This window comes from Tubulanus polymorphus, chromosome 9 (assembly GCF_964204645.1).
Source record: "Tubulanus polymorphus chromosome 9, tnTubPoly1.2, whole genome shotgun sequence".
Classification (NCBI taxonomy): domain Eukaryota; kingdom Metazoa; phylum Nemertea; class Palaeonemertea; order Tubulaniformes; family Tubulanidae; genus Tubulanus; species Tubulanus polymorphus.
The window spans coordinates 6188690-6260778 of NC_134033.1; the positions used below are offsets into that span (position 1 = coordinate 6188690).

The 72089-nt window shown below is 35.4% G+C and overlaps 2 protein-coding genes across 4 annotated transcripts; both read right to left on the bottom strand.

Annotated features, from left to right (window-relative positions):
• Nucleotides 1-6247: 6247 nt before the first annotated feature.
• Nucleotides 6248-29164, bottom strand: LOC141911267 (sodium-dependent glucose transporter 1C-like). 3 transcript variants are annotated; one of them, XM_074802257.1, is made up of 5 exons: nucleotides 29140-29164; nucleotides 20330-20444; nucleotides 12100-12229; nucleotides 9247-9402; nucleotides 6248-9002 (listed from the first exon to the last, which is right to left on the bottom strand). In XM_074802257.1, the coding sequence occupies exons 2-5, from the start codon at nucleotides 20378-20380 to the stop codon at nucleotides 7699-7701; spliced, it is 1641 nt and encodes a 546-aa protein (XP_074658358.1). In that variant the 5' UTR covers nucleotides 20381-20444; nucleotides 29140-29164; the 3' UTR covers nucleotides 6248-7698. The 3 variants fall into 3 exon arrangements, with proteins under 3 accessions (XP_074658358.1, XP_074658357.1, XP_074658356.1); XM_074802256.1 differs by lacking the exon at nucleotides 29140-29164 and adding an exon at nucleotides 17824-17921 and having other exon boundaries at nucleotides 6249-9002; nucleotides 20330-20446; XM_074802255.1 differs by lacking the exons at nucleotides 20330-20444; nucleotides 29140-29164 and adding an exon at nucleotides 17824-18008 and having other exon boundaries at nucleotides 6249-9002.
• A 7424-nt stretch (nucleotides 29165-36588) lies between these two features.
• LOC141910889 (uncharacterized protein C5orf34 homolog) lies at nucleotides 36589-53681 on the bottom strand. Its single transcript, XM_074801751.1, has 13 exons — nucleotides 53631-53681; nucleotides 51593-51748; nucleotides 49493-49632; nucleotides 47669-47880; nucleotides 46872-47108; nucleotides 45303-45578; nucleotides 43759-43873; nucleotides 39694-39858; nucleotides 39248-39412; nucleotides 38383-38501; nucleotides 37713-37808; nucleotides 37535-37575; nucleotides 36589-36853 (listed from the first exon to the last, which is right to left on the bottom strand). The coding sequence occupies exons 1-13, from the start codon at nucleotides 53656-53658 to the stop codon at nucleotides 36678-36680; spliced, it is 1926 nt and encodes a 641-aa protein (XP_074657852.1). The 5' UTR covers nucleotides 53659-53681; the 3' UTR covers nucleotides 36589-36677.
• Nucleotides 53682-72089: the final 18408 nt, after the last annotated feature.

Genomic DNA, 72089 nt, shown 5'->3' on the forward strand with positions numbered 1-72089 from the left:
TTGCCATGAGATACAAACACAGTCTCGTATTTACCACTTTTGGAAGCATCATCCCTAAGTTTGGATACTTCAGGCGCTAAGTCCTCCTGTATAACAAATCCGGTTCCTTTAAGTTTTTTCCTGTTTTGTAGAACACGATCTCTAATTCCACGAAATTTAAAACGCACAATTATGCCCGGTGGCTTTGGCTTAACAGAATTATTCGGTTGGTGACGCTGTATCAATCTATGTGCAACTTCAATATCATCCTGTGATACTTTTTCGCCCTGTGGTAGTTGCAGCTTTTTAATCACTTTGTCAATTACAATTTTGGAACAATTTTCATTGTCTTTTACCGCTGGTAAAGAGGGACCATATATTCGTAAATTGTTTCTTCGCGAGTATTGGTTATTCTCTACTACTCCGATTTTGAGTTTTTTTATATCCAATTTAAGAGAATTATTTTCAGTTGTTAGTTCAGTTACTTTTATTTCGTAGTCTTTGATTGTTTTTTCCATCATGCCAATTCGGTCAGTTAGAGATTTAATTTCAGTCTGAACAATTGTCGTTATTTCTGCAGTCAAAGTTTTTTTGAACTGATCCATATATGTTTCCATGTAGGTTATCGTAAGTGTTTCAGCTGATTCACTTGAATTAGATGAAGCCGGCCTCGGACGTTTATTACAGCGATTGTTTGTACTAGTATTAGAGTCTTCCATGAGATTATCTGCATCGCTGAACACTTCATCTGCCGTTGGTTCTTTATTCTGGCCTTGTTCTATAGACGGATCTTTTGTGAAGGCTGTTATATAGTAGTCTGAGTCTGAGACGCCATGTCATCTGTCAATCAGCTGTCACTCAGTCACAACACAAATAGATATATGTTTAATCCTTTATAGACCAACGACGAAAATAAGTGAGTGAGTAGAGTAGTCCATGACACCTGTCACTGTTGATATTTTTCGCATTGATATTCACAAAATATTCACAAATTCACTCAAACGGCACATATCCGATCAGAAAAATTTCAAGACATCTCTAGATCCGACCGAGATAATTTAGCTTTTCGCAATGATACAAAAATCTCTAAATTATTTCCGACACATACCCCTGAAAAAGGCAGTTTTCAGGAGCTAAGTGCGCACACGACTGACCAGGTCGGCCATATTTTAAACTCGAAGTCATGATGAAGCAGACATCAGAAGAGCTCTTTCTTCAACCATGGAGGCAATGAAGTTGCAGACCAGCTTAGAGCAAAAGTGAATCGAAGTCGGTCACAAGTTGACAATTTTTTTTTTTAATTAGACCAGTCGAAGACTGTATCATCTACCCAATCGCCAAATCTCATAATTCCCCAAATTTCTTAAAACTTCGATTTCAAATTTGCGATTCCACATTAGCTAATCCCAGAAATTCTACATTTTTTCGCAGGCGTCAAATAATTTATTAACTCTACGCATGCTGGGGGTGACCGGAAGTAACGGTCGTCAAACCTTTGAAATGTGCGTGACGTTACATCACATAACGGGTAGTGTTGCTATGGCCATAGATGGAATATACATCGAGCTTTGTACTTCATGTTATGTCTGTTATCACGCGGAGGCCTTGGCAACACACTGAAGCTGTTCCTATATCCATACAAGCACCAGCTGTGTATACAGCACATAGGCCTATGACAGAGCGTTTAGACACGGCGCATACCTGACATAGATAGATTTTCACAGTAGCACTACATACACTGTATCATTCTAACTCTTATCAGTGTTTATTTTTGGCCGGCGTAGTCGCATCAGTGAAGTATGTCATTCAAATTACACTGACTTTTTGTAGATTTTCTGTCATTTTGACCCCTCTGGGAATTTAGGGTGACCCCTCTGGGAATTTAGGGTAACCCCTCTGGGAATTTAGGGGGTCACAAAGACCCCCTAATATTCGGAGACACCTCGAGGAATACTTTATTTCAGCTCATGAGAGGATATTCAGCAATAGAGGATACTAGAGAAGACATATTGACTGAAATTAAAAAATAATTTTTTAAAATTTGATTTTTTGACCTTTCGTTGACCTTGAGATATTGACCATCATAATGACCCAAGGACCCCAAAACTTTTCCCAGTGATCAACAACGGCCCTAGCTTGGATAAAATGGAGAATTATAATCAGTTTCTCTCTGATCTCTTTTTTTCCTTGGCTAATTACTGTAAAAAAAAACAGGCTTATTTAGTACAACCACACCCTGGGTGGGGCCTTCTGGGGTCCCTCATCTTACCCCAGACAGCAAAATTTTTGAAAAGTATAGATTTTTAGATAGAATAGGTTGTTCTGAAACAGAAAATATATAGTTTTACTATGTCCCTGTTAGTATAAAGCCCTCATAATTGCTTTATTATCATGTACTGAAAGTAGTTAAGAACAAATCAGAGAATTCTGAGATCTGAAAATTTAACAAAGTTGCATGCAAAGTTAATTTTCTTGTTTAATATTAGATGCTCGGAGACGCGTTCTAGGCGCGATCAGAGTACATCTGACCCGGAATCAGTCCAGTTATTCAACCTAACACAGCAATGAACATCGATGAAATGCCATGAACTAGAGGACTGCCGAAAAAAAGCGCCAGTAAACGATGACGACAAAGCTTCAGGCCAACACATTTTCAGGGATTTGTCACGTGTTTTTTCTTTCTCACGAAAAGGTTCGTCCCTGAACAAAAGCGAGGACTTCAGAAGGGTGCAGGTGCCCCCCCCCCTGGATCCGCCGCTGCTTGGCAGTGATTTCCGAGTTGTACGTTATAGTTGACTCCGCCGCTCAAGTCATATAATTCGACTTGACAATGATTTCCAAGCTGGATGATGCAGATGACTCCACTCTATTCAGATCTTTTGACTTGAGAGTAATTTACGAGTTGTATGGTACAATAAACTCCGTTAAAGTCAGATCTTTTGACTTGACAATGATTTCCAAGTTGGGTGGTAAAGTAGACGGCACTGAGAGTGATATCCGAGTTGGATGTTAGAGTAGATTTCGCTGCGTAGAATCGATTCTGCTTAGCGGTCATCATTAGCCAATCAAATGCGTGGTATCAAAAATACATAAGGATGGATGTATTTTGAATTCGAATACGAACGCTGCAACCATTTCCAATGTATATGGAGGAAATATACATCGTAGCCTACTGAGCAGATGATAGGATAGTTTGAGTGACTCGACATAAACCCCGCTTTACCGCTACGCTCTATTTACCGCCAAAATCAGGAATCCCCAAAGGTGGCGTTAAATCGAGGTATGACTGTATTTACAATTGTTTACAAATACAGGAAATAAAAGTATTTTAAAACTTAACAAACGTTATTTACAACATACTACCGATCTGTGTATACATGCGCATCTAATATTATTAGACCGAATTTGATAAATTTAGCCACTTTAAAAGTTGGACTTTTTAAAACATCAAGGTGCCGAAAGGTATTTGAATTCAAGTAGTTTTTACGGAATTCGGTATGTTAGTGAGTTACAGTAAAAAATGAAATGAAAAATAAGTTCCCACACCGGGAATCGAACCCGGGCCGCCTGGGCGAAGGCCAGGAAGGGGGTGGTATTGATAGAGCGAACCTGCCGTTGAAAGCCACCGGAGCTACACTGCTGAGTGGCAAACGGTTCGCCGGAAACCTCTTTCGACGGGTAAAAACATGCAGGTATGAAGTCTAATTTAAAAGATACATATGGATCACATATTGCAGCGGCGGATCCAGGATTCCATCGAGGGGTGCACAAATCCAAATTCTTAAAATTAGGCGCACGGAGACGCGTTCTGGCCATGGGCACGATCAGAGTACGATTTAAGTCGCAATTTGAATAGTGATTTTCATAGCTTTCACTTCATTACGCTTACTCAGAATAGCATGCAGGCATGAAGTCTAGTTTACATGGTACAAATGGATAACACATTTAATGTGTTATTCATTTGTGACATACATATATCAAAATACGCTCAGTTAGTAAAACTAAAACTGAGACACCACCGCGGAAAGTCAGGGGGCGGATCCAGGCTGAGCGAAAGGGAGGGAGTTCATCGCATATGACAAGGGCACTCGTGGAAGACGTCCCGGGGAACGCCGGAGGCGCTAATGCTTATCCAGGGGGTCTTGGGGTTCCCCCAGAAAATCAAGAAAAATATTTATATGGGCACATATTTATACAATTTAAGTGCATATTATTGCTTTACGAAGTACTGTGGACCCCGTGTTTGGTTCCCGGCGGGTGTCGCGGGTTTTTAAAGGACAAATATAAATCAATTCAATTAATTAAACAACCTCTTAGACAAGAGTGACATTTCACCCATCTATTTCATGGTCAAAATCTGTTTTGATTCTCGATGCAAAAAATGTGTTTAATTCTATAGGCGTTGATCGATTTTGGCGGTATGGCAGCTGCAGTTCTCTTGCCGGGTGCGTATATTGATTCAGCTTAACAAATATCGATATCTGTGTATTCGATATTTAGCTGTGCAAGTTTGATTTGCATTTGAAACGTATATAAAATATCATATGCGATAATATATAGGCCTATGTTAATTCATTTGCTCATTCGTCGATCGACAGGTTCCGACTCTGAGAACACGCAATATTTTCGTTTCATAAGTTGAATTCGTTGGAAGCTTTAACTATATAAGGTAAGCCGAGTGATGGAAAATATTCAAATCACTATTCGTCATAGCCTTCATTGTTGTCTACGTACTCTTACTGATGATGATAATTAGGATTATGATTGTTATTTTCATTGTCACTGTTATTATCATTCACATTATAGGTATTATATAAGTAATATTATTATTATCATTAAAGTTACTATTATATAAAAGTTACAGAGCATATCCCCTTACGGTACAGTTCCCGGTTTAGTAGAGATGTCCTTGAAATACGTAAGTAGACATAAACAGGGATAGACTTAGATAGTGAAGCCAGGGAATAAATTCAAACATATAGTCCAAACTATTCTAAAGGGAATAATGATTTTTTAATATTCGCTTTTCGTTGGGTGGAGTTTTGATACGAGTCTAAACGAGAATTAGAGCAGGCTCACAATCTGATAAGTGACAAGTAATAGGGAATATGGGGGTTCAAGCCAAAGGTCGAGAGGTCGAGCTCACCCTCCCTCTCAACCTTTGACTTGAACCCCCATATTCCCTATTACTTCTAATCATTTCATATAAATGAACATTATTTACATGAATTTCATATATATTAAAATGAATTATATATTAATCATAAAAGTGTGAGTAAAGTGTGAAATAAAATAGAAATTAACGAGTTGATTAAAATTAGATTTTTAAACATAAAAGGTGTGAGTAAAGTGTGAGTGAAATAATTCATATTTAAAACGGTGAATATTTATATTTATATGCGTCAGATTTATTTTAATAAAAGTTTTGTTATGAAAATGAAGAAAGAAGAAGAACCCAAATTTAAAATCGAAATCAATGAAACCAATAAATTATTTTCACAGTTAAACATTAAAAATTATATCTCAGCATCAAATTAAGTGTATGAGAGGCGTTATAAAATTGATAATATTACTGTAACTAACCAAATATTATCAAATGAAACATATTTAATTACTGAACTAATTGATACTTTTGATAATGGCGCTAAAAATCCTAAAATATTTAATAGAGTTTTAAATTATAAAGGTAATTTAGATGAAAACATGATAAATATACTTCAAACTCCTTTCAATGAAAGAAAAAGTGATATAATACTTTCAAAAGATTATAATGCGTTATATAGGGGTTCTGTTTTAGTCGATGTGCACTACGTCATCAATATTGGCGTTTCAAAATAACGACAACATTTGTGAATTATTGCTTTTAATCAAAAAACATTTTTTTTGTTTTTGATTAATTCTTATAATTTTTTTGAGCGGATGTGTTCATAACGGCATCACTATATCGGGGCTCGACTGGTTGACGGTCGAATCCAAAATGAATTCATTGATCCTTAATATGATATAATCCATCTTAAATTATTCATTGTGTACGATTGAGAGATATTTGCTTTTTTCAAGATGTCAAGAAACCTTCAAGCTAGTTCTCTTGTTTAGTTTTGAACTTGGTTCTTTCATCATTGCAGATGTTGAAACTGACTTTGATTTTCACCATGCTGCTGCTCTTGTCGGGTTTTTCCCACCAGGAAGAAAACTGCACTGATTGCGACGACTGGTGCAACGTAAACTGCGCTACTGAAAATGATGGAAGTTGCTACTCGAATTGCATCAACAACGAATGTCCCGATTGCGCCGGTGAACTGACGAGATAACCAATATCCACTATTACAGAAAATTCGTAAAATCGTTGGCTGTTTTTTTTGTCTGAATTTTTATTTCACTATTCTCGAGGTCTAGGGGCAATGAATAGGAAAGAAGAATCATTGACAACTAACCGATTTTTCATGCACGAAACATGTGCTACAAACAATTCTGCAGTAACAACAAAAAAGAAACTCAGGTCATCGCAGGCAATGTCAGAAAACACGGGTAAAAACAAACGGGATACAGTTCCAGCTCACCTCATGAAATACCAGCGAAAATCTGAAAATCAAGGTATTCTCATCAAACCCCTTGTTTAAGTCATCACTCGGTGCGCATATTCTCTGCGTGCCCGACCCTTCACTTCCGGTTCTCATATGCAATATGCCAACTGGCATATGATTAGTTCGTACAACTGCCACCAATAGATTGTGAAAGCACCGTATCTTCGTTATCATGAAAGTTATCTTGACTAACCTTTTACGTAGTAGCCTATATGGGCCCACGTCATATCCAGGATATGTAAACACTCTTAGGTGGCGCTCTATCAAAATACCCCCGTGAACTGATGAGCATATTATTAGCCTCCTAGTACGGAATTTAAACCAGCAAGGCAGAAAACCTTTATCGCTGCTTTGCAGCTATATTTATATCTTCTTTACTGCCTTTTCTAATGCACCGAGTTGTTTTGGAAACAGCTACCCGGCAAACTATCATTGTGTCAATTATCAATTTCAGGGTTAATATCAATCGGTTTTAACCAAAACACATTTACAATATTTGATTTTACTGCAGATGTGTAAGAAATGAACTCACGCACTGAATATACTTTGATACAGTGATAAGCGTTCTATATCCTTTCATATTCCTAGTCTATTAGACATATGAGCTTTAGCCACTTATAGCTTCACATGATGAAGCTACATGTACTATACAATCGTAGCGAAAGCTCGTATGGCTAATGAACTAGTTAACCTATAAAGTACTACATTTTATCCGGCTCGTGTTGATTCCTAGGCCCGTGCCGAGCTTTAATAGAGGCGTTTCATGAAGAAAGGCACTTTTTACTGTGAGAAGGGCCATTTTCCTATTGAAAAAGGACAGATATGAAATATGTAGTGCCCGGGTACCTGAATAAAAATCGAGCACGGGTTGTTATTCATTTTCCAACAAACATTGTTAGGCCTATCCAAATTTTGGAAAAAATCTTGACCTTAATCTTTAGACACTGACTTTGAAGGGCAATTTTTGGGGGTTCGTTCGCCACCCCCGAACCCTCACTCGGCACGGGCCTGATTCCACACCAGGTTAAAACTGCTCCTCTACGAATCCTCTTCAGTAAATCCTGAAACACCGAAGCTCAGGAAAATATTTTCAATACATCCTATCTCACCGGAGTTCCACATCATGAGTGAGAGATCAACTCGGCTCGGAGTTTATCGATACTAAACTCGTCGAAAGTAGCATCAGCGAACGATTACTCGTGTAATCCAAACGTCGCGATATCGTCGGCGAGATCGCCACCACCGCGCGATGAATATCCGAATCGCCACCGTCTTGCTTCTCGGCGGCATCGGTCTGCCCATCCGCGTTCGCCGCAACCATCGGCGTCGTCTGCTGGCGTTCTTTGTCCGCTAGACGGCGCTCGTTGAAATGCGCGCAGATCTCGCACAGGACATACAACACGACGCCCATCACCGCGCAGACGAGCGAAAAGAACAGAAACGAGCGCGGATTCCGTTCGAAGAACGACCCGGTCACGAGCGGCGCGACCATCTCGCCGAGCGTCGCCATTGAAACGAGCGCCGTCGTCACCTGGCTAGCGTTCTGTATATGATGATCAGCCCACGAGAAAATCGACGCGAACATCGTCGACTGGCCGAGACCGAGCACGGCGCACGCCACCAATACCACGTAGTAATTATTGGCACCGCCGACCGTCAACGTCAACATCGCCGCAAAAATAATCGTAAGATTAAAGCGTAATAGATGGTGCGGTTTTAAACGGCGCATAAGGCAGATCGCCAGCACCGATGCCAGCGCGTACGTGCCCCAGTACGTCGACATTACAAAATTACCGTCGCTTTTGCTGCGGTTGAAATTCTTGACGATGAACACCGGCAAAAATTCGCCGAAATTTGTTTCCATCGCTATGAGAAATAAAACGTATAACGACGTCAACACGATGACGACGTATTCGAATTTCTTACGTTTCCGTTTCGACGCTTTGTCTCCGGCGCAATCAGTCGCCGATTCGGATTCGTGCAGATTCGACCTCTCGCGCGCCAGCTCCTCCTGCTCCTTCGCTCTCGATTTCTCATTGTGGCGTCGACGATAGGACAGATAACTGGTGCACATGAAGGCGCCGACTAAAAGCATGAAGGCACCGATTATCACGAACGACACTTGCAGGCCGGATAGAGAACTGCCGTCGCTCGCACCTGCTGAGGAGGCATTTTCGATCGTCCTATATCGCTCTTCTAAGGAATCATTTATTCCGACGATGCTGTTGATATCGATCGATTCGCCGTCGGTCTTTTTCGTTTTGTTTCGGCTGACCCCCTTTGTGGAAATGTTTCCGCCGGCAGTGATCGCGGTGGAGCTCTGGAACGGAGTGGCGAGCATCGGCGCTACGAAAGAACCGCATATCCATGAGGAGTACATCGCTTGCAGAACCGGAGTGTGATCGTCTCCCCACAGCACTAAACACAGCATACAACTGGCTGAAATATTGAAAAAAGTTTTATCATTACTTTGTACAAAAATGTTCTTAAATCATTAGACTGGTCTTCGTCCGTATCGCAGGGTTCATTGGTGATCATAGATAGTCATGGAATTTACAATGCCTTGCAAATCATGGAATTGACATCAAGATCAATACTATAGGCAGGAGTTTTTTAACCTTTCCAATTCGAGAGCTATTACTTAAGATGCATTTTCAGGATTCTGCTGTAATATTTAACTTACTGGATTCGATCGTGCCCATACAAACACCTTGTATCGCGAATACGCAGAGAATAGCGCCGTAATTCGAACACCAGCCGACACTGCTAATGCTGGCCGTCAGGAATACATATGCACTAGCAAATCTCCATAATACATAATTTTCTTTCAACGTGAAACCTAAAAAAACAACATGCACCTTAACAATGAGTAGTCAACCCAAGCTTCACATGTGTTCTGGGCTTCAATCCGAGCAACGAGCACTCACCAGGTATCGAACCTGGTTCTCGTATACGAAGAAAGCAAGCGTGACCAGTAGACCAATGAAGCTTGTCCAGTTGCCATACATTTTAGGGAGCATTCAATAAAGAAGTTTACAGTTTCTAGGCGCCATTTTGTGGCGGTCCCTCGAGGTCCCCATTGTTGCGATAATTTGCGCTCATTTTTAAAACATAAGTTTAGATTGAATATCATATAGTTCTGCAGTCCCTTGCTCGATGAAATCAATTTATACACCATTTTAAAGGAAATGAAATGCAGATATTTGCTGGCGATTCTTGGAATTTTTGAACGCAACAATTGAGAACAGTGACGATGTGAAACCAAGGACCGCATATCTTAACCGCGCGTAAAATAAATCGCAATATTTATTAACTTTAAAACATCTAAGTATCTCTTAAAGCTATATTTCCTATTTTCACAGAGGTTAAAGAAGGTTATTTGCAGTTTAAGCCTGCGTTAAATTTTTTTGAATATCTTTACTGACGACTGATCTGTACCCGCTTGAGTTTGGTTGCAAATGTGGCCTAGTTGAGAACCTAATTTGCGTTTCAACCGAATGTACCACTCATGGTTGGACACTAGAAAAAAAATCTAAGTTTTTATATATTTCATAATATGTGGCGCAGCTGAAAGCTGGACGTTGACCCCCTAAAACAGAATATCAAATGGGGGACAGATATGAACCCCTTTAAATATTATATTGGAATTTTATAAGGTTTTCTGGTCGATGTTTTCCAGCAAGAAGGTTGAGATTCAGTAAATTCATCGTATGATCCCAGAATGAGGGATTACCAGAGAGGGATATGTGTTAAATATGTCCTAAGCGTTTAAATTGACTGACACATTTCACCATCGACTCTAAGACGTTTGATTTCACCGAACACGAAATCAGCGCTAGGCTGGACGGGCTGTATACGACAATTCCTCAACTGGGCCGTTCAAACTTCAATAGCGGGACAAACCGGACCCCGAAACCAGCTAAACGAATTGCCCCCGCCAAAATACGGTTCAAACAAGATATGGATTATCATCCCAAAATATCCCCATGGAAAATGTGAAGAAATCAAATTGCATTTAAAGATTTCTTGTCGCAAGTCTCAATGTTCAGTGAAATTGCAATGCGCAGTGGGAGACCCCATTTGCGCGTAATCTCAAATTCAAGCGGGTACAGATCAGTCGTCAGGAAAGATATTCAAAAGATTTTAACGCAGGCTTAAACTGCAAATAACCCTCTTTAACCTCTGTGAAAATAAGATATATAGCTTCAAGAGATACTTAGATATTTCAAAATTAATAAATATTGCGGTTTCTTTTACGCGCGGTTGAGATATGCGGTCCTTGGTTTCACATCGTCACTGTTCTCAATTGTTGCGTTCAAAAATTCCAAGAATTGCCAGCAAATATCTGCATTTCATTTCCTTTAAAAAGCTGTATAAATTGATTTCGTCGAGCAAGGGGCTGCAGAACTATATGATATTCAATCTAAATTTATGTTTTGAAAATGAGCGCAAATCATCGCAACAATGGGGACCTCGAGGGACCGCCACAAAATGGCGCCTAGAAACTGGAAACTTCTTTATTAGTACCGGTACGTACGTTTCGTGGGAGGGGGAATATTGTACTAATATCGTAGGGGGCTAAAGAAAGATGTACGTTCTTTTTTATAGGGGTCTCTTGAAAAATGTACGTACAGTGGACGAGAGGTATCCAAGATTTTGTCAAACACTGATTCAAAATATTTGATTACAGTATCCTAATATCATCCCACTCTAAATATCCTAGGATTTGCAATCGATTTTCGACTAAAGGTAGGTCAACAATTCGTTGGTTGATGGGGGGGGACTTTCAAAATATTCGCACGGGTGGGGGTCAATGAAATAAGTACAAAATCGTACAAGGAGAGGGCGGCTAAAAACGGCAAAATTGAACTATTTCGACGCTCTTTTATCAGAACACATTCAAAGACTGATAATTTAAACTTCACATGTGTTGAGCACAAACACAGATATATTTTAACACCAGACATCTAACAGACATGCTAGTATAGCAACTTGTTGTTGTTGAGGGACACAACGCACACTTTTATTTGGCAGTTTGTACTGAGCAGTTGTTGCGGTCGGTCGGAAGCCGACCAAGCATTTGAATAAAAGATATTTTATCAAGATGGAATTGATGACTTTGGATTTATTTTGACGAGCTAGTTCCCGAGTGCACTGAAAATTCTAGTTGTTACACTATCAGCAAAATGTAAAAAAATCGATCGTCCACACTTCACATGTGTTCGGACCTTCACTTGAGACACTTTAAATTGAAAATGAAATACACATGTACAAACACCAGGCATTAGATATTTAATCGGCACACTTCAAAAAGCTGATCGTCCACACTTCACAAGCATGCAGGAGATATCTTTAATTGCAAATTAATGACAAACATCAGGGACATTTTAGTTATTTCACCAGAACACTTTCAGAACATACTGAATCTTATATACATCATTTTAATTTCACATCTTTTTTGGAAGTTTGGCTCCATTCTTGTGCAAAAATCCTCAACAAAAAATAACGGCAGTTGACGATTGAAAATAATTCTTACCAATGAGTAGAACGCTGATGAAATACACGAGAGATCGAACGACGAATATCCAGGAGATCTGATGAACACTTGTATCAGTCAATTCCTGTAGATCTAGTAACATCGGACCGGGATACGCCAATCCCAAACCCTGAAAACCAAAGACAACTTCCTTATCAAATCAATTTTAATCTAAAGATTTTGAGTTAAGAGCGTTTAATTGAATTGTTGGACTTTATATCTAAGGCGTGCGGTTTTTTCTAGAAGAAATGAAATAATTTGATTTTATTAGGCTAGTTTCGATTGGTGTCATTCCGAAAAACATTTTTAGTGCATTCTATATCTTCTATATTCTGGAATAGCACAATCCTCAAACTTGATAGATTCGGCTGGTAGAGAATTTGTAAACGACCGGAATTGCTAATGTTAAAAGATGTTTCAACCTGATAGTATAATCTGCAAACCTGATAGAAGCGGCCGATAGAGAGTTAAGTTTCGATGTACGTGAAATGGCTAATACAGACCTTGTATTATCAAACCTGACTTAATAAAATTCGTGCCAAATCTCAAAACAACTATCAATCGCACGAGATCAATTTTGACAGAAAGTAAACGAATGTTATGTTCCTCAATATATGCTAATATATTCCATAGGTTCCAATCTTCCCAACACAATCGACTAAGCCTAATATATTCAAATTCAATTTGAAACACCTTCCAGCTCGTGTCATGATCAGTAATAAGGATCGAACATAGATAGATCATTCTCAAAATAGCAAACCCGGTCCAACGGTTTGCGTCAAGTTTGACCCATCCATGGCTGCCTCCATTTGCGTTAAGCTGCTGCTGAAAATTCAAAAATGTAAATCGGGTACCGGTATTTAACTGAAGACCGAGTGCTCGCCATTACTCCATGGTATTATAACAAAGCCTTTTCTACTTTGATAGCATTGTATCTTAAGTCGTATTATTTTATCCATGCTATAACTATCTGCCCATTTGTTTGTTTAGTAATTCGTTAATCCGTGCTCAGACCAATGTTCCCCTAATGTGTCACCTGCCAATCTGTCACATGTCTCTCTGTTTGTTCTGTCTAACCAATATTATATATAACTTGTAAGATTCAGAAGAATTATGAGATACTGGCATTCGCGCAAAGTCAGCCTTGGAGTGCATGAAATTCAGACACATACCAAGTGCAGAATAAAGTCGTCTTCAACTGAAATATCATAGTCTTCGTCATCTATATCGAGTTAGTTCCCGAAACGACTCGTAAGCGGAAAAATAGCGTTGCTAAAGTATTTCTGATGGTTAACTTTTGAGCATAATCACTTGCTTACGGCCATATTTCATTGATGCAATATACCGTGAAACAATATATGATATTGACGGGAGATCAATGAAACATAAATGCCTGACACTAGAAAACTTATTTCGACTTTTTTTTACTATCTTAGGTGATTGGTTGAGGGTTTCAAAATAAGAACATTTTCCGTGGATTAAGGCTGCGAGTAGGTTGCCCCTCGGTGTTAAAACAAATATACCCAAAACAATGTAATTTGCAAGAGTATGAGTGTTAGATTTGTAGGTTTTAACGATCACTGTCTTGACAAAGATGGTAACCTTAATGGGAAGGAGCAGGGGTCCGGACTACCAACCCCCAAAAGCCGTAGTCTGTCCCTATGACTAGAAATATATATAGGATTTTTTTAAATAACTAGGTGCCCTTGTTTCCATAGTTACTGAAAAGTTTGATTTCAACAAAGTAGGACCGGTTAAATTGTCAAATTTCTTGATATAAATATCTAAACATGATACTCACCACAATCATAGAACATGTCATGAGCTACAACTTTGCAATCGATTATGGTCACCTAATATGCACAAGGGTCAATACAAACAGACAAATTGTATATTATTCAATATTGAAATCAGCCTTGTGGGAAAGAACAAAGAATCGGGTGATCCAAATTTCAAGTGAGGAGATGTATCCTGTACGAGTGCTAATAAAATTCAAATATCAAGACTATAAGTTAAAACCTGTTGATATTCCTAAACTAGGGGTCCAGGGACACCAAACCCGCTTGGGAAGTGGTTTCAAATGCTCAACAATCTAACAATTTCAATATTCAACGCCCCCTGGTGACAAAAACCAATGACCTTGAAACCCACCACAATCATATAGAACATGTCAGCAGCTACGATTTTGTAATGGATTATGACAACAAAATATGCCCCGTTACCAATTTAATATGGAAATACTAAGTTATTCTACTATTCAAGGCCCCCTGGTGACCATATTCAAAACCCAATGACCTTGAAACTCACCGCTCACCGCTACAACTTTGCAATTGATTGTGGTAACACAATATGCATAGGTACGAATATAATATAGAAATACTAAGATATTGTATTATTCAACGCCCCCTGGTGGCCATATACAAAAAATATACAAAAACCAATGACCTTGAAACTCACCCAAATCATAGAACACGTTATGAGCTACAATTTACTAATCAATTGTGGTAACAAATACGCTTAGGTATCAATATAATGTGGAAAACCTTTTCGGGTGTCACTAAACCTAAGACCCCCTAAACCTAAGACCTAAGACCCGTTAGGTCTTATGTTTAGGGGGTCTTAGGTTTAGTGACACCTATATATAATATACTAAACCTAAGACCCATAAACCTAAGACCCCCAAATATCTCGTCCAAAGTACACAAATGACGAATTAGAGCCAGGTCTTATGTTTATGGGTCTTAGGTTTAGTGACACCTATATATAATATACTAAACCTAAGACCCTCAAATACGTCTCTGATAAATAAACCAAATTTTAATAGGCCATCGATTGATCATTTTAACTAATATCTATATATTAGAACCATTTTGAGTAGTCTGAAGTACACAAATAATGATTTAGATTCGGGTCTTAGGTTTATGGGTCTTAGGTTTAGTGACACCTATATATAATATACTAAACCTAAGACCCATAAACCTAAGACCCCCAAATATCTCGTCCAAAGTACACAAATAACGAATTAGAGCCAGGTCTTATGTTTAGGGGGTCTTAGGTTTAGTGACACCTATATATAATATACTAACCTAAGACCTATAAACCTAAGACCCTCAAATATCACGTCTCTGATAAATGAACCAAATTTAGATAGGCCATCGATGGGTCATTTTAACTATACACAAATGACGAATTAGAGCCAGGTCTTATGTTTATGGGTCTTAGGTTTAGTGACAACTATATATAATATACTAAACCTAAGACCCTCAAATACGTCTCTGATAAATAAACCAAATTTTAATAGGCCATCGATTGATCATTTTAACTAATATCTATATATTAGAACCATTTTGAATAGTCTAAAGTACACAAATAATGATTTAGAGTCGGGTCTTAGGTTTATGGGTCTTAGGTTTAGTGACACCTATATATAATATACTAAACCTAAGACCTATAAACCTTCACCAGCTACCTGTTAATCTCTAGAAAAAAAGAATGAATATTCAAAAAATGTTGCTCGATGAGGAGAGTTATTTGGTTGAATAAGATCATTTAAACTCAGCCTGTTGTTTTGGCGAATCAAGAGTGGTGGTCACTTGAAAATAAATAAATTTAACTTTAGAGGAATCAACTGTTCATGTGTAAACCTATTTTACAGAAATCCATTCATAACTTTCCGAGTTATTTTGCTAATAAAAAGCTTCATGGAAACAAACAAAAAATAGATAAACGGTGGCCAAACATAACCTCTTTGCGATACCGCATGAAGTAGCAGCTCAGATAGTTCGAAGACGAGATATTTGGGGGTCTTAGGTTTATGGGTCTTAGGTTTAGTATATCATATATAGGTGTCACTAAACCTAAGACCCATGAACCTAAAACCCGACTCTAAATCATTATTTGTGTACTTTAGACTAATCAAAATGGGTCTAATATATAGATATTAGTTAGAATGATCCATCGATGGCCTATTTAAATTTGGTTTATTTATCAGAGACGAGATATTTGAGGGTCTTAGGTTTATAGGTCTTAGGTTTAGTATATTATATATAGGTGTCACTAAACATAAGACCCATAAACCTAAGACCCGACTCTAAATCATTATTTGTGTACGTTAGACTATTCAAAATGGTTCTAATATATAGATATTAGTTAGAATGATCCATCGATGGCCTATTTAAATCTGATTTATTTATCAGAGACGAGATATTTGAGGGTCTTAGGTTTATAGGTCTTAGGTTTAGTATATTATATATAGGTGTCACTAAACCTAAGACCCCCTAAACATAAGACCTAACGGGTCTTAGGTCTTAGGTTTAGGGGGTCTTAGGTTTAGTGACACCCAAACCTTTTCCCACCTACGAATGAGTACTGATGACACCAAGATGGCCGCCAATTGCGTCATAATTGGCTGATAAAAAATACCTGGTATAAAACATCCTTTTCCAAAGAATACCCATCACAAATTGCGATGAGAAATGGTAAACCAGTAGGAAGCTACAGGACTCAGAATTCAGGCCAAAATTTACATTTTTGGGCACTAAAAAGGTCATAGGACGGCCATCTTGAGTCCGATCGACCCAATTTTTGTTATGCTGATGGGCCCTGGGGGATTCAAATATGTCCGAAAGATAAAGGTAATTGATCGAAGCATCTTCAAAATTTCCCTCAAAAAGTTCAAGCTTGTTTAAAAAGTGCTGATTTTGACGAACAACAATGGCTGCCAGTCAGCCATCTTGATTCTGACAGGGCCAGTTTTTGGGCCGAAGATGTATCTAGGGTAGATACATGCGTAACCCAAATATCAAGACATTACATTGAAGCGTCTTCAAAACTTCCCAAAATAACTGGATTCTGTCTACGGACGGACGACAGACGAAAAGTGAACGCAAATAGCCCGCTGGGACTAAAATCCCAAGTGGGCTAAAAAGATTTTCCACCTACGAATGAGTACTGATGACACTAGGATGGCCGCCAATTGCGTGATAGTGGCTGATAAAAAATACCTGTCACATGCATTAAAGATCCCTCTCCATAAAATTACCATCAGAAGGGGTTAAACCAAGATAATGAAAAAGTCCATTCGGTAGTTCGAACGAACCCCCCTTTTAAAATTTCAAACGTCGACGAACGTCAGTACATGATCTGAATTTGCTAAATTTAGCAAAATAAAATCGATACATGCAAAGGAAACGGTAACCAGTCTACCTATCGGCCTCAGATTGCACCAGAACGCGCTTGCTTCTTGCACGAAATTTTCAAATTCTCGGGAATTTCTGGGGGAGGACCGCCAGACCCCCTTCTAATCCTAAAAACGAACTCCCGAAAAAGATTCTGGGGACGCCCATGAAGTCTCATCGCTTTTCAAACAGCTTTGCCGAAGGATATCTTATCCTAAATCGTACCTAAAACTTCGCATGGTCTAATAAATAATGGTTGTATTAATAAATGTCGAGTCATTATTCAGGCGCAGATCCAGGGGTGCTTGGGCAATGTGGTGGACTGTGAGCAACCCCAATCGGAAAATGTCTTTCGTATCACTACAAGAACAAGGTTCAGCTTGAATTGGGTGCCTACGAGATGATCGAGCAGTGCATAAAACACGCCCGAGAATGCATGAAATGAGACAAATTCTTCAGTACATTGTTTTCAGCGGGGATATGACCGCAAAGCACATTGTGTTTGAAAATCCTGGATCAGTCCCCTATTGATACTTCTGATACTTACAAGTGTGAAATAAGTGGCGCACAAACAAACAGAAACGATCACTTCAGGTTTTTTCTGGCGGAGATTCATCTCTGTTGTTCACCAAGTCCTGGAAGTTCCTGGAAGTAGTTGTATTATATCCCAGTCACTTAACGATCCTTAGTATACTCTTAACCATCCAGACACTAGCATTCAAATTGTTCCATGACATTTGCCCACCGGACTTCGGTCGGATTTTTTTGTCTGTTTGACAGCGATATCGCAGATATGTTGACCGATTTTGATAAATCAAATATCTAGAATACACCGACTTTATGACGTTTTGTGTCTGTTCATTCTGACCGGGTTCTAAGTATAGGTTAGAAACCGAGATCACGCATATACATGTATAATAGAACCGTCGAGCACGCTAGCAATCAATATTATCGTTGCATATAATAAACGTTTTGATGTTTAACGATATCAATGAATGCTAGCGCGCTCGACGGTTTAAAGGTCAAGTGCCCACTAAATAGAATATTGTGTAAAACCGTTTTTCTAAATGTGAAATGTGTATAAATGATAAGTGTGTTACTAATTTTGATTTTAGTAAAGCCATTACTGAGAAATAAGACTTTAAAGTCGGCTATTTTCACCAGTTTGCCGTACACAGCAGGTGCGCGTTTGTTGTGAAAAACCCACGATTGCTGACGCCATTTGTAGTCAAACACACATTTCCACGTGCGTTGTACCACTGAAGAATAACATAAGGGCTCATTCATTTATTACGTATTCTCATTAGGGGAGGGGGAGGGGTAAGTGCTATTGCGTACTGTTATGCTTATGTATATGAAAATTGGCCGATTTTGCGTACATCAGGGGAAACTGTCAAATTTTCTAATTTGACAGTTGTTTCAACTGTCAAATACAGTTAAAACAATCTATTAGAAAGTGTTTATTTTGCCAATGCGGCATTATTCATGTAAACGCTATTTTGTCAATGGCTATATGTAAAGATATACTAATAACTAGGGGTCCAGGGACACCATGCCCACTTGGGAAGTGGTTTCAAGCTCAACAATCTAACAATTTAAATATTCAATGCCCCCTGGTGACCATATACAAAAACCAATGACCTTGAAACTCACCACAATCATAGAATATGTCAGCAGCTACGATTTTGTAATTGATTGTGATAACAAAATATGCTTCGTTACCAATTTAATAAGGAAATACTAAGTTATTCTACAATTCAACGTCCCTGGTGACCATGTGCAAAACCCAATGACCTTGAAACTCACCACAATCATAGAACATGTCATGAACTACAACTTTGCAATCGATCATGGTAACCAAATATCCCTAGATACCAATCTAATAAGGAAATACCAAGTTTTTCTACTATTCAACGCCCCCTGGTGACCATATAGAATAACTTATGTACTTGAAACTCACCACAATCATAGACGATGTCATGAGCTACAACTTTGCAATCGATTGTTGTCACAAAATATGCGTAGGTACAAATATAATATAGAAATACTAAGTTATTGTATTATTCAACGCTCCCTAGCGACTATATGCAAAACCCAATGACCTTGAAACTCACTACAACCATAGAACATGTCATGAACTACAACTTTGCAATGGATCATGGTAGCAAAATAGCCCTACGTACCAATCTGATAAGGAAATACTAAGTTATTTGCAATCGATTGTGGTAACAAAATATGCGTAGGTACAAATATAATATAAAGAAATACTAAGTTATTGTATTATTCAATGCCCCCTGGTGGCCATATACAAAAAGCAATGATCTTGAAAACGTTATGAGATCATAGAAAATCATAGAAAACGTTATGAGCTACAACTTTCTAATTCATTGTGGTAACAAAATCTGCTTAGGTATCAATATAATGTGGAAAAACTTTTTCCTACCTACGAATGAGTACTGATGACGCCAAGATGGCTGCCAATTGCGCCATAATTGGCTGATCAAAAATACCTGTCTCAGGTATAAAACATCCTTTTCAAAAGAATACCCATCACAAATTGCAATGAGAAATGGCAAACCAGTAGGAAGCTACAGGACTCAGAATTTGGGCCAAAATTTACATTTTTGGCCACTAAAAAGGTCACAGGACAGCCATCTTGAATCCGATCGACCCAATTTTTCTTATGTAAATGGGCCCTTGGGGGATTCAAATATATACGAAAGATCAAGCTAATTGATCAAAGCGTCTTCAAAATTTCCCTCAAAAAGTTCAAAAACGTGTAAAAAGTGCTGATTTTGGCGAACAACAATGGCTGCCAATCAGCCATCTTGATTCTGACAGGGCCAGTTTTTGGGCTGAAGATGTGTCTAGGGTAGATACATGTGTAACCCAAATATCAAGACATTACATTGAAGCGTCTTCAAAACTTCCCAAAATAACTGGATTCCGTCTACGGACGGACGAACGGACGGACGGCGGACGAAAAGTGAACGCAATAGCCTGCTGGGACTTAAGTCCCAAGTGGGCTATAAAAGTTTCAAGAACGTACGTACCTTGTCCAGCAAAGCATAATCTAAACCTTTCACTAAATGCGTATGTTCCATATCACCACCGAGATATTTCGATTCTTGAATAACTTTCTTTCTTCTCTCGGCGTAATGTTCACCTCTGCAAAAATTCAAATCTTTGGTATTGAAATATTCTAGTATTTTAGATTCAATGATAAGATAACTAGGGGTCCAGGGACACCATGCCCCGGTTCAAATATATACGAAAGATAAAGGTAATTGATCAAGGTGTCTTCAAAATTCCCCTCAAAAAGTTCAAAAACGTCTAAAAAGTGCTGATTTTGGCAAACAACAATGGCTGCCAGTCGGCCATCTTGATTCTGAGAGGTCCAGTTCTTGGGCTGAAGATGTGTCTAGGGTAGATACATGTATTCCGTCTACGGACGGACGGACGAACGGACGGACGAAAAGTGAACGCAATAGCCCGCTGGGACTAAAGTTCCAAGTGGGCTAAAAATAAATAAAATAATTTCATTCGGTTTAGGGGTGGGGGGGGGGGTTCATTGGCAAAATAGCTTCAACAGGAATAATGCCGCATTGGCAAAATATCACCCGCCTATCTATTATACTTTGTATTGCTCCATTCTGTCCTCTCCCTATGTGAATGTTCCAGTAGTCGGTCTAATATGCGCGTCTACTCTCTATCCTATTTTCTATCCATTGCTATTGTTCTATTCTGCCCACCAACCCCCACCCCCCCCCCCACTGACCAGATTGCAAGATTCAAACATAAACTGCATGTATTTATATAATTTCCATTACAAAGAAGACAGCAGGTTGGCGGTTTGTTTAGCATGAAGATTATTTGATACTCATTTCGATGCTAGGCCGCAGGCCCAGAATAAATTCTTCTAAAGATGCTGCAAATAGAGGTAAGAATAATCAAACTCCCTAAAGGCTGAGATATTCTTGGCTAGGCTATTTTAAAGTATTTCAAGCCTAAAGTTTCAATTTAATTATCGATTAAACTGTTATTAATTGTAAATAGCAACATAACCAGCAAAATCAGTTTTCCTAATTGCGTTCACTTTTCGTCCGTATACAGAATCCAGTTATTTTGGAAAGTTTTGAAGACGCTTGAATGGATTGTCTTGATCTTTGGTATATACATGTATCCACCCTAGATACATCATCTGCTCGAAAACTGATCAGAATCAAGATGGCCGACTGGCAGCCATTGTTGTTCGCCAAAATCAGCACTTTTACACATTCTTAAAGATTTCAAGGGAAATTTTGAAGACGCTTCAATCAATTATCTTGATCTTATTGTATCCCCCCTATGGTGCATCGGCATAAGAACAATTGGGTCGTTTGGACACAAAGATGGCTGCCGTGTGACCTTTTTTGTGCCCAAAAAGGTCATTTTTCCCCGAATTCCGAAAACTGTAGCTTCCGAATGGTTTGTCATTTTTCATTGAAATTCATGATGGTTATACTTTGTGAAGAGATCTTAAGCACATCAGACAGATTTTTTTATCAGTCTAGTGCGACGCAATCGACAGCCATCGTATTGTCACCAGTCCTCATTTGTAGATAGAAAACGGTTTTATTGAGAAAAAATATGGACAGGTTTTGACTTATATGTTCTTTATATTTGATAAATAGTATCACTGTCATAGTATTCATACCCCTCAAACTAGGGAATTGGGGTTAGTTACCCAGCTTTTTGTTCTCGTCACCAGGGGAGTTAAATATCGAATTATATACAATTTGTCTATTTATATTGGTACCTATGGATATTTTGTAACCACAATCAATTGCAAAGTTGTAGCTTATCACATGCTGTATGGTTGTGTTTGAGTTTCAAGGTCACTGGGTTTGTATCTGGTCGCCAGGTGGCATTGAATAGCCGAATAACTTATTTTCATTTATTGTATTGATTAGCTCATGACATGTTCTATGAGTGTGGTGAGTTTTAAGGTCAGACATTGCTTTCTTGATATGTTCACCAGGGGGCGTCGAATATTGGAATTTTCTGTTGACCATTTCAAACCACTTCCCAAGTGGGCGTGGTGTCCCTGGACCCCTAGTTTGTGAAGCCGGCCCCAGAGGAAAACATCCAAGCAAGAGAAAAGGGACATGTCCCTGAAAATGTCTCACTGTCAGTGTCCCTGAAAAAATTTCAACTGTCCCTCTAGAAATTGTTTTAATTCTTCATTGTTCCTTATTGTGTCCCTGAAAATTTACTTTTTTTGTCCCTGATGTGGTAATTGATAGGTCGGCGGGTGTGCCAAACATAAATTGAACCAGTAATTGTTCGCTTCACACTGTTAACTTTATCAAGCCACCTCACTGACTGTTATTTCTTTGAGCACGTGTCTTCTGGCTGATGTCAGTGGCTAGTAGCTCTAGTAGCGGGTAGGCGATTTTGTTTTAGGAATGACAAGACCAGCATTCCAACCTGTTTTCTCAGAATGTATAACAATACTGGCATCAACAGTATTCACGAATAGTTTGATATTTTTCATATATTTACAGGTATCTGATATTAATCATAATGTCCATGATAATATCTGCCGAAAGGATATCAGTCAATTGAGGATTCCGCCAACCGATATCGGACAATTCAATATCGTGGAAAATGCTACCAATGTGTATGCTCACTTGAAGTGTAAGTTCATTCCACCGGAAAATGTATGCAATGTACTGATCCCGCTGCTAGATAAGCGACCACCTAACCATACTGTCAAGTTTCCTTGGGGTACTTTCAGTTCTGCAAACCTATCTTACTGTCGCAAATTACGCAGCTGGCGCCAGATCCAAATTGATGTTGGAAAGGAGGATAGATGGATGAAAAATGTTCAGAAAAAGCCACGGTTTGCTGGTGATATTGCAACTCAGCTCATAATTTATTATGATCTCATAAGTAATTCTAGTTACAATCATTCTGTGGGTGAATCTTACGGTCGCATGTCTCCGATGAACCTATGTAGGTTTTCTTGCAATAACTGGTACAGTGAATTACAATTCAATGCGATTGGAGCCATATTGAATGAAAAAATTGATGATGTGTATACTTTTCCCATCGGCGATAGAACAGCTTTGAAAGACACCCATCGGTACTGTATTTTATTTACCAACGTAAGATTTGACAATACCACTGCTGTCATCACAGATGACCACACTGGCCAGCACTGGACATTTCTATAGTATGATATGAGAAGAAACTGCATTCATTATGGTGATAGTTTGCTGTGGCCAATGCCAATCAATATGAAACAGTATGTCAGTGAAAATGTTGGTGTCCCGTTAGTTGAAGGTCAAGTTGTGCCAGTACACCAGACATGAGAAGGCCGAAATGTTAGGACTCATGCATGTAAAGGGGACTGTTACCCCTATCCTATCCAGTTAGATTCCAGCTCCTGTGGTCCAATTGCTCTTGCTTTCGCCATTTATCTTGTTGAAAACCCCATGGAGAGATCCCAACTTTTCTGAATAAAGAGGCATCCAAAGAATCGAGAGATATCCTTCAGTCGTCAATTTTCAAGGATCCTGACTTGATGCGATGCAGTCAAATCTCCATTCTGATGTCCAGAAAATTACCAAATTACTGGCGCTGTTCTAGTCAGCCTGGACGATATCGAGTTAGTAGACTCTCTTTGAAAAGAAAAGCAGATACCAATTTGCAGAAACCAGAGGAGGTAGTACATGTACATCCCAACACATGTGTTGAGTCTAATGGTTATAAAAAGCCAGCCTTTTTGAAGGGGCCTGTTCCAAATAAAATACATACGACAGAAGTAAAATAACAAGAACCTGAATACTGGCCAAGAATTTTTCATGACCATGAGTACAGCAAGCACGAGAGCTCAGAGGTTAAAGAAAGGAAATCAGCTGTCATTCAACATCATGGGAGCGTGCTAGATATACTTCCCGAAAATTATATTTATCGAGTGGAAGATGAGACTTGGTTCCAGCCTGATTGTTATGTAGGTGCACCTGACCTATCATTAAAGGTAAGAATATGGGCCAACATCACTACATCTGAACAGTTTGAAAATTGGCTATAATCATTCAAAGATAAAACCAACACAACCTACCGTTTAACAAGATCACACAAGCCAACTAAGACCATAGATTACAGAGCTGCACGTCATTGCCAACATCGCACTAGAAATTATATCTCTAAGCCACCGCCAAAATTGAATCACAGGAATCCCCTCCCTCCTCAACAAGAACCGCACAAAGTCAGCAGAGTGCACTGCCACCATAGGTGACCGTGATCTAGATGGCCTAAGGTGTGTGAATTGAACATAGATTTCCTGCATTCTCATCCGTTAAAGTCAGCACATACACTCAGTTTCCGCTCTCCAGACATCAAAGGAAAATTTAAATAGTTATTTCAAAGAGGACATTCGGTGTCATCAGCAAAACAATCCCATGAATCAGAGTTGCAGCTGAATACCCCGGTCGATTTGATTTAAGAAAAACTTTCTGATCGAAGCCTTAATCCAAGTGTATCTGATTTACACAGATTCAGACGCAAGTGGCTTGAAGAAGAAATAGGACTTCTTAATGGTAATGGAATGTTTTCTGCACTCGAGAAAGTTGTCGCAGACTATGATGAAAAAGGTGGAGGCATAGCCAAAATCAAGTATCCGAAAATAACACCAGCATCAGTTACAAACACTGAGCATGCATATGAAAAAAAACACAAGTTAAATGAAAACCCTTTTGTTATGTTAGTGGTTACTCCAATTATGTTACGCACTCATTCGCTCATTCCTAATTCCTCTGAAATCGTATTTTGTGATGCAACTGGATCTTTGAATGTTCTTGGGTGTACAACATTTATTCTATCTACTGTATCACCAGTTGGTGCCATTGCCTCTTGAAATAGTAATAACATCAGGAGAAGCAGAATCCACACTCATTCAAGCATTTAAGATGGTCAATGAAGCTCTACCTGATTCAGCATTCTATGGGAGAGGTAAGTCTGGGCCAAAAATCATCATGACGGACGACAGCGATGCTGAGAAGAATGCACTCAAGAGAACTTGGCCATCATCTACGCAGTTGCTGTGCATATTTCATATTATTCAAGCACTCTGGCGTTGGCTTTGTGATGCGAAACATGGTGTACATGAAATGTTGTAGAGACAGGTACATGTGTACTCCTACAGTTGTTCAAGTCAGGTTTGTATGCAAAAATGAAGTTGACTTGAATATAGCCCACTAGAAACTGTTGGTTAATAGATTTGCACAGAAGCATGATAAATTCTTAGCGTACTACAACAATCTTTATGAAAGGAGTACACAATGGGCTCTAGCATACATACAGGATCTTATCACAAGAGGTAACGACACCAACAACTACTCTGAAGCTAGTATCCGAGTTCTCAAGGAAGTAATATTGCATCGAACGAAGGCGTACAACACCATACAGCTGTTTGAGGTTATGTAACAACTAGGATTTTCAGTGCACTCGGGAACTAGCTCGTCAAAATAAATCCAAAGTCATCAATTCCATCTTGATAAAATATCTTTTATTCAAATGCTTGGTCGGCTTCCGACCGACCGCAACAACTGCTCAGTACAAACTGCCAAATAAAAGTGTGCGTTGTGTCCCTCATTCTGTTTCAACTGACTCTTATATCTATATATATATTCCTGCATAGTAACAAAAACTTAGGTATGAAAAACAAAGGTGACAGACAGTGAGTAGACAATTTGAGCAACAACATGCCATAAACAAAGACAGAAAGAACATATGACTAATTACTTTACAAACACGACTAACAAATACATTTCTAAACAAAACAACAAGTTGCTATAGTTATCACTACAACCTTTGAATTGTATATCCAGCGACGCTTACTATCTGTTGCCCATAATAGAATGGACTGTCACATCGCAACAAAATATTTAGGAATTGGAGGTGAACAATTTACTGCTGATGATTTGACCAAAGTTTCTGATAACCAGTGCAATGTTGTATCCACAAATAAGAACGACCGATATTTTGTAGATTTGATGGCAGGAACATGCTTCTGTCCCTATGGCGTTACCGGTCGACTGTGAAAACATCAGTCTGCAGTCATACGTTTGACGAATTGCACATACTTGAATGCTGTACCAATCAATGCTGCAGGGCGGCAAATGTATGCAGAGTTAGCTTTGGGTTTTCAAAATTCTAAGTCACTGGAATTCTTTGTTGGTTTGAATGAAAAAGTGGTTCGTGATAGTAATGATATACCTGTATTGGATAACGCAAAAACCTCTGAGAATTGTAAAGAAAGTTCAGCTTCACCTATGATTGATGATCCAGACTCTGATGACAACGATCCAGGTTCTGATTCCAAAAATGTTAAACTCCGCACAGATGTAATCCGTAAGAAGGTAGAGGATGTGACATCGAACATTCTGATGAGATTGAATTCGGAGACTGTTGATAATAACTTTCTAAGGGAAGTGGATAAATTTTGTAGTATTTATTCATCTATAGCAAATAGGAATCCAACATTTTCTAGCAATAAGTCAGCATCATTATTTCACCATTTTGATAAAATCCCGCTAACCGTGTCAGTCAGAAAAGACCGAAACTATCTGCTAGTGTCCGCTTTTCTGGTACGCGAATTGGAGTGAATTCCACCGGTGTTGTACGAAGAAGAGTAGGACTGAGTAGAGGAAAGGGTGCCGTGACTGCTGGACGATCCAGGGGCTCAAAACTGATGCTTCGTGGAATTTCGTGGAAAAAAATCGAGTGCTAATAAAGTGCAGCACAAGTTGTCAGAAAATGTTAGAGCGGGTCGTTTGAATCCTAAGTGATGCCGGTTACATATGCCACGTGATAGTTTTTCGTTGATGATCAAGTACTTCAGAAAAATCATTTTGGCTAACCGGGTATTATTGCATAATTTCTACAAGAGCATCAAAATCATGAGGTGTAGTTAAGTTTCGCGAAAAATGTGCTTCCCCAATCGAATATTGCTCGAGATACATGAATACTACTATGTACATGAACAAGTATCGATATCTGTTAACAATCTGTTTAGTCCTATTATAATTACTAGAGTGGAAAGTGGAACCTCGATAATACGATTCTCGTGGGCTAAAGTGAAATTGTTGTATTAAACGGATTTCGTATTATTCAAATCTTGATTGATATAAATATCTTAGCTGGGGCATGCTGGAAATCAATCAGAATCATATTAATGAGGTTCCACTGTATTTCTGTATGTACTAGTGTGTAATATATAGATGCTGCATCTAATAATTAAGGTCCCTCCATGACAATCTGTTGGTTACTAAAACTAGTGTGTAATATATAAACTGCTGATCTACCAGTATTCGACAAATCTGTTAGTTTTAATTACTAAACTGCTGTACCCGGGATATAGATACTGAAATAATCATTTAAGTCTCACTCTTTATGACAAATCTGTTAGTTTTAATTACTAAACTGCTGTACCTGTATAGATACTGCAATAATCATTTAAGTCTCACAATCATTTAAGTCTCACTCTTTATGACAAATCTGTTAGTTTTAATTACTAAACTGTTGTACCCGTATAGATACTGCAATAATCATTTAAGTCTCACTCTTTATGACAAATCTGTTAGTTTTAGTTACTAAACTGCTGTACCCCGTATATAGATACTGCAATAATCGTTTAAGTCTCGCTCTTCATAACTTGATGTATTATAACTTGCTGTATTATCAAAATATATAAAATAGTTTCTTATGTATTAGTATATTATGTAAAGATTTCAATATAATAATTTGTCTCTCCATGTGACAATCTGAGGCCGTCATACTGCTGATCCCTACCAGTATTTGTAAATAAATAATTAATTTAGTATTACATTATCATAAATATTTTCTTTGACCAATTGTGAGGAAGCCCAGGATTGGGCTTGTTTGTTTAGCAAATAAATGTTTGATTTGTGATAAATATCTGACTTATGAGTGGTGCTTAGCTGCCTTACTAGATTCGCTGAATTGCCGATATTCGAACCCCCTAAAAAAATCCTGGCGACGCCTATGGAGAGGCCTGTACATTTATTTTTGGCCCTTCAGAAGGAGCTTAAGGACGTAGACTTCATTGCCTGCAGAGGCTAAGAGGATATTCCCCCCATATAATTTTTTATTTACAAGGACACAAAAAGTCTAGACTTGGGGCTTTTTGGATCTGGCATAATTGAGGACAGCGTCTTCTACACGCGGTGTATACATCAGCATAAATTATAATTAATAAAATTGAGCATATAATTCCCCAATTTTATTAACATTATAATTAAGGATTATTTTCTAGACTCCAATTTTCATTTTGTTACTTAGTAGGTTTCGTTATTCAACTTATTCCTGTTTTATAAGGAACACGTGTTTTATGTATACCGGTAGTTAGTTATTGTGTTTACATGTTGAGATCACGTGATAGCATGTCACATATAGAAACAAAATGGCGGACCTGGTGTGAAAAAAAATTCGCATCCGGGTGCTCACTCAGCGGATTGTAAGCCGTGAACGACGGTTGGTGTCTATTACTGAATAATACATGTGTATACAGTGGGACTTCGCCGTTCTAAAAACTCGGTTGTTACACGTAGGCCGACTTGAGTTAGTGTTAGAGCAAGAAAAACGTACGAATAACAATATTTACAGACCATTTCAACAGATATATATATATAAATATATATATATATATATATATATATATATATATATATATAATATATATATATATATATATATATATGTAACGAGAGGTTTATTCCGCCGTGTCCTACAGTAGAATTATCCTCCGAATAAAGATTCAAAAGGCCCAAAAAGAGTAAAATAGTTAAACGATCACCTTATGTTCCAAGAAAGTATTAAGTTTTTCCTAAGAGAGGGCAGCACCTTCTAGTTACAATGAATCTTATCGCTTTATCGTAATCGTAATCGTAATGGATCTTATCGCTTTAACCACCGAATACAGTAGGCCTATTAGGCACCCAATATGAATTATTTCAATCAATAAATGGAAGGCATTATGGACAGATTGGGATTCAATATATTAGATGACTCAGGACTAGTAACTTGGGACCAAATTGGTATTCGATCCTCTGTCAGGTTTAGACGTTTTTGCTAATTGGATTTTATTCTATCACGCGCTGAAGAACTCCTCGTTAACACGAGTCGAAACACGGAAGTACAACGGATGATGATTGCGACATACGAATATGAATATGTATAATACGCTCCAAACGTTTCCTCATATATAGGGAGGAAAAAACAGAACTTAAAAATAAGCATTTAAAACTTAATGAACTGGACTCACTAGTGCAGAGGTCGTGACATCTACCGCAGAGATTCAGAACTACGATTTAGACCGGACCTCGTACCAGTTTCTGTCCACGTCACAAAGATTTAGAGCGGTCCAAAATTTGGACCGGGCCCGATTCGCTCTATAAGACCGTGCCAATTAAGACAGGTCTAATCTAGACCGGGCTAATTTGCCGAACGGTATTTTTGTCGGTGTGAATGCTTGGTCCGGTCTATATTGGGCCTGTCTAAATTTCGTCATGTACGCGCCTCTTGTCTCCCAGTTTCAAAATCCCTGATGACCAGGCAGGCAGGTGTTAAAACATGAATTTTTTGAGAAATATGTGTATTGGCCCGACAGGCAGATTTTTTTAATCTTTAATACAAGGAAGCCACCCTTCTTTGTTTTTTTTTTCAAACTAAAATACCCAGCTTAGTAAAATGTGTCATATGTGGCATTCGCTGACACAGCTCCACACCAGAACCGCGACATCATCACTGCACGGATGAGCGGAAAAATGGCCGAGTTATTTGCCTAGGAAAGGCCAAGGAAGATTTAGTAGAAAAAAACTAACAATCATTTCATTAACTACCACAAAACCAAATGCATTAATTGACACGTCGCTTTTTTAGATTATCAAACGAATTTCTGATCAAATTAGTGTAGGTAAATCTACGATGATCGTATCTCACTTTGATGTTAACAGAGACTGCACTCCAATACATTTACCTTTGATGATTTAAGACTGTATGTGCCCTAATAGCTTACTTTGATGATTTGAATAATTAATTTAGTTTATTTACTAATTACCACTATTAAATTGAATGAATTACAATTAAATATTACAAGAATAAATGGACTAAGAGAGTGTTACAATATTCATCATTAGTAGATACCGGTACATGTAATATATAATAGATAATACAACAGCCAGGATACCTACAAAGCCGAAGCTTGAAGGTACCTATTTATTATTATGTAAATGAATGAAAATGAATGAAAAGTAAAATGAAATGATATGTAAGTTCATCAAATTTCCGAACTCGTTATACCGATTTTAACTGCTTAAGCCCCATAAAAAATAAGTGATGTTATTAAATTGAAAGCTTAATTCTATTATCAACATTGACTGTAGTTAGTTTCACCTCTAATTCTAAATTTTCCTTGGCCATTTTTTCCTACGATCCACTACATATGCTCCCAATGAATGAAATTATCAAAAATGTCTTACACAGACGCTACGTGCCTTGAAGATATTGATTGATTGATTGATTGATTACAAACGGACCAAGGCAGCAGAAAAGTTGTGGGTGCCTGTCAATATTATCTTCTACGAACACGGATGAGTTCCAGTTTCACTTTGGTTTTGACCATTTGATTAGGTTTCCAAACGCTAGGTCGAGCTTGGATGAGGAGCTGTTTTTTCATTTGGTAAGGCTAAAAAATGATACCTTGTTTCTCCACCTTCTCTACCCACCAAAGTGACCAGACAGGCACATGTTTATATATATATTGAAACCAAAAAAAAACAGATTTGTGGAAACTCTGCACCCGGCAGGCAGGATTTTATTTTTATCAAAAACAAATTCATGTAACTTTTTTTGAATAAAAAATGTTTTCCAATGGATATAATGGATATAAAAGGGCAGGAAAAGACCCGTACTGACTGCATATCAATGTTTTCAAATGACAAATGTCACCAGTACCAATTAAACCAAAAAAAAACTATAAGTGAATTTAGTCACAGAGACCTGCCGGGGTGGGCGTTCCCCCTCGTTTAACTGTATTTCTATTACATGTACGAGTTGAAATGGTTCGACTTATTTAGTCTTTAGTAGAAAAAAAATAACCTAACACTGAACTCCTTCCGTGACCCCAAGCGTGAGAACGAAGTTCCTACATACACGGTAAACCAACGTTATTTTTCTGAAATGAAATACGTTACGGGAAACCAATAGAGCCTTTTAGATTTTGTATGGACTCAACAGCATCATCGTTCAATTCAATCACCGTGAACATCAACTGCCATGAACCTTCACTGGCGCTTCTGCGCTAAAGGCTCAGACACACTGGGCGATTTTGACGACATGGCATTTAATCACGTAAATCGTTGAAGAGCCATGATTGGTCGGTTGTTGAATACGGCGCTCGAGACAAACGATCTTCCTGAGGACGAAGTACATAGCTTTGAGAGCGCTATCACGTACAGATTTTCTACATTTGCAGAAAGACCCATTGTAGTTGAATAAAATACCCAGATATTTGAAATCCTCTACTATTTCAATACTATTTTCGCCTAAGTGGAAGTTGAAGTCAGTTCGGTTTCTCGATTTTCGTTTCTGAAAAATGATAATTTTTGTTTTGGCACAGTTAATTTAAAGCTTCCAAAGTTTGCCATATTTTACTAAGGTGTCTAAGGCGTGCTGGGGTCCTTCTGCGGACTCTGATGAAATTAGCGTATCGTCTGCGTATAGTATAGTTCCAACCAAACTGTGTTATCGCTACCCTCATATTAATGAAACTACAGCCTTCGATAGCCATAAAACACTCTAGATCGTATATGTAAATAGAAAATAATACTGGAGTTAAATTGTCGCCCCATCTTAAACCGATTAAACTGTCGAAAAAATCAGATTTGTTTCTGTTCATCTGTTCACATGATTTGATATGAGCATATACAGTATTTTAAATATGTGGTCGTTTGCGCTGTGGTTTTTACGGAAGCCCGCTTGGTTTTGGTTTAACAGACCATTTATTTCTAGGAATATACTGAGCCTGGTATCAATGATACTAGTGAAAATTTTACCTAGGCAACATAGTAGAGTTATTCCTCAGTACAGATCAGGTGATGTGGGACATCCTTTATTTTTATATTTGGTATTATTGATCCTAAAAGCCAGTTGTCTGGGATGATTCCTGTAGTAATAGTTTCATTGAATAGGACGACAAGAATTGGGGATAACACAGGTTCTGCATTTTTTAGAATTTAGTTAGTAATATCGTCAAGGCCAGGGGCTTTATTGTTTTTCAAATTTTGTATAACTTTGGAGATTTCGGACTGTGAAACTGCCAATTCTAAGGGTTAATAATCTAGATTATCCATTGTCATATTTTCTAGGTCGGCGTCTATGTTTTCGTTTGAGAAAGTCGGCTTTGAGTTCAGTTGGCGAAAGTGGTTGGTTAAGTCATTGATATTTCCTAGGCAGGGGGAAGGGACTTTGTTCTTTAGGAGTTTCCATAGGTTTCTGGGGTTTGACCTTTTAGGGTTCTTAATGCGTTTATTCAGTTATTATTTAGGTTGTCGGTTTTAACAGAGTTTTTGTACAGTCGAAAAAGGCAATTTAGTCTGGCTTTATTTTCCTCTGTTGTATGTTTAGCATAGTACCGCTAGGCTTGGCGATAATTCAGTCTAAATTGTTTGCTTTTGCTACTAGATTCGATTTGGGTCGGGCGCTTGTGTTTCTAATGGTAGGCCTGGGATTTGTAATTCCCGTGATATTCGTAGCTACCTTTTTTAGACGGTCGCAGATAAGATCATTAGCCTAATTTGGATCTATTTCGCCAAATCCAAGGTTTGTTAGTGTATCGCTGAAATCGATGGCTTCCGTTTCACGTGAACATTAATTGGTTTTATTTGGGTCCCATTTAATTCTACCTCGATTAACTTGTACATTTTCTCTTGGGGACCCATAGCTACTTTTAAAATTAAATATGCCGCGAATCGGGCAATGTACATCAGACACGGCCCGTTCAAAATCAAGTACACGAAAATCTGCGATTACTGGGAATAGATCAGGCGACGCGATCATATAGTCAACTGTATGGTGGTTAATCCCTTTTAATCCCTACACACGTAAAATCGCCAATAAGTCTATCGTGTGGTCGACCTACCGTTTACTATGAAGAAAGAATACCTTTTGCAAAAGTCGAGGAGCTTTCGGCCATAATTATTCACACTTTGGTCCCCATTATATCTAGTTAAATAACCGTGATCGTTTATATACGATACGGTGTCGATCGTGTCATTGAGTGCTTCGAGTGCTTGAGGTGAAGTTCATTTACGATGAATTCATCATTGTTGTTTGGGAAGTACTAATCTAGAAGGTTTCTTGTATGGGCGTTGAAGTCACCACACATGATAATATGGTTGTTTTCAATATTTATAGTTGACATATTATTGTCTAGCTCGTTAAAAAGGTTAACATCGCCATAATCACTCGTTTCAGGGCTTATGTAACTACCACATATAACAATATCTTTTTCATTAAGAAAATAACCTTGGTCTAGTTCGACCCACAGACTCACTTTGTTGGAACGCACATTTTTAACACAATATTTAAGTTTATTTTGTCATCAGAATTGCGATACCACCGGATCTTCTAATGGATAGGTCCTTTCTATTGTGAGGAAAAACAATATAACCCAAATCATGTGTGAATGTCTCGATCCATAGCTAATCGGTAGTGTCTAATTTCGTTTCAGTTAGTACAATTTTATCGTTTTCACATATAAATTGTTCTAGTTCTGGGAATCTAGTTTTTGACCGTAGTCCACACACAGAATTCAGGCACAGAATTGTAACGAATTGGCGCGACTGTTGGTCAACGCTGCAATCCTATTCGGAGATTAGGACTTTGTTTGCTTGGCTCAGGATATCGCTAAGAACGGGTTCTGCTGCGGGGGTATTCATGTTCGTTGCCGACGTACTGAGTGTTGGAGGACTGGCGTCTGGTGTTTCTATGGGTTGGGGTGATGGCTGCTGATCCAACTTAAAGATCTGGTTGGACCGGAATCGTTTAGACCGTATCCTACGTCGTTTTGGGATTCTCTGAGATCTAGTAACCTGGTTAGGTGCGGAATCTGGTGTTGCGGAAAATTGCATACTGTCAAGTTTGCTAAAAGATATTCTTCTGTCTTTTTCAGGAGGAATGAAAGCTTTGGTTCTCATCGGGGGCTCGTTGTCAACAGGGCCGGTTTTCGGTTTCGGAGTTTTGTCAATCAGTCGTCCGTTACTAGCAACTTTCAGATAGTTAGTTGCCTCCAGGCATCATTTTCAATATTCTTTGAGTGTTGATTTCATGGAGTCTCTCAAGGTGGCTCTTGCTGCTACGAATCCAAACTTTTTCGAAATTCCACTGCTATTTTCGTTTCTTTATCCTGTACGGCAAACTTAACTATACCAGGGTATGTTGGGTTACGGCTTTTTAGACGGATAGCTTTTACCACTTTCACTTCTCGGTTAAGCCCGAGTTCTTTTATATGGTTTTCACATTTTTTGGTCACATTTTTATTCTTGGCGTAGTGAAGGTTGAATCGTTACAACGAGAGTTACATCTGTGTTTTCCAGAGGTTCACGTGGTTGATCTTTATTTATCGTGCACTGGAGCTCTATGCACAGGTTTTCGAGTTTTTTAATATCCTTTCTTGCCATATATCATTTTCTATGTCTCCACCTGTCTCGTATCTCAAAGTATATAAATAGTTTGTGTGTAAAAATAAATCAGTCCAGTCATGGTATTCCAAACTGATAGTTCGCTCGTTACTCTTTCGCTGTTCCGGATTTCCGACGTCAACCATTCTTCGAGAATAGGACCGAAAACAGCTTTGCTAAATTATTCTACAAGTGTTGCTTAGTAAATTGACCAAGTTATAATGAATGTCAGTATCTTAAATACATAAAGGTTACTATTTTCAATAAACAATACATACATACAATAAAAGACTATGGTTACTAGGCTTTGTCTGGGCGCCTGAACCCGTTAATCCGTGTTCCGCTTAGGCCTTACACTATACAATTACCCAAGATCTCTTGGGCGGAGATGTAAGTCTATGTAAGCCAATTGTTAATCACCGGCAGATTCGCTACGAGTTGGAAAATAGACTGCGCGCTCAATTCCGGACTTCATGGAGCGATATCCGAGTTCTTGGATGGTACAGTAAACTCCAACGGCATATCTATACAATACGAAATACATATATGTACCAAAGTGTCGCCGTAGAGACGAATGGGGCCTTGAAATTTGGTGTGGTAGAGTCGATCATCGTATAAACTAATACAACGACTATTAAAATGGGTGCTTTCCTGAATTCTGCAGGAATATAGATACGAACGAACTAACCCATATAATTTCATGTACAACACTGAACTCAACTTTATTAAACGACTCAACATACACAATATAATGCCTGGTCAGGCACGAAGGAGGCTTACAGAAATAAAGACCAAATCCCGAGTTAATACCACATACACAAACCAAACACAATTCAGGACAGTGTGTGAACATATCTCTAGGCGCGCCAAATGGAGGTTCAGCCAATCAGTGAGCAGGAATTCTAATCATAGATTCTTACAAAGCAATTTTACACGGGTGCAGCATTACTCTTGCGGTCACGATGGCCCAATCAGTAGCGCACAAGCACAGAAGTTCGAGTCCCGCTTTAGCTACATAAATATCTTGTAATGTTCGCATCCGCGCGGTAGTTCCCGGTCTCCGCGGGTACAGGTTGTCAAAGATCATATGGTCTCCAATGGGCATGGACACATACATTCTAAATGGTCCGACTAAATTCCATTGCCACCAATAAATCAAGCAGTTAAAAACCGTTTAGCCATGTAAAATCGTATTCGAATTGAGCATAGCTTACTGCATTGTGTACATGTATCGAAATTCTCAGAAGTTTGGATTTTAGGCGATAAGTGAGGCTATGATCCCACAAAACCCTTTCCCTTCTATAAGTTCGATTTCCATCGAGGAAAATATCATGACGTAGGCCTTAAATCCCATGAAAATACTGCTATTTATTTTTACTGACCTTTTTTTAATTTCGGGTGGTTTCGAACAAAAAGTCCTGAACAGGTTGGTGTCTAGTTATGACCAGCCAATCCTCACTAACAAGGACCTCTCACTGAAAAGCTGGTTACACGAAAAATGAAACTGCCATTGAGTAGAAACATTCGCACGAAAGTTTCTTCCCTGGTTAAGTAAAATCACAAACTTTTTCGATTGCGAAAACTATTTATTCTACTGGAAATAATTTTTTCCGAATGAACACGACGATATCTCGAATCAAAATGTTTATTTTTATCATTTCTTTGCCACCGAATCGATGTCTCGTATCGCCTGACTAGTTTTTCGAAGCGCGTCCATTACCGTAGCGGCGTTGAACTTTTTATCGATTGGTCGCCACGATGGTGATGTCGTCTGCTTTGTTTCTGAGTCTGTCGTCGTCGCCGTTGACAGCGTGAGATTATCCAGTAAATCTTGAAACACGGAAGCTAAGGGAAATATTTCCAATACGACTTCCAATACTATCTTGCGCTGGAACCGAGTTCCACTGTCGTGAGCGAGAGATCAATTTGGCTCAATGTTCTCCTGAGTTTTTATAATCAATTCAAATTTGCAGAAAAACCGTCAAAGTCGGTGAATCTATTACAATGATTTCCATCAAGTCCAAGCCAAGATATTTATACATTGTATCTACCCATATTTGGATAATACGTAACCGTTTAATACGACAATTTCGGTAATTTTACCCACAAGATTCGCGTTAACAAAGTTACACTCTAAAAAATCTGTAAACCCGATAGAAACGGCTGTTAAAAAATTTGTAATCCGGATTAGAATTGCTACTCTTAAACCAGATTACGATCTAATCAAAACCTGACTTCACCCCATAACCTACAGAGTAAGGAATCTACTGCCACTCTCAGTTTTCTGGTAAGAGTTATAGCCGAATACAGTGTAAAGTATTATTGAAAAGCCAGAAAATTTCAGTAACACCAAAGAAGTCTACTAACTTGATATTAGCACAGTGAAACCTGCTTATTTCAAGCAATTTCAAGCAGGCTCTATGGTATTTTCAAGAGGGATGCCGAACCTCCTTTGAGGGCAAAAGAAATATTGTACCTAAATAAATAGTATCATCATCATTTAAAGGATACAATTAAAACACTTGATCTTTTGTAATTCACACTGAACCGACCTGAAAAAATGTTTCGAGATATGCTTTAAGATGTAGGCAGACATTTTAAAATACAGGCAAATATTTTTTGAGATGCAGGAAGTTTCAAGATGCGGGAGATGTTTTTAGATGTGAGGCGATATAAGAAGCAGTCTTACATGGCTTGTTGGTTGCCGTTGATCGTATCTTTGAAGAATTCAGTTCTGTTTTCAGACATCACCCATGTAATCCACGCTTTCGTGAAATCTATATACCTGAAATTGTTGATTACATATAGAAGACGACAAATCGTCCATTTTCGCAAGAGGTGTGAACAAGGGAAATAATAAAGCACCAGTAGGATCAACGGAGTACAGTTGATCTTGGAGTACAAATATCGATTTGGGATTCTGGGATTTGCAATAACGAATAAAGATAAAATATAGCGCACTGTGTAGTAAGCATGTTTAACTTTAATGATATACATCGTAATGGGTTTTTACAATGACTCTCTAGACGGCCTACGTGGCAGAACGTTTTATACCATTTTCTATATCTAAGTTCTTGATAATGATGTCACTGGGAGAGTTCTTCAGCATCCAACATTGAACTTGGACGCTGAAGGACTTTCCCAGTGACGTCATTTTTTAGAAACATTCACCGACCTAGAGTGATTTATTGAGTTGACCAATTCCGAGTAAGGCAGGGACTACAACATCACATTTTATTACAGTGTTGTATATTATGAAAGCAGCTTTTCCCACAAATTTGTTAAACACTAGCCGAATTCTGGTACAAGAAATACAAGAGAAATTTCATTAATGGGGGTTGATACGACAGTTTACTAACCTGCAGTATTGTTGAGGGTTTGATGTATTGACGTAGTAATACTGACCGGATCTCAGTAGCAGACGGATAGTTTTGGGCAAAAATGGTTCGACACTCCACGAATCGGGAATCTCCTTTGTCTAAGAGAAACAACAATAGATAAATCTACCATTTATTGGAGTAAATATAACTCGCGGAACCAACAACCGAGAGTGAATCCAGGAATATATTAAGGAGCAAAACCTCCTAGGTCAAGTTGTTCAAATATTATGGCTAAGTAACTTTTTAGGGCAATTTGGAGGACCCACAATGAAAAATGATTATTTTCTGAGCATTAAGATTCCAAAACAATTATATTATTTTGGCAGAAAATAATGGAGGCTTGGACCCTTCAAAATCCACCCCTGCCAAGTTGGCAGTGCCAACCCCCCTTTGAATGATAATGGACAATGCCTCCTTCAGACCTGACTACTGGATCCGTCCTCTGCACTAACTCTAATGCCCTTCTGTGGGGAACATTTGTAACATTTAATTGCCATCATCAATTTAGTGGGGACCGTTTTTAATGTCACTTGTAAAATATTCTAAATGTTTACTGCTAGTAGCAACATTTGATTCATGTAGTTTAGTTCATTTTGATGGTTAAAATGCATTACATGACATGGATACAGTCACAGTCCATCGTTTTGCCATCCTTTTGAAATAGGAAAAATCTATAGAACTTAAATTCAATGAAGTACCTTTCTTAAGCAAGCTTTTTTGGTCTAAACAGTTGATTTTATAACAGACTTTGACTGGGCATGTGTCAATAAAGCAATAAGCCTCATAGGTAAATTTTCAATTTTCCAATACCCTATGGAGACGTGTTACATATCTGAATACACACCTGTCTTTGAAGTCGTTCGATATCGAAGTTTAAATCTAGCGATATTCTATCGGTAAACAGAACTCTCACCCGCCCACTGGAATACGCACGGAAATGACCGATTTCAGTTACACGTTCCTCCTCTAGTAATGATGGGAGCTCCATTCTCAAATCATCCGCATTAACCTGAAAAATAAACACCAATAGTTCCCATTCTGGATCCAGTTCCACAGTTGTGTAAGTTTAATGTGTCTGTGGATGAAGTTCAACAATCGTGTGGGTTCAATTTAGCTTTGGATTCAGTTCCACAGTTGTGTGGGTTTAATTTCACTCTGGATTCAGTTCAAGTTGTGAATCCAGTTTTACAGTTGCATGTTATTTGACTCTAGTCTATACACAGTTCCACAGTTGTGTGGATTTAATTCGGTTCTACGAAGAAGATTCCTCGTAAATGATTAAATAATTACCTGCCAGCAGATGGAGTCATGATTCGTAGATAAGTTAAGTTTAGCCTGCGTTGAACAGCATAATAAACGCTGTCCTCGACTGATCAGACGTTTTATAGAATATGGGTGTGAAGAGCCAGTGCCCTCTGGTGGCAGAGCCGCAACACAATATGTCCGTTCTTCAACCTAAAACAATAGTCAGACCCAATTTCAAGTTTTTGCTATAATAATGATAACAATAATAATGAACACTTGTAAAGGTACATAATGTCTAAAATGATCGGATTTAAAGATATTATGAAAATGACTTCACTACTTTCACAAGCTGGGTTACAAGGATGGGATAGATCCTACCCAGTAAGCTAGTGCACATGATATCAGCACTTTATTGGTTCCGGACAGTTTAATCCAGATTTTCATCCAATCTGGAATAGTTTCACTCATGAATATCCAGGATATAAATGCGTTGGTAGATTGAATGGGGGTCTAGACATTCCCACTGGAGAACAATGAAAACACAAGTGGCCTGGAAGACGTCTTTTCAAAATCTCTGGAGGAAAATTCCAAAAACCCTCTGGGCTTTGTACCTTCATTAAACGCAAATTTTGTTGGCACATTGGCCCTTCCTAAAGACACTGGACCGTTGCCTCACACTGAGATTTCTCTATTCGTTAAGACAGAGATAGATTAAACTCGCACATTTTACCCTCATCAAAGAATATGTATCTTTTCAGATGTATTTCTATAAAAATATCTTAACACCAAAGGTCAGACCCCACTATTGGAGGAATGCCTTTTATTTTCTTCTGGACTCGGGCCTTCTAATATTCCTAGATCTGCCGCTATAAGGTCTTCTTCACTAAAACCACAATTATGAACACCTCTACACATTGAAAACCTCCGATAATGAATGGTATTTCGTTTGATCAATATTTTCCAGCTCATTTTCAAGTAAGAGCACGTCTCTACACAGCAGACACTTAAGCTACGTCTACACTAGCATTTTGTACCCGAGTTATGCGTCTCCACTATGCTCGAAACACGGGTTCAATGCAGAGTTTTCCCCAAGATCCGGGTTTTAGAAACTCTTTTTGAAAAAGAAGGGTACACTCCGCATTGAACCCGCGTTCGCCTAAAACTCTGCATTTTTTGCCATTGTAGACAATGAACCCGTGCTCAATGCAGGGTTCGGGTCCCACAATTGACCTTGAGCTTGCACTACAGACGTTGCGTCTTCCTACCGAAACTGCATTAAGTGTAGACGCTACTCACTGAGAAAGCGGGTTTTCGTTGGACCCGGGTACAACGTGCTAGTGTAGACGAGGTTTTTAACTAGCTGCAAATCAACATTTTACCCTCTACAGTGAAGAGTGGTGGTACATGTATGTCTGGACAGTCAAAGGCTGTTAATCCACATTTTTTTGCTGTGAAAGCGTTCATCATCAGGTAGTTTATCATCATTATAAACTATTCGTGATTCATGGTCAATTACTAGGTAATTCTCAAAATGATTATGGGTTAAAGATCAATTGTAGCCTATTCATCAAAATTCTTATTATGATAGCATTCAATAGATAACTACAGCCCACATACCAGAACAAAAAAGTTACTTTTTCAATAAACACTGACCATGATTAAATATATGGGGTTGAAAAATGAATAACAGGTGAGTGAATTTTCTTAGATGTTGCAAAATATTTTCATTGGTAACATCATCATTTTCATCAAAAATGTAATCATCAAAATATATGGTAAAGAACTAGGGTTCCAGGGACACCATGCCCACTTGGGAAGTGGTTTTAAACGCTCAACAATCTAACAATTTCAATATTCAACGCCCCCTGGTGACCATGTACAAAAACCAATGACCTTGAAACCCACCACAATCATAGAACATGTCAGCAGCTACGATTTTGATAACAAAATATGCCTCGTTACCAATCTAATATAAAAATACTAAGTTACTTTACTATTCAACGCCCCCTGGCGACCATATGCAAAACCCAATGACCTTGAAACTCTCCACAATCATAGAACATGTCACGAACTACAACTTTGCAATTGATCATGGTAAAAAAATATGCCTAGGTACCAATCTAATAAGGTAAGGAAATACTAAGTTATTCTACTATTCAACGCCCCCTGGTGACCATATAGAATAACTGATGTCCTTGAACCTCACAAAACTCATAGAACACGTTATGGGCTACAACTTTCCAATTGATTGTAGTAACACAATATGCTAAGGTATCAATATAATGTGGGAAAACTTTATTCCACCAACAAATGAGTACTGATGACACCAAGATGGCCACCAATTGCATCATAATTAACTGATCAAAAATACCAGTCTCAGGTATAAAACATCCCTTTCCAAAGAATACCCAGCACAAATCACAATGAGAAATGGCAAACCAGTAGGAAGCTACAGGACCCAGATGTCCGGCCAAAATTGACATTTTTGGGCACTAAAAAGGTCATAGGACAGCCACCCGGAGTCAGATGGACCCAATTTTTCTTATGCTGATGGGCCCTTGGTAGATTCAAATATATCCGAAAGATCAAGGTAATTGATCATATCGTCTTCAAAATTTTCCTCGTAAACTTCGAAAATGTGTAAAAAGTGCTGATTTTGGCGAACAACAATGGCTGCCAGTCGGCCATCTTGATTCTGATAGGGCCAGTTTTTGGGCTGAAGATGTGTCTAGGGTAGATACATGTATAAACCAAATATCAAGACATTACCTTGAAGCGTCTTCAAAACTTCCCAAAATAACTGGATTCCGTCTACGGACGGACGGACGCTACGACAAACGGACGGATGAAAAGTGAATGCAATAGCCCGCTGCGACTGAAGTCCCAAGTGGGCTAAAAATGATACCTTGTTTCTCCGCTCTGCTGAGCTTAAAAGATGACCCAGCCGGCCGCCTATCTACCCTATACATTACTTTTAAAAATTGTGATCAATTTTACCAAAACAGACCCGGCCGCTATTGGAATAAACTGTTTACAAATTTTATCATATTTTACAAAAATGACCGGGCCGCTGCGGAGAAACAAGGTATCATTTTTGTTTAGCCTAAAAGCCGAGATTTCAATATCATCAGTAGAGATTCCCACGCCCCGTAAGAGAGATTTACCGCATACTGATGTGCATATTATGCATAAAAAGCAGGTCATATAAACAGGGATAACTAAAACTTGGAATACCATGAATATCAACATGAAGCTAGAAGCTCACGCTGGCTTGAATTCAGCGTATAGCTCCTATTATGTCATCATCAGCGTCATCTACATGGGTGTCAGATGAACTACACGATGCGAAAACATAGGTATCTGCAGGGGCAGATCTAGGAAAATTGTAAGGGTCCAGAAAGAGGATTTCTCGGGATACAGCCATGCCACTGGTAACTAGTGGGTTACCACCCTTGGCATTAACCCATTAGCACTCAGGAATTTCACCATGTAGTGTCAACTACCCCTCAAATTCAAGGGAAAATCCAAGTCTATCACGATACCGAATAGCTCATTTGCTGTTCATTTTCATGCACTACAAGTTCATTATTTGTTGTAAATAGTCAAGGCTTAGATATGATTTGATGAGGTGGTCCACCAAAATAGTATCTTTTTGGCCCCCTGATATTCATCCAAATATACATGGATTTGAAGTGAGCGCTCAGATCTGCCATGTTCAAACTCCAAATACTTGAGATTTTCAAATAGGAAGATGTTTACTTTGGTAAGTTATTTCCAGCACTTGGGTGTCTAGTTTATCATAAGCTATTGGGTTTGAATCCCACCATAAACGTTTTTGTGCAGAATACGAAAAAAGTGTCAGGGCGGGTTTGGGCGGCTTGAGGAGTAATAAGCAGGGCGGATAGAGCGGCTTGAGTGCTAATGGGTTAATATTTTTGAAGAAATACAAACCATACAATTTAATAAATTGGATGAGTGTCAAATTTTCAGGTTTTGATGATCTCTGCCTTGATGAATAAGGCAACCTCAGTGGGAGGGGCAGGGCTCACCCATCACCATCCCCAAAATCTGCTCCCGATCTTGGGTATAAAGTGTACCCGGTATGCGTACCTGGCCGTCTTTAACATTCAAGTGTGTGAAGTAATCAGCGTTGCAGCCTTTAGAAATCATGACGCTGCCATCACCCGGGTAAATCTCCATACTCAGTTTATGTTCACCGCTAAACCTGTTGATTGAACGATCAAGAATTATCATCATCTCATTTTCAATCCCGTCAATCTTTCACAGTGTACACAATTCTAAAGCCCTTTTATAAATCATTCAGAGTAAAGATCTGGCTCCCGATATTCCACAAACTAGACATACATAATGAATAACCCTTGGCCAGTGACTGAGAGTCATGTAGAGAATGCAAAGTTTAAAATGGGCCCATTTATTCCTGACACCAAGTTTCACCTCACAATATAGGTTTCATTATGACTGTGGCAGCCCTTTTGGATAACATTTATGCATCAAAAACACTTTAACCTGCTCTTGCCTTAATGCATATACCAAGTCCTACAAAAATCAATGAAAAACTTATGTCCTATGTATGTTAAAAACAAAAGAACTCATCCTCCCTCCATCATAATAGCGTATAATATCAGGTATTAACAAAATTGGTCTAAAACTGTAGAGTGGAAACAAACTCCAAAATATCTATTTAACATACCAAAATGACTGTGGCAGCCATCTTGGACAACCGATGTAAGCTAAAACAGTAGGGTTCATCATCCACCCACGTAAACAAACATGCCAAGTCTAAAAAAATCAATCAAATACGGATGACTGTAGAGTGGGAACAATATCTGCATGTGCGACCAGCATCACGCATTATCCCCTGTACTACCAAGACCCTTTACAGGTGCTGCTATGACAGAGATTTACTGAGAAAGAGTTCTCCCAGAGATGAGAACGGCGACCTTTGAAATCCACGGTTTGTTCTTGGACTTGGGTGACACAGGCAAACCAGCTGAGGGCACAGCCATCAGCACTCGTGAACTCCGAAGGCGCAAAGCAATTTGGGGAAGTTTGGGGGCCTCCCCCAAGAAAATTTTAGAAATGAAAAGCGTTTTCCGAGCAGATAGAGCGATCTTGAACCCATGAACGACTATTATATTTTGGAAGGTGATGGCTATTTCCATCCTCATTCGATGACATTCAGCATCTCATGCATAACGAGTCAAAGCCTTGAATTATTGCAGTTAAAATGCGTCGATGAATGCTCACTAAAATAATCACACAGTGTATAATATCTGAAGGCGTTTGCCCTGTACGCACGCGGCGATAATAAAAGGCCTATATACATTACTACTATTGCCGCGCACGCGTGTCCGCAACCAACCGTAGTAGATACAAAATCAGTGTTGCAATACAATATGGAATGCTTTTACAGTTCACCCCATTACCAATCGCGCGGGACCAGCCGAGTGAGACCATCATAACCCCCCCTATACTTTTACATCATTTTTGGACTATTTGGAAAAATGATATTTCTTGATACCGAAATATGCGGGAAACCGCGGATCTGCGGAGAATTGTCATCCCCGTCAACAAACCCTGGTGAAGTTTGAAACTTTTTTTCTCAAAATGATGAACCCATTACTCCCGATTACCTGTAAATAATGCCTTCCGAACAGATGACCTTGACCCCACCGTTGAAGCAGCAAGCCTCTGCATCCATTTCATCGTTCGCAGCACCACCTACAGGCCGCCATTTGTGAGGATGCGGCGATTGCCATCGAAGTGGTAACGACACGGGTAGCTTCGTAGCAACGTGCATGTGGTCATCATGGCGACAGTCGATTTTGTAGTCATCGTCAATGTTGACAATGGAATTCTGAGAACTTATATCCTTAATCGTTCGGTTGATGTATGAAATATCTTGGGTGCTATCAAAAAACAAGAGCGATGACCACTTGAGGAGAAAATTCTTAACAGGCTCACCGCCACCGTTAGAATATTGTACCTCCCCTGTTGCTACTACGAGTATTTTAGGTGATACAGCCTTCAGGCTTTGGGTCAGTCCTTAAAATATCAATCAAAATATACTCGTAGTTTGGCACTCGAGCTATCATATTGTCAGCCTTTGCTAGAATTCACCAATGAGCATCGAGAATAAAGCAGGGTTTGTTCACATTGCCACTAATCAGAAACTGTGTTATTTCCATATGTGCCAAAGTGCAATTATCTTACAGTGGCTATGAAGGATCATGAGTATACTCGTAGTGGGACTGGAGATAGAACCAGAAGTAAACTGGCACTGGAGATTCCCAGCCGGCAGCGAACGAGTTAATTTAAAATCTAATTTATTACAAGACATTAGGCCTACGTATTGTACTGTTCCTAACCTAATGGATGGTCTTCGTAGAAAAGTTTAAAGGGGAACTGCAATCAAAAAACTTTAATTGGCCATTCATTTTTACTCTTGTTGTTGAGCGTAATGCTAGTGGAAATTTCCAATTCTTCCTACTTATGTAACTCATATACAACGATTTTAATGCTGTTACAAGGAGAATGTAAGGCAGATGAGAACCACCATATATAAATTCCAAAGCGAGGCTTGTAAACATTGATGACGTATCCTGGCCCACCACACACGAGTGTGTACACAAATAGATACACTCATCCAAGATCTCAGTTGAAAATTGTGATTAAAATACTCCTGCTGGGCTGCCAGTGGGGTCTCTACTTATATCTATCCACCCACTGTGTGAAACATATCCAAATAATTGCTGATGTGGCATTATGCTGCAATTTAGGAGAAAAGCGACTGCTATGTGTGGAAAATGGCGGACGCCAGGCTCTCTACAAAACCCTCTTTTTGGATAAAGTATAAGTGAAATGTTTTCTGCTGTTGTGAAAATGTATTAATAAAGGTTTCTAAGGCATATAGATACAAGAATTTTAGACTGCAGTTCCCCTTAAACACTTGACAAAACTGAATAATTTGATGCTTTGAAAAACGTTCTTCAGAAATCCTTCACGCCTTTTGATTAGACTTGTGGCAAACGAGGATCCATCAGAGGTTGCTAGTGTGCTCATGCACTGAACCAGCTTTTTGTCCGGGTGATGCAAATTTAGACACATATAAGCGTTTGAAAAATATTGAAAATGAAAATTGAGGCTAACAGTTTTTCTAGTGCTACCAGTTTACTGATTTAACTGGTGCCGCTAATTCTTACCTGTTACTGGAATATTCAGCGTATTTCGTCAACAGCTGCAGTGGATGTTTCCAAATTGGTGGACAATTCACCACCAGGTGGTGCTGCACTACCCATGTGTAACGCCAGTACGTTGAAGTGTTTTCATCGCAACTGGAATTCTTTTCTTTGTAATGAGGTTTGGCATCTGTCTTAGGCATATCCTGCTGTTCTTGCGTATTTGAATCTATTTCAGTTAAAACTTTTCCTTCTGAACATCTGAAAATTCAACACACACAACATTATCCCTAATTTCTCTATTTGTCACTGAAGTTTACGGGCGAATCAGTGGGTGTGAATTCGGTACACCTCCCAAGTCGAGAAGTCATAGTAAAAATGATTTTGAAAATCTTCTATTTTCCTGATAACGGGTTCTCTGATTCTCGACTGGATGAAATATCATCAGTACCAACACTACCGAGTTTTCAGTGCAATATTTACTGCTAGTCTTGGCACTTCCCTGACAGGTGCAGTTTACCTAACCGCGTTAATCATCTATGACTGACCATCAGAAAAAAATCATATATTTTTAATTTTCAATCCTTCTAAACAGTTCCTAAGGATCTAGGCAAATTTGGATGTGGGTTCCATAAAAGGAAGAGCAGCATATGCCCTTGTCGTAACAAATTTACAAAGGAGCAAATCCGAAAAGATGCAATTTCTGAGAAGATGAGAGTCAAATTTACAGGATTTTTTATCTCTTTCTTGACAAAAAAGGTGAGCCGGGTCTCGGACCATCAAAAACACTGCCTAGAACAGCCCTTGTATGTAAAATGTACCGTTTTTTTGCCGGTTGACTCATCTTCGCGAGGAAACTGACGCTGAAGTCTCGACCGTGCGCAGATAGCGTCATCGCGGCGTGATCGTCGATTGAAACAATTCGCAATGATCCGTCCTCCATCTCGATCACATCGGCAGACGTACGATCATCATCATCATCCGACTCCAGACTGACAGGCCAACAGACATGAGTCACATCTTCATAGAGAGTCTTAAAGACAATCAATCATAAAGAAAAAGTGGACTTCAAACCGACTGTCCGTATTTTACATGTGTTCAGAACTTCACCAGAGACATTATTAATTGAAAATGAACTACAACAACCACCAGACATTAGACAGTTTATCAGCACACTTTCAAAAACTGATCGTCCGCATGTGCACCGTGTTCCGAATTTCTTGACCTTAGGCGTGCCACTTCTGGAGCTAAGCAATGGAACTTTGTTCACAAACATTTTGACTCTTGCTGGATAGTTTCCATCATGCAAAATTGAAAACAGACAAATTACGGTATTGCTTTTCATCACTGAACACTATTGAAATCTATTATTTTAATACATTTATAAACTAGGGGTCCAGGGACACCATGCCCACTTGGGAAGTGGTTGGATATGCTCAACAATCTAACAATTTCAATATTCAATGCCCCATCCAATGACCTTGAAAAAATCCAATGACCTTGAGACTCACCACAATCATAGCACATGTCAGCAGCTACAATCTTGAGTCCGATCGACCCAGTTTTTCTTATGGTGATGGGCCCTTTAGGGATTCAAATATGTACGAAAGATTAAGGTAATTGATTTAAAAGTCTTCAAAATTTCCTTCCAAACGTTCAAAAATGTGTAAAAAGTTCTGATTTTGGCCAACAACAATGGCTGCAAGTCGGCCATCTTGAATCTGACAGGGCCAGTTTTTGGGCTGAAGATGTGTCTAGGGTAGATACATGTATGAACCAAATAACAAGACATTACCTTGAAGCATCTTCAAAACTTCCAAAAATAACTGTTCGGTCTACGAATGGACGGACGACGGACGAAAAGTGAACGCAATTGCCCGCTGGGACTAAAGTCCCAAGTGGGCTAAAAATTTTGAAATTTCAAGTCCTGTTTATGATATTTTGACGTTTCCTGCTCTTTTAACTAAAAGATCCCTGTGTTTTGACAGCTCGTTTTTTGATTTGCCGCCAAGAGACGATTACTACGATGAATTAGTTTTCAGATTGTTGACCATACCTGCCACAGCTAGTGGAAAAGATTGTTTTTTGCCTTTCTTACGATACCAATCGGAATCCAATATTAGTCTGACAATGTCAGCAGAGCCGTGGCTTCGTCCCTGCTGAGACATTTTCAATTGAAAGTTAAACTCAACTGCGTTCGACTCTAGAAACATCAGACGATCTCATCCCTGAGCTGTGAAATGTAAATCATCAGGCTTGCACGCTTCCTTAACACGTTCGCTGCCACCTAGCGGTTTAAGGTCCGGTCACCATTGCCAACGCTAATTTTTGACATTATACAATTTATATGCTGCCAGCACTATTTGTACATTGATAAATCAATACACTGATCTATTTTAGTGTAAAAAACCAATGACGAGATAACTCGTCACTGGCTCTGGTGAAGAGATTCTCATTTTTTTCTTGTCCCCTTAGTCTCTCCATACTGCTTGACAATTGTTAGCTGGTTTCTCGCCTCTGCCAGGTCATTCATAATGCTATGAAATGACATTGAATCGATGACAATATAACACGTCACGGTAAACTGATTTATCTCGTCAGCGGCATCGAACGTGTTAAAAGCCATGAAAAAATGAGATACTTACGATTTGTTCGTCTTGAGGAATGATGTTTGGACACAAATATGGTCGTTCCGCGAAACGATTACGAAATTCGAGAATATTCGCCATTTTCATTTTGTATCGACTTGTTACATATTCCGTTCTTTCAGCGACTCGAGACATCTCTAAAAAATCAATATTTCATTAATGAGTAATTTTAATAAATACCAACGAAATAATGACTATTTGATGAGTATTTCTTTAAAGTACCAATTATTCCTAACAAGTGCTCCACAGGGCACGTCATTTTCACTTGCCAGGGTTTGATTGCCTCCCGCCGAAGCTCACTTCGATACAAACCCTGGTTGCAGACCCTTCATTGGACCATAATGCCGCCATAGAAAATTCCTTGGGTCGGGTGGACAGGTTGCCTCTGAGAGACACTAGTCTATATACCTAGCTAAACAGATGTGCGGCATTGATAGAGCAAACCTACCAACAAGAAACAACACATCCGATTAGCTTAACACATAAGAATGATAGCTACCGAGCGACAACCTGCCCGCCCAAGAAATCTTGGGTGGTGAAATAGACCCATGAAATGTCTGCGAGCAGGGTAGTGATAGCATGAGCTTCGGCAGTAGGCAATCAAAGCGCGGATGGGACCATGACGTCCAGCTTAGGGGAATTCCCTACACTTACTTGATGCAATTTGTGGGTTATTGCCGCATTTCAGCTTAAATTTACACAGTAATAATAGTAACTAAAATTACAAGACAGGCAAATGCTTCAAATAGATTATTTTTCCTCTTTAAACTTAAATTGATGTTTTTGTCTTTTTGAGGTTTTTACCTGAATAAAATTGAATTGACTGGATTCAATGTTTTTGCTAAATAAAATAAATTGAATTTGCCTATCGCAGCGTTTTGAGGAAACGCTATTTTACCAGCCCTTATACAATCTTCAAAGATAGTGTTTTTATCGTGCATTCAAAAAAGGTCTCCCTTAAACTCATTCAACTCAAGATTACATGTAAATCAAACGTGAAATGCTTCTCTGAGTCGTTAAATAGTGTAGACCATGATGCCACGGGTTTTACCAATACCTGCAGCAGATATCTGTCCAATTGGAGAGGAGACTTCACTCTGATTGGCTTCTAGAAACGTATTCTATTGCCTTGCAAATTGGCCTCGTAATTATGCAACTATTAGAAGGCTAATGGTTCAACAAAACTGGAGCTAGAATTTAGTAACAACCAGTTATGAGTTAGATTTGACTCATAGTTAACTAATTGAAAATGAACTAACATTAAATCCGGTTAACTTCAACTCACGACTGTGAATCTGGGCCGAGTTGTAGGCCTATCAGTATTTGGACTCAATCTAATAATGTATTGACTGATTTTATCATGAGCTATTATTTACAGGGATATGTAGATGTGCTGCTGCAGATTAGCAATGCCTGGTGGATCCTCACCACCACTAGGCAAATCCTCTATTAGGCCTACTAGAGTAGCTGATGTCCTACTCAGGGTTTCCAGCCGTAAGGCCAATGTAAAAAGAAGTACTAAGAGGGACTTTCTGGGCAATTTTAGACCCAAAAGGAGGGACTTTTGGACTCAGAAAGAAGTACTTTCCAGTAATATGAGGGCTCATGACCATTTTCGCAATGCCTACACTGGGACACTAGTCATGTAGACCAGTCATGCATTTCAGGGACAGGGTAATTCCATAACGCTTTCCGGTAGATTCAATTTTACTGACAATTGAATTACCAGGCCTAAGTAATAAATACTTCAACAGCTGAATCCGGGCCAAAATTGCATGCGAAAAATACAATTCGGAAGGACTTTTTCATCAAAAAGAAGGACAAAGATTATGTTTGTCCAAACTTTTTCCAAAAGAAGGACTTGGAAGGGCTACTGGAAACCCTGCTAGCGCACACTAGTGACACCTGATGGTTTTTCACCTGCAACAAGTGGAAACCTCTTTTACTAGATGATATCCAACTGCACACTAGTGACACCTGATCGATCTTCACTTGCCACAAGCACAATTACCAGTTGTGTCGATGGTTCCCCATTAGCAAAATAGTCCAGTAACATAGCCTAACGTTTCGTAAATTACTGAAGTATATTCTATTTACCTTGTAAAGGATGGGCGTATTTTCCGATCGGTTGATCGTGAACGAAACAAATTGCACAACTTGACAATTGCACTTTACATCCATCCAGAAACCCGGCTTCTATGTTATCATTAGAAAATAATACCAGTTGATTGGGTTCGTCGATGAGCTCGTCCGCTGATGAAAATACAAACAAAATCAGTCCTTTAGAGGCATCACAAAAGATGCATTGTTGTAAGAAAATGTCTCTAAGTGAGAGTTATGAAACTAGGGGCACATGTATACTGTTCACCCAGAGGGCAGTTCATTTTTTGCATTGCAGCAATTGCGATACCGTGCCATCTCTATAACTGAAATGAATATTTTGTGCATGCTGCAATATTTTAGTACCACTATTTTGCTGACATTTATATATGCTAATTAAAATAACATTAAAATTACATTGTAGGTTTTTAGGGTTCTGATAGGTTTAGGGTGCGTTTTTTAAGCTAGGGTAAGGATTAGAGTTAAGGGTTAGGAGACCCCACTAGTAGACGGGCAGCGGGTTATCCCTGCAAACCGTTGCGCTGGAAGTGCAGCGACTGCAGCAGTGAAAGCCGTGGCAATAATTTACTTAATGACTTTTTTTCGTTTTGGAGGCCATTTGATAAGGTTTCACCACTAAAAATCGCGATTAAATGCGCAGGAGACCTCCAAAATATCCTGTACTGCAATTGCTATGGCAGCAAAAATCCTCTACCTTTCAACTTTAAGTGAAGAGCTCGTGGTGATTTCAGCGTCTAAATTCAACAAACGAAAGTTAATCATAAGATACAAATGCAATTCAAATTCAATCTTATTGCGCAAACTTTCTGAGGAATATATTCGCGACAGTTTTGGTAGTTTAAAATACAATCCCTGTGAGAAGACCCACACAGAATACAATTTCAATGATCTAACGGGATTAATTAGTCATTTTGAAGTGGTTTCCTGAAATTTTGAGCAATAAAATTGAATCTGCATTTGTATCTTACCGATCAACTTTCCGTTTTTCTGCAAATTTTGCTCTCCCAAACTCAGAATACGTTCATTTGATGAATAAATTCTGGTTATGAGCAAAATATAAGATGTTGTCCTTCGATCGATGTATCGTTTGTTGGATCATCTGGATTATTAGCTTGCCAGTCGCCGGTATCAGAACGGATTACTAAATAAAGGCATTTTTCAATAAGGTCAGTTCATAAGCTTTCCAGCGTTGTATGATAGGGCCCCTATGTGATGATTTACGTCCGGGAACCGCATCAACTCATCGTTTTTCGTCGGGAATCGACTACTCCGAGACGTCCTAGTAATTCCGGCTTTGGCTATTCTGACTCGTTTTTTCGGGTTTGAGTCGTGATTTCTCGGGTGTCTTTTATCCGATTTTTTGGCGGAAGGTCTCAAACGAAAAAGTAACCTCTTAGGAATGAAAGGAAACCGATTTCGTGCGAATCGGTCGATGGGTTACGAAGTTATGAGCGATTGAAATGAGAAGGTCAATTCTAGTATGTCAAAATGTTAGCTCCCTTTTCGGTAAAAGTGCAGATCCGCACCTCTCGTGATTGACGCAATCTGCTGAATGACAGATTCCTGGCTAAAATCTTTCTACTCTCTCTAGTGAAGATATCTTAAAATTAACCAATGGCAATGTACTGAATTGCTGATGACATTTTGAATCTGAATCAATGATATTTTATTTATAATTGATTGAACCGTTTACGCGGAGAGGTGCGGATCTGCACTTTTACCCCCTTTTCTTTTTTTATAGGTGGTACCTAGGATACTGGGTCAAATCTTTGATTTTGGACCCCCAGCCATCGTGGACGTGACGAGCCCCTGTGTCTTGAGTCTGTGACTGTGTCGTCGTGTGCTGTGGCCGAACTCAACAAATCAAAGCCACATCCCTGAAAAGTGACCCTTAAAGACCACCCACACCCCTCATTTCGAAATAGGCATGGTGGCCTATATTTCTTTTCGGAATACTTGCTTGCGATGACAACTCCAATTTAACATCGTAATTTTAAATTCAAGTTGCGCTTACTGTGTTTGTTTTTGCCACCGGTCTCCATCTTGAATTCACCAACAAATAGGGATAGCTCCGAAACTAATCGATTCAGCCGGGTCAAATTCAAATCCTTTATTTCTCCTACCTCGCACTCGATGTTCGGTTGATTTAAGAGAAGAAAGTTGTCATAAACTAGTTGATTCCCCAAAATTCTTAAGGTACGGTTTTGTTGTCTATAACTGATTACAGATATGATGTTAATTGGTAAACTGGGGTTATCTCATTTTTTATTTCGATGTAGACGGGTGTCGGCTCTCTGTTTTGGACCATGGATCAAAGTGTAGTAACGGCGAATGAATTAAAATTTAGAGGGCAATTATGAGCTAGCTTGAAAGTGAAGATGTTGGGCCCTGAAAAGTTATGGTATGAAGGTCAGGTGATAGATTAGGCAGCGATGAATGTGATAGCCGGTAGGCCTAACCGATTACTACCGATCTCTAGAATTCATCGGTGAATAACCGGCAACTCTGTTCTAGAAACAACAAAATGTATGATTTGTTTTAGGAATGAAATTAAATTGAAATGTACCGTTTAGAGTTGTTCAGTTTATTGGGTTCTGGGTTTTGGGTTAGTGTAATATTAGCTTACGAGCGTGTTCCCTCTTGTGTCGAGGTCAGCGCGTTGTGGAGAGAATCTAGTTACTGTCGGCGGCCACCAATGTTTGCCTTGCACTTAGATAACCATGAAATAAAAGTAGTCAGGAAGTATTAATTGCAAGAAAATATTTATTAAACACATTTTATAACAGGATATGATCTGTAGTCAAATGTGTGTCTGCCAGATGATGTTTCTTCTAGGCTGTTTATATCCTAAAAATTAAAAAAAAAACAAAAACAACGACAATAGATATTTCAATACATGTCCCCTGGACAAGAATTATTTCAGAGAGAGTCTATAAAACGTGAATACTTGATTGTACAATCTAATGGCATAGCTGTTGGCTCCAGTTGAAAAATCATTGGACAAAAGAAAAAATCAAAACAGTTTTGGCGCCAAAAAAATATGATTTGTTGCCAGGTTTGTTTACACATGTGCGCGATGCACGTGGTTATATTATTGTTTACATCTGACGTCATCGGCAGATCGCAAGCCCCGCCCCACGTGTCAATCAAATGGCTTATAGGCAAAATGTTAAAAGAACCCTACTAAAAAAACTATGCAGTGTAACAATCCGGGATTTTCGGTACAGAATCCGACGCCAAATACCTTTCTCTTAAAGGTTTTTTGGTGTATATCGGATAAATAATGATTATGATATTCACCTCATAAAATTTGAAGTGGATTGCTTCTGATTCTGCGGACCATTGCGTAATTTTCAATGCTGCGAACGTCTCTAGATTCTCACAGGGCTTCTATGCGCTCACAAAGAATTAAGTTAAGTCACCATATATGTTGACACTCACCTTTAAAGAGACTTCGTACGGTCTTCTAAAGTTAACATCCACGATACAACGATTTTGAAAATGGCACTTCTGTCGATCACTATACCCTCTACGTCATAAGCAACACGTGATGTGTGATATCACATAAACGGCGTGAAGAGCATTTTTTTCAAGAGGGCACAGCAAAAACTAACCAACAATTTTTAACCAAATTCAATCCCAACTTGAAGACACCATTTCTGATGCAGAATTTGAGGAAATCTCTAACTAACTGGCTTTAAAACGACCTGTGAATCTAGCGGCGATGTAGAGAGGCCGCAAGCATTCCACAGAAAAGAAATCGAAGAAACAAGCCACGTAAGCGATCGTCTGATTTATCAGAGACTGATTCAGTTAGTGTCGATGATAGTGATGATAGTAATTGGAAGATGTGGGTTTCAGATCAGAGGACGAGAGTACGACACACCACTCATCACCACAAGTAATTTTTCCCCATGATAAATGGGAGATAGAAAAGCACTCTTAGCGACAATAAATAACATAATAAAACCAACAAAAAACAATTTGAAATAAAAGAAGTTAGTCGATGTTACAAAAGAAATTGAACACAAAATATTGAAATCAGAAAAGGTAAAAACTAAATATGGAGATAAAATTTCAGCAAATTTAAGTTACTGTAATGTTAGTACAACGCGAGAATTAAAAGTATTTTTACCTGATAAATGGGTTGCATTGAGTACAGAGGAATTAAAAGATTTAGAGGGATTTAAAATAATTTACCATGGGAAAAATGAAGACGGGCATCATGATTTAGAAGTTGTTGACAAAATAATTAAGAAATAAAATAATAAAAAAAAAATAAAAAAATAAAAATAATGAATATCAAGAATCCGAAATGACTGGACAATTCAATTGCTCCGCGTAGATAGACAAAAAGATATTCAATTAATCAAAATAAAATTATTTTTTTTGCTTTTTTTCTAAAATATTAATCCATTTTTTTTATTGTGAATTTTGGAATTTCAGAAGTATTTTCATTTTCAATAGCAGTAGTTTCAGAATTATTAATATCATAAATTTTATTTGATTTCTTATACCAACTACACCCAATCAAAATGAATACAATTACAAGTCCAGTTGTGAAATATAAATATTTATCAAATATTCTATTACCAGGAGTAGAAATAACAATATTTTCACCATTTTTATTAACATTTTCATTATTTATTTTTTCTTTTATAGCTTTTTTAAATTCTCTGAATTTAATTCCTAATTGCCGAGACCATTCAATTTGTTTCTGAGTTCTCGATTTTTTCTTCACAGTTAATCCTTTCACCTCTTCCACTTGGCTCATTTATTGTAGAAAAATTTTTACTTCAGTAATTAGAAAAGTGGGGTTTCAGATCAGAGGGCGTGAGGGCGAGACACCCCACTCATCACCACAAGTAATTTTTTCCCTAAAAAATGGGGAGAATGAACACCAACTAGAAAACAATAATGTCAATAAAAATCAATATTATTGTCAATATTGTAAAAAATACATCGATACATCTCATAAAACACGACATGAAAAAACTGCAAATCATATAAAAAATGTAATAGATTTTGAAACTCCAGAAAATTCCAATGAAAGAAAAGAACGATTAGAAAATATGAATGTAGATGAAATAAAATGTGAAGTTTGTAACGAATTTATAGTAAAAAGGAATTATAATAGACATCTCGAATCACAAAAACATTATAAAAATTTAAATAAAAATGTTTTAGGATTAGAATATTTTGATAATAAACCACAACAAATAAAAGAATCAACTTCAAAAACAAAATCCATTTCAAATAAACCTTACATGGAAAATGTTAGAAATTATATTGATTCACTAGAAATAAAAGATACACTTGAAATCTTAGAAACATTACATAGTAAAATTGGTCCTGCAGCTATTATATTTAGATTTTTTAAAGGTACAACAATAGAAGATTATAGTAAATTTAATGAAATAATAGAAAAAATACTAGATTTTATAACAGATGTTGAATATCCAAAAATTAGTATCTCTGGGAAAGTAAGTTTTATAAAGTCAGAAGAAAAAATGCATTATAATATTCAAACACACTCTGAAGAAATAATTTCAAAAACACAAATAAAAGAGAAGTTAGAAAAAATATTTAATGAATTTAAACGTCATATTGAAGAAAGATATTTTGAGGGTTCTGGCTTAACATTGAATGAAATTATATATTTAGATTTAAATGTTTATAATACAAAAAGAAATAAAACATCAAAAAGTAATAAAATGTTTAAAAATGATTCAAACTTTATAACAGAAAAAGATATGAAAGCATCAAGTTATATCAAATTACCATTTATAACAAAAGCAGTAATAAATATTCAAAATGAAGATAATAAATGTTTTCTATGGTCAATTATTAGTTGCTTACATCCAACACAGGAAAATGTTTGTAGAATAACAGATTATCGGAAATATGAAACATTATATAAAATTGATCAATATCCAGTAACTATAAAAATGATTCCTAAAATAGAAAAAATTAATAATTTAAAAATAAATGTATTCGAATTAATGCAATTACCAAAGACAAAAGGTGAAAATATTAAAGATTATACATTGGAAGCTTTATATTTAACAGAATATTATGATGATGAAAATGCTATAGATTTGTTATATTACAAAAAAGATGAAAATGAACATTATATGTGGTTAAAACAAATTGATTTATTCTTTAGAACAACAGAAAGTGATCATCATCGTAAAATTTATCTATGTAGAAAATGTTTATCTAAATTTATGACTGAGAATACATTACTAAAACATAAAGAATTATGTGATAATAAAGATTTTTGTAAATTAATAATGCCAACAGAAAAAGATTATAAATTGAAATTTACTAATCATAAATTTAAAAATATTGTTCCATTTGTAATTTATGGGGATTTTGAATCGTTGAATAAAGAATTAACCGATCAAGATAGAAAAGAAATATATAACAAAAAGCAATTATTAAAATCAATGGATAAAGGAAGTGAATTAAATGAAGATATAATTCAAGACCCACCAATTATAAATACAATTAAAAAAGTTCATCAAAGAGCTGCTGCTTATGGAATTTATATAAAATCAAATTATCCTGAATTATATGAAAGTCAATATATTTCTTTTAGAGGTGAAAATGTAGTTAATGATTTTTGTGATAAAATTATTGAATTAGAAAGTGATTTTGCAAAATGATTAAACAAAAATAAAAGAATAGTTATGACAAAAGAAGATGAAATTGATTTTAATTATGCAACTCATTGTTGTTATTGTGAAAAACGTTTTTATTCATTTGATAAAAGAGTTAGAGATCATGATCATTTAAATTCAAAATATCGTGGAGCTGCTCATGAAGATTGCAATTTACAAGCTAAAAAAGTAAATTTCGTACCAATATTATTTCATAATTTATCAGGTTATGATACTCATCTATTTATAAAACAATTATCGGGAAAATTGGGCGCAATTAATCAAGAAATAGAAGAATATAATGCTATAAATGAAGCAAATGTAAGAAAATATGATTTTAAACTATTAGCTAAAACATCTGAAAATTATATTTCATTTCAATTTGGTTGCATTAGATTTTTAGATTCTTATAGATTTCTAGCAAGTTCATTAGATAATTTATCAAAATCATTAGTTGATAATGATTTTATTATAACTCGATATTATTATCCAAATGACCAAGATTTTAAATTATTGAGATATAAAGGCGCAATTCCTTATTCATTTTATAAAACACACGATGATTTCAAAGAAACGAAATTATTAAAAGATCAATTTTATGATAAATTAAAAGAGGAGTATGTGAAAGACGAAGTTTTTAATAGAACATTAAATATTTGGAACCATTTTAAGATGAAAAATCATGGTGAATTAGTTGATTTATATTTAAAATCAGATGTTATGATATTGGCTGACATATTTGAAAAGTTTAGAGAAGTTAATCTAAACCATTTTAATGTTGATCCTTGTTATTGCTACTCTAGTCCTGGTTTAACCTGGCAATGTGGTTTAAAATATACAAATGTAGAATTAGATTTATTAAAAGAACCAGATATGGTTTTATTATTTGAAAAATCAATTAGAGGTGGAATTAGTGGTGTTATGGGAGATAGGTATTTTAAAGCAAATGATGAATATAAATTATTATATATTGACGCCAATAATTTATATGGTTGGGCAATGATGCAACCTCAACCACATAAAAATTTTATATTAACAGAAGTTGAAAATGATGATAAAACTGATTGGGAAAGCGCAATTGTGAGTTTAAAAGATGAAGCACCAATTGGTTATTTCTTTGTAGTTGATTTAGAATATCCTGAAAATATAAAGTTTAAAACAAGAAACTTACCTTATTGCCCAGAACATTTAACTGTAGATGATAGTTATTTAAGTGAATACCAGAAGAAAATAAAACCGAAAGATCATGTTTTTACAGAAAAATTAATACTTACTCAAAATAATAAATATAATTATATTGTTCATTATAGAATGTTAAAATTTTATCTAAAACAAGGAATGAAATTAAAGAAAGTACATAGATATATTGAATTTAATCAATCGAAGTGGTTAGAAAAATATATAGATTTCAATACTCAACAGAGAACAATATCAAAAACAGATTTTGAAAAAGATTTTTTTAAATTGATGAATAATAGTTTTTATGGAAAAACTTGTGAGAATATTCGTAATAGAAACGACATTGAATTAGTGAATAATTATGAAAGATTAAGACACCTACAATCAAGTCCTAGACATTTAGGAAATAAAAGGTTTGAGGATTATTTAACAGCAGTAAAATTAAAAAGAACATCCATGAAATTTAATAAACCAATATTTATAGGTTCAACCGTTCTAGAAATTTCAAAATTATTAATGTATCAATTTTACTATAATGTATTGCAACCCCATTTTGGGGAAAAACACATAGAAATCTTATATTTTGATACTGACAGTTACATATTAAAGATAAAAACTGATAACATAACAAAAGACTTAAAAACATTGAAACATTATTTTGATTTTAGCAATTACCCCAAAGATCATGAATTGTTTAGTAATGATAATAAAAAGATTCCTGGTAAGTTTAAAGATGAATTAGGAGGTGATGAAATGATTGAATTTGTTGGGATAAGAAGTAAAATGTATAGTTATAGAACAAAAGATCATGAAGCTAAAAAGTTAAAAGGAATAACAAAACATGTGGTTGATAAACATATAGAATTTCAAGATTATATAAAGTGTTTATATAAATCAATTGTAATGAAACACAAAATGAATTGTTTAAATTCAGAAGATCATGAGATGTACATTAATGAAGTTGAAAAAACTAGTTTAAATCCATTTGATGATAAAAGGCATATTTTAGATGATGGTATAAAAACATTACCTTATGGCCATTAAAACATAAAATCAATATCATCATACTCGAAATCACTATTGTCTTCTTCATTTTCATTTAATTGTTCAGGTTCTTCTTCCATTCCATTTTTCTCATTTAAATAAAGTTCTATCTTGTTCCACATTTCATCTCGCTCTCTTTGTTTCTTTTTGTTTGTTAATTCATCAAATGGAATTATAATATCTAGGTTTAAATAATTTACAATCTTATTTAAAAAGAATTCATAATTTATTGAATCTGTTATTCTATTTTCCAAATGATACATTAATATTTGTTTGAATATTTTTTTTATATTTTTCATATCTTCTTCTGTTAATTTAGGTTTTTCATAATAATCGTTAAATAATAAATATAAATACATTTTCTTTTGTTTTGTGTTAAATGTTGGTGGAATAATTGTTTTTATAATATCTTTTTTAGTTATTTCACCATTTTTATTTTCTATTATTTTCATTTTTTCAAGCCATTGCATATATTCTGGTGTATGATCTTCTATAGAAAATATTTTAAAAATTTCATCAAGATAATTTAATTTTGGATCTATAAGAAAATTTCTAGTTTTTTCTTCATCCCATAAATTCTTTTGCCATCCACAATCAACACAAAATAACACAGTTCCTTCTTGTCTTAAGGTCGCATAACTACATTGTGGACATTTTCGTTTATAATTTAATGGTAATAGATCTTCATTAAGCTCTTGGTATTTTCTTACGTTTTCTTTATGTTTTATTGTTCTATTATGTAGATTTGAATTACTTGTTGTAATAATCAATTTACAATATTTACAATAATATGTTTTTCTTGTTAATTCATTATATTGTTTTTCTAACTTTTCAACTGTTTCTTCATTATCTGGTAACGTTTTCTCATATTTTATTTTTTCTAATAAATTATTTTTTCTTTCATTGAATTCAGTTTCAAATTTATTAGAAATTTTATCTATATGTGCTTTACGAAATTGATGATTCTCCCAATCTTCTTTATTATCAGGGATGTATTTCATTCGACAAGGCTCGCAGAAATTATTCTTTACATTATCCTTATCATAAAATAAGGAAGGTCTTTTCCAAATAACTTCAGGTTCAACTTCAACAGAATTACTATCAACATTAGCTGTTGCGCCATTAATTCTACACTTCTCTGAATGTTTTTTAACATAATTTCTTGAGAATAATTTATTACATTTTGGACAGTTTAGTTTAGGGGGTTTATAATTTTCATTATGTTTTTTCATATGTCGAGCCATATTACTTTTTCTTAGAAGTTCACCACAAATTTCACATGCTATCTTCTCATCCATTTATTAGGGGAAAAAATTACTTGTGGTGATGAGTGTAATTTTTTTATGTTATAAATAATGGTAGAATTAAAAGAATACAGAATATATGTTGATTCTAGAAAACTTACAAATTATAAATCACATAATTTACTAGTACAATTAGATAGAGAATTTAAGAATTGTGTAGATTTAAAATTAGTTAATATAAGTTTATGTAATTCTTTTTATAATATATCGGATAAAACTTTCGAACATAGAGGTTTTGCAATTCATATGAAAAATAAAAATAAATGGTTTTATCTAATGTTAAAACCAGGGTTATATAATTTAGAAACATTAGCCCAAGAAATTAATCGGAGAGCACGATTAAAACTTGGAAGTGAATATAAATTTTCAATTAGATTTATAAAAAGTGATAGTTCTGATAAAATTAAAATAAAGTTAGATGATGAAAGCAAACATGCATTTATGGTAAGGAAACCTTTAGCTAAACTGTTAGGAATTAAACCACAAATTGTTACAGGAAACGTAGACGGTAATTCAAATATAATACCTTTTACACATTTTTATATTTATTGCAATTTAATCGATCCTACAAAAACATTTGAAGCAACTAAAGATACAACATGTAATTCTGGTTTACTAAACATTTTACCATTGAAGAATGTTAAACAATTTGGAACGCAAATAAATTATAATTTAACAGAATGTGATTTTAAACCTTGCATTCCTCATTTTAATAATTTTAGATTAGAAATAAGAAATCATAATGGATACTTAATTGATTTAAATAACTTTCCTGTGATATATGAATTAGTTATAAGATGTAGAGAGTAATTTTTTTGATATATAAATGAATATAACTGTTGGACCGAGTATATGTTTTGGATTTGATTTTAAACGTGAGAAAGAAATGAAATTTAATATTAATGATGTAATAACACATATCAAAAATGTTGTATTTTCTAATGAAACAACATTTGAGTATGAAACAACAATAGATAAAGAAACTTTAAATGTAGAAAAGATTACTAATTTAATTAGAGAATCTTTAAGATTTTATGAATTAGATGAAGATTTTATCATCGATGATATTAAAAAAATAATAATTGAAATATATACAAATGAAACTAGTAATGAAATAAATGTTGAAATAATCATCACTAAGATAACTAAATATTTTGATGATAGTAATTTTTTTGATAAATAAATGAGTGATAATAAGTGGATAATAACTGGATTATATAATGGTGCATTACTATCAGTTGGAACTGTTGGTTATTCAATGCTATTAAAAAAAGTATTCAAAATGGGAAGTGTTAATGTTGATAGATTTGATATAAATGATATTTTAAAGTTAACATTAGCAGTTACTTTATCTAATTTAACTATTGATTATTTGGAAAAACAAAAATATATTCCTCCCATATAAATACATAATTTTTTTGCTAAATAAATGGCTTCTGCAATTATAACTATTATAGGATCGGCAATTGTTAACGCTTTAGCATTTACTGGTGGTGGTTATTTATTTAAACATATTGATAAAAATAGTTCATTAGGAGAACAAAGAAGACATAATTTAGCGTTAGAGAAATATAATAAAGATGCAGAAGAATATAGAGAAAAGAGACAAAACTATATGGATTACATCAATAAAGAATTATATGATCAAAAGATTTCACATAGAGATTTTCAATCAGTTGATGATGCAATGAGTTTATATAACGCGGTAACCAATAAAGAAAAATTACATCTATACAAACCTAAATTATCAGATTATTATACCCCAAGTAAAGAACAACAGAAATATGAAATAATATGGATTTTAGGTGGAACAGTTATTGTTATATTTGTTGCTTATAAGTTTACTAATTAGTAATTTTTATTCTAAATAAATGGAAGATAAAGTTGATAGTATTGATATTATTCCTCATGATATAAATAAAACTAAATTAAAAACATATTTAGAAAAACAAATATTAGAATTTGAAAGTGACTTAAAGATAAAAAAGAAAAAATATTTAAAAAGTAAAATTATATATTATTTGATTATCAGTGGTTCGGTTACAATTAGTTCTGTAATAACATTTCTAGCAATATTCAGTCCATTAACACCTTTAGCTATATCAATTGGTGTATTAGGATTAAGTTCAAGTGTTTTAACCGGTATAAGTTCAAAATTAAATATAAAAAGTAATAAAGAAAAAATTAAAACTAATATAAAAGAAATTAATAAATTAAAGAACACACTAGATTATATAATAAGTTTAAATGGTTATATAACAGTTGAAGAACAAGATAAATTATTAAAAGAATTAATAAATTATTAATTTTTTAGTTATATAAATGGGGTTTCCAAAAGCTTTCCAATATAATAAATCAATTAAATATAATATTCCGGCAATAGATTTTAAGAAAAATATTACATATAAAAATATAGTTTTAAATTCATTAACTAATTTAGAAATTTATGTTAATGAATCACAGTTTTTTATTTCTAAAATGGAAAATATATTTAATACATATGAAGTTACTTTTACTCGAGATGAATATCATAAATATAAAGTAAAATCTAATATGAAATATTGGCAGAACCAATTAGATTTTGCTGTTTATTGTGCAACAACAGGATGTGGAATTAGTTGGAATGATCATTTGAATAACTTAGATAAAAATTTAAAGTATTCTGATTTAAAATTAATTCACACAATATTTAGATTTCACACATATTTTCAAATCAGAATAATATTAAATGAATTAGAATGTCCTTTACCCGGGTCTAAATATTTCAAAGAATTGGATAATAATATTAATATATCCAAGTTTTATAAAATATGTAATGAATTTAATATAAATATTAATTCCGATTTTAGAGCGCATGGTAAATTGCAAGGTGTTGGTGAAGAGTTTGAAATAAAAAGAATTGATTATATGCATAGAATTTCAGCTTATCATAATTATAAAATTGATAATAATAATGGTTGGGTTTATTTTATTTTAGAAAATAGTGAAGGTTTTACAAAATCAGGTATACAAAGAATAAATCAATCTATTAGAATTTATTTGATATGTATTTTAGGCGCTCAAGTTGAAACAAGATCCCCAATAATTGGAAATGATAACACTTCATTCGATGCACAGAAACAGTTTAAAGTTTTATTTGAAGATTCCATACATGATGATGAAAATAGATCGATTCCAGAAAACATTATAAGATATCAAAATTATTTAGATAAATCTCATGTAAGACTTAATTATTGTATAGGCCCTAATCTATTAATTATTTCTAATGATTTAGTATTAAAGATGGGAAATATAATTGGTTATAATAATCTAATTAAAACTGCAACAATAAATAATTCATTTGGGTTAAATGATATAAATAAAAAGATAATTACTGCTCCAAAATTAATGGAAGGTGAAAAAAATAAAAAACATATTCAATCAACTGAAACTAAAACTAAGAATATTAAATTAAATAATGATTCTAAAATAAAAGATTATAATACATCAGAAAATATTAGAACTGATAATGGTGCCATATGGCACCCACACGGTGATATTCAACATGATGTAATTAAACTAAATGATGATAATAAATTCCATGAAAATACTAAATTAGCTATAACTTGTATAGGAATTGTTATAGGAGGAATATTATATTTTAAATTTTAATTTTTTTATTATATAAATGGATGTAGAAGGTGGAGAAGATATTGGAATGGATAATTTTGATGAACCTGGTATAACTGATGAACAACCACCTGATTTTGATGAAACAAGTTTTAATGATGGTAATGAACCAGAATATAACAATAATTTAAATATGCCTGATTATATTAAAAATGCTGAATCACAATTAAATCCTGAAAATTTAGACCCAGATTTAGTAAAACAAGATTTAGATAATTTAAACAAAATACCTAAATTAGAAGATTTAATTGAAAAATCTAATTTTAACATAAATGATGAAGACGTTGGACTTTTAGCAGATCAATTAAAATTTTTAGATAATGGTAAATGTTATTATCGTTTGAAAGGTGATTATTATATTGATATCACTTATAAAAATAATAAAAATAAAATATTATCAGAATCAACTTTAGAAAAATTAAAACCAGATAGAATTAAAATAATAAGTAATAGTAATGAAATAACTGATGTTACACAAAAAGAAATAGATGATAATATAGATGTATTTAAACAAAGAATTAATGAATTATTTGAAATAATCAAAAAGAAATCAGAAACAGAAACAACTTCTGAACAGAATATAACTTCCAAAAATAGTAAACATAGATCAAATAAAGTTCCAATTGAAAAACTTTTACCGAATGGATTACTTGATGCAACAGATCAAGAATTAGAAGATTTAGATATATTTTCTGATAAAGCAATTAGAGAAATTATTAGTATAAGACTTGCATCTGATAAAATTGAACATAATAAAAGTATAAGAGATTTTAAAATTAGAACTTTAGAAAAAGAATTAACTGATAAAAATAAAGAAATAGAACAATTAAAGTCTGATTTATATCATCAAGTAATTGATGAAATAGAATATAGGCAAAAAGAATTACGTTTAGAAAAAGAAATTAGTAATTTAAAAGATAATTTAGAAGTACAGAAAGAAGAAATTAAATTATTGTTAAAATCATATGATTATAATATTAATAGATTAAAAGTTATTTTTAAAGATTTGTTGATTAAACCAAATTCTGAAATATCATTAAAAGACAGGATAAAGTTATTATTTAAATTAGAAGGAATAACAATTCTTTCAATTCTAACAGCTGTTACTATGTTATTTACAACAATAGGTTTAGCTATATCAAATGCTTTAAAATCTACTCCTACTCCCAATAAACCAGATAAACCTCCAGGAAATAATTCTATACAAGATAAAGTTAAAGATGGTTTAAAGAAATTAGCAAAATATTTATGGGAACTATCTAAAAAATCTGCTGCAGCATTACCAGGAGTTATTGCTTCAATTGTTGGTTTTGTTTTAAAATCTGCAGGTAATATTCTTAACTTTGCTGCTGAACATATTATTTTATTTTTAATCACAGTTGTAAGTGCTATTATTTTTGGGTTAGTAAATATGATTAAAAATAAATAATTAATTTTTTTGTTAAATAAATGAGTGGGAGTTATATAAGTCCTTCTAAGATTTCTAGAATATCTAATGCTATTAAAGCAGAAAGATCACATCATATAATTACTCATAACCCTTCAAATATTAATCCCGATGAAACTTTATACGTTAGAATCCCTCGATTAACACAAAATACTTTTTATGTTCCAAACAGTATTTATTTATCAGCTGATATAAAAGTAATCGGTAATAATAATAATTATGTCGTTGATAATGTTGGAAGATATTTGATTAAAAAGTTAACAATAAAGATTGGTCCAGAAACAGTTTTCTCATTAGATGATTATAATTTATTTATGCACTATAAAGATTTATGGTTAACTAAAGAAAATAGAAATAATATGATATTTCAAGGCATCCAATCAGAAAACCAAAATAAATTAAGATCAGAAGCTAATAGCGCAATATTAACAAATGATGTAGATAAATTGATAAAAAGTATATATGGAAGCAAATATAAAATTCCATTAGACTTTGAATTGATAAATAATAATGCACCTTTATATAAATACGCAATTCAAGAAGATATTATATTTGAGATAACATTTGCTCCTGTAAATGAAATTGTATTATCTAGTGTTGTTAAAGATATGAGTTATAAATTATCGAATATATGTTTAGAATATGATACAGTAACTGATGAAAATATTGCTAGAACAATTCAAACTCAATACAATCAAGGATTTTCATTATTATATGATTATATTGATAAATTTAAAACTGTAACTATTAATGCAAATGATGAAATAATTAATGAGAATATTAACTTCCCTAGAAGATCTATTAAAGGTATATTAATATTTTTTACCATTGGAACGTATACTAATGGCGCAATAAATGTTGACAATTATTATAATCCTGAAATAACAAAAGTAGAAATAACTATCGAAGGAATAGCGAATAAAATATTTTGCCAAGGAATGAGAATGATTGATCAATGGCCAGAAATTAGAAAACATTTTATGAATGAAAAAGTAAAATCATTTGAAAATTGTAATATTAATCAAATTGATTATTATACCGGTAATAAATATGCATTATGGTTAGATTTTAGAACAACAGAAGATAATTCATTACATGGTTCTGGAAAAAACCTACAGAACACTAAAGATGGAATACAATTATTCATGAAAAAGAATAAAGGAATCAAAAATTTTAAAATGCACATTTATATTATATCTGACGCGCAATTAAATATTGTAAATTCACAATTAGATAGTATTCAATATTAGAAATATAAAGTTAAAATTAAGGATATATAAATGAGTGGTAAAAAAACTCCTAATACTAAAGAACAATATTTAAGAAATTTATATTACAACCCTGAGAGTTCGGTTGCTTATTCTTCTACTAAAAATATATGGCGTAAAGTAAAACAAGATAAATTAGATAAGATAATCCCACAAAATTTAGTTAAATATAAAGATATAAATGAATTTATGTTAGAACAACCAACGTATACAACACATAAAAAAATTGTTAGAAAATATAAAACTCGTAAAACTATGGTAAGTTATGTAGATCAACAGTGGCAAGGAGATTTAATTGATATGAAAAATGTTAAGAAAGATAATGATGATTATTGGTGGTTATTGAATATAATTGATATTTTTAGTCGTTATGTATGGAGCTTCCCACTTTATAGAAAAGATGCTGCACAAACATCACATGTTTTAAGAAAATTTCTTTCAGGTGGTAAACTAAAACCAGAAAAAATTCAATTTGATGATGGAAAAGAATTTGATAATTCATTAGTTCATGGACTTTTAGATTTTCATAATATTAAATATTTTTCAACAAAATCGGATAAAAAAGCAGCAGTTGTTGAACGATTTAATAGAACATTAAGAACAAGAATGTGGAAATATTTTACAGCAAATAATACTTTTAAATGGATTGATGTTTTACCAAAATTGATAGAAGGATATAATAATTCCTATCATTCTTCTATTGGAATGAGACCTATTGATGCTAGAAAATCTGAAAATGCTGAAATTGTTTGGAATAATTTATATGGAGCATTTCTTGTTGATGATTTTGGTGAACCTAAATTTAAAGTTGGTCAAAATGTTAGAATTTCTAAGTATAAAAAGATATTTGATAAAGGATACGATCGAAATTTTACTAGAGAAATATATAAAATAAAAAAGGTAATAACAACAAAACCATATGTCTATAAATTAGAAGATTTAGATGGTGAAGAAGTTGATGGATATTTTTACGAAGAAGAATTAAGTTTAACTACTGAAAATCTAGAACAAGAATATAAAATTGAAAAAGTATTAAAAACAAAAACTATTAAAAGAAAAAAATATTCTTTAGTAAAATGGGTTGGATGGCCAGATAAATTTAATGAATGGATATTATCAAGTAAAATTAAAAATATATAAATGAATAAGGAATTATTCATATTTGAGCCTCATAATATGTTAATTTCTGGTGTAACAAATTGTGGAAAAACTTATTTTATATTACATTTATTAGAAACTGTTTATGAAAACTATTTTGATAAGATAGTATTATTTTGTCCAACATATGAATTTAATCAAACTTATGATAAAAATATTACTAGGAATAATAAATTTATTATATTAGATCCTAAAACAGTAAAAGAACAAAAGATCAAAATTACTATTTAGATTACAACACCCATTTAAATATGAATTTATTTAAATTCAATTAGTTTGTTAATCTAGTTGAATTCTAGTTATTGGTAGTTGTAACAAAAATCAAATAGATTTAACAATATTTTAACTAGCTTGTTAATCTAGTTACATTCTAGTTACATTCTAGTTGAATTCTAGTTGTTAATAGTTGAAACAAAAAATCAACTAAATTTAACAAGAAATAAACAAAAACAACAATATTTCAACTAGCTTGTTAATCTAGTTGAATTCTAGTTACATTCTAGTTAAATTCTAGTTGCAACATCACACAATTAATTTTTTTGTTATATAAATGGTAGGTGAAAAGAAAATAAAATCTAAAAATGGTGATGTTCCAATTGAAAAAACTTTAGATAATTTAGGAATAACAGAAACAAAATTAACTCCAGATGATGGTGCTTTAAATAATGTTACAACAAATAATAATTATGAATATTATCTTTATTGTAAACATCAATTAGAAATATTAATAGCATCTGGAAAATGTAAAAATTTTGTCAGTAAAAATTTAACTTATAATGAATTAGACACAATGAAATCAGATGAAATTATTAGATTATTTAAGATTTATGAAGCCGCGAGAACAGCTAGAATTAATGATGCGATATCAGAAAATGTAGTAAAAGGTTATAGTAAATTATGTAATTATATACTACCAATTGAAGATGAAAATAGATTATATTCCGATTTAAAAATGATTATTTAGTTATGACTGAATTAAATAAATGGATTGGATATTTATCATTTCAATTAGGTGGATTTATGACATTATTATCAACTGGAGTTATAACATTTTCAAATATTGAAAGTAAAAATATTTCTATAATAAATGAACAAGGTGGAAGAAGTGAAGAAAAAACCGAGAACTCAGAAACAAATTGAATGGTCTCGGCAATTAGGAATTAAATCACAAGAATATAAAAAGCTGTAAAAGAAAAAATGAGTAATAAAAATGTTAATAAAAATGGTGAAAATATTGTTATTTCTACTCCTTCTGATAGTAGAATATTTGATAAATATTTATATTTTACAGTTGGATTTGTAATTGTATTCATTTTGATTGGGTGTAATTGGTATAAGAAATCAAATAAAATTCATGATATTAGTAATTCTGAACCAACTGCTATCAAAAATGAAAGTACTTCTGAAATTCCAAAATTGACAATAAAAAAATGGATTAATATTTTAGAAAAAAAGCAAAAAAATAATTGAATATCTCACTGCGGAGCAATTAAATTGTCTAGATAAGTCATTTCGGATTCCTCAACGTATCGTTCATTATTTGGATTATTGTTCCATTGATCAATAAATTTCTTTGCTTTTGTTAACTGTTCTGAATATAACTGTAAATTTAGTTTATTAGATTTGGTTTGATTTTCTTTCTTTTCTAAAGGTCTTAAATTTTTCCAACCCCAAATAAGTTTTTTATCGTATTCATCATTCATGTTAAATTTAGATATTGGTAACACGTGATCAATATGATAATAATCCCCATAATTATCTATATTCATTTTATCATCGAATTGAAATATAATCCATGATTTGAGAAATTCATCTGAACAACCCAATAAATTAGATAGTGTTTCTGAATGCGTTTCTTTGTTGAATAATTGTGTTAATCTAGACCTTAAGCATTGTTTCAATCTAAAATTAAGATCTGTTTGATATCTTTCTCTCATATATTTTGTCATATAATAATTATAATGTTTTATATTATCTTCTCGATATTGTTTGGTGTATAGTTTAGCACAAGTTTTACAACAATTTTGAAAACCATCTTTGCTAATCTTACGCTTACTAAATTCTGTTATAGCTAATTTATCTAATTCACATTTAGAACACTTCTTGTAGTATATGTTTATAACGCCAGTGTTATTTGTAATATTGATAATTTGTGGTTGTTCTGGTTCCATTTAGTAGGAAAAAAAATTACTTGTGGTGATGAGTATGAAAAAAAATAATTGAATATCTCACTACTTTTGTCTATCTATGTGGAGCAATTAAATTGTCCAGATAAGTCATTTCGGATTCTAGATATTCATTATTTTTATTAATTTATTTTTTTTAAAATTTAATCAACAATTTCTAAATCATGATGGCCATCTTCATTTTTTCCATGATAGATTATTTTAAATCCTTCTAAATCTTTTAATTCCTCTGTACTCAATGAAACCCATTTATCAGGTAAAAATACTTTAAATTCTCGTGATGTACTAACATTACAGTAACTTAAATTCGCTGATACTTTCTCTCCATATTTAGTTTTTATCTTTTCTAATTTCAATATTTTATGTTCAATTTCTTTTGTAACATCAACTAACTTTTTTATTTCAAATTGTTTTTTTGCTGGTTTTATTCTGTTATTTATTGTTGCTAAGAATGCTTTTCTATCTCCCATTTATAAGGAAAACAAATTACTTGTGGTGATGAGTGGGGATTACTTCCCCTATATAACAAGCACGCTATTAACCGTTCTCACCCAAG

Excerpts from the sequence above, each read along its gene's own strand:
- LOC141911267 (XM_074802256.1), bottom strand. The coding sequence starts at position 17,892 with ATGAATCTCCGCCAGAAAAAACCTGAAGTGATCGTTTCTGTTTGTTTG. Across the intron at positions 12,230-17,823 it reads GCGCCACTTATTTCACACTT|GGTTTGGGATTGGCGTATCC; the intron begins GTAAGTATCAGA and ends TTTGGTTTTCAG. Across the intron at positions 9,003-9,246 it reads TATGGGCACGATCGAATCCA|CCAGTTGTATGCTGTGTTTA; the intron begins GTAAGTTAAATA and ends TCAATATTTCAG.
- LOC141910889 (XM_074801751.1), bottom strand. The coding sequence starts at position 53,658 with ATGGAGACCGGTGGCAAAAACAAACACA. Across the intron at positions 51,749-53,630 it reads CGGTGGCAAAAACAAACACA|CGGACGAGCTCATCGACGAA; the intron begins GTAAGCGCAACT and ends TATTTTCATCAG. Across the intron at positions 39,413-39,693 it reads ATGACTCCATCTGCTGGCAG|GTTAATGCGGATGATTTGAG; the intron begins GTAATTATTTAA and ends TTTATTTTTCAG.